We start from the raw sequence: 72,089 nt of genomic DNA on the forward strand, positions 1-72,089 counted from the left end.
TAATTTTAATGATGCAGGACTGCCAATGTTCAACCAGTGGGGCCTCAGAGCATGCGGACCCCAGGCAGGAGTGAAGTTCAATGATTCTAGCTCATAACTGGTGGGTAGCTTTACCCACGTATATCAAAGGCCATGGATACAAAATAACATAAATAACACCACTGGAAGCACAAGTGGTGTGATGCTGAAGGGTATATTGTTTGTGAAAATGTTGAATAGTAAGACAATGGTGCATATAGAACATTGGGTACAAGGGGAGTGATCCTTAGTAGAGATGTGAATCGTGTCCTCGATCGTCTTAACGATCGATTTCGGCTGGGAGGGGGAGGGAATCGTATCGTCACCGTTTGGGTGTTTAGAGTATCGTGAAAATCGTTAAAATCGTGAACAGGCACACTAAAACCCCCTAAAACCCACCCCCGACCCTTTAAATTAAATCCCCCACCCTCCCGAACCCCTCCCAAATGCCTTAAATTACCTGGGGGTCCAGTGGCGGTCCGTAGCTAAATCGGGGGGAAGGGGGAGGGCAGGAAAACCGGCACACTAAAACACCCTAAAACCCACCCCCGACCCTATAAATTAAATCCCCCACCCTCCCGAACCCCCACCCCCCAAATGCCTTAAATTACCTGGGGGTCCAGCGGCGGTCCATAGCTAAATCGGGGGAAGGGGGAGGGCAGGAAAACCGGCAGGAGATCGACTGCAGGAGGTCGTTCAGCTGGGGTCCGGAACCACGGCTGAACGACCTCCTGCAGTCGATCTCCTGCCAGCGCCATTTTCCGTACGGAAAACGATTCGCAGCAGGAGATCGCTCCCGGACCCTCGCTGGACCCCCAGGGACTTTTGGCCAGCTTGGGGGGGCTTCCTGACCCCCACAAGACTTGCCAAAAGTCCAGAGGGGGTCCGGAACGACCTCCTGCAGTCGAATCATGTTGGTCTATGGCCGCCGCCATTTTGCGGCCGCCATTTTGCAAAATGGCGGCGCAGAATGGCGCCGGCTGAAGACAACACAATTCAATTGCAGGAGACCGTTCCAGACCGCCGCTGGACCCCCAGGTAATTTAAGGCATTTGGGGGGGGGGGTTCGGGAGGGTGGGGGATTTAATTTAAAGGGTCGGGGGTGGGTTTTAGGGTGTTTTAGTGTGCTGGTTTTCCTGCCCTCCCCCTTCCCCCGATTTACAATTTTTTGACGATAAATCGGGGGAATTGGTATTGTATCGTGGCCCTAACGATTTTGGACGATTTAAAATATATCGGACGATATTTTAAATCGTCAAAAAACAATTCACATCCCTAATCCTTAGTAGAAGTATTTTGTACTGAATTTGCTGGTTTGAACTCAGAAGAGACCAGCATATGCCGTAGGTTCCTACCCCATGTGAAAGAGAACTGGGGAAAGTCCTAAAAAATAGCATGTGGTAAAAGTATTCTCCAATGATCCTTTACAATAGAGATAATTTTGCTGCTGTGAGATGAGAAAGGGAGAATACAAGTGAGTTACATAAGAACATGCCATACTGGGTCAGACCAAGAGTCCATCAAGCCCAACATCCTGTTTCCAACAGTGACCAATCTAGGCCATAAGAACCTGGCAAGTACCCAAAAACTAAGTCTATTTCATGTTACCGTTGCTAGTAATAGCAGTGGCTATTTTCTAAGTCTAGCAGGTAATTAATAGCAGGTAATGGACTTCTCCTCCAAGAACTTATCCAATCCTTTTTTAAACACAGCTATACTAACTGAACTAACCACGTCCTGTGGCAACAAATTCCAGAGTTTAATTGTGCGTTGAGTGAAGAACTTTCTCCAATTAGTTTTAAATGTGCACATGCTAACTTCATGGAGTGCCCCCTAGTCTTTCTATTATCTGAAAAACTAAATAACCGATTCACATCTACCCGTTTTAGACCTCTCATGATTTTAAAGACCTCTATCATATCACCCCTCAGCCATCTCTTCTCCAAGCTGAAAAGTCCTAACCTCTTTAGTCTTTCCTCATAGGGGAGCTGTTCCATTACCCTTATCATTTTGGTAGCCCTTCTCTGTACCTTCTCCATCGCGACTATATCTTTTTTGAGATGCGGCGACCAGAATTGTACACAGTATTCAAGGTGGAGTCTCACCATGGAGCGATACAGAGGCATTATGACATTTTCCGTTTTATTCACCATTCCCTTCCTAATAATTCACAACATTCTGTTTGCTTTTTTGACTGTCGCAGCACACTGAACCGACGATTTCATTGTATTATCCACTATGACGCCTAGATCTCTTTCTTGGGTGGTAGCACCTAATATGGAACCTAACATTGTGTAACTATAGCATGGGTTATTTTTCCCTATATGCATCACCTTGCACTTATCCACATTAAATTTCATCTGCCATTTTGATGCCCAATTATCCAGTCTCACAAGATCTTCCTGCAATTTATCACAATCTGCTTGTGATGTAACTACTCTGAACAATTTTGTATCATCTGCAAATTTGATTACCTCACTCGTCGTATTTCTTTCCAGATCATTTATAAATATATTGAAAAGTAAGGGTCCCAATACAGATCCCCGAGGCACTCCACTGCCCACTCCCTTCCACTGAGAAAATTGTCCATTTAATCCTACTCTGTGTTTCCTGTCTTTTAGCCAGTTTGTAATCCACGAAAGGACATCGCCACCTATACCATGACTTTTTGCTTTTCCTAGTGCTGCGACCATCGCTGCCCGACGTCTCCACTACATCCAACTTACCTCTTTGGTGACTCCCTGTTTGCCTGTTGGACGTTTGGCTGGGGCGGCGTCATCTTGCCGTTCCCCTCCGGTGTCCCTGGATCGGCTGGACGCTGCACACTGCCATGTTTCCCAGCAGCCTAAGAGCGCGCGTGCGGTCCCGACTCAAGTACCAGCAGTGGCACGAACCTCAGGGGCATCCCCCTGAGGTGATGTCATCCTCACCGGATATGTAAGGTCTCTGAAATCGCTAACGAATCGAGTTAGCCAGGGCTTTCCTCCAGGTATTGGCGGATGGGATTCGCTCTCCGCATACCTTCCTACTCTGCCTCCTCGGACTTACCAGGTGTACTCGCTCCTCGGGGGCCTCGCTTTCTCTTTGCTTTTCAGATTGCAGTCTGGAATCGGTACTCGCTCCTCAAGGGCCCTCGTTCCCGGACTTGCTACTGTATACCACTTCTGCCAGGAAGCCATCGCTGTCTAGAACACCAGTGAGTTACCATCACTCACTCAGAGCGTTCCCTGGAACCAGGTACTCGCTCCTCGAGGGCCTACTTCATTCCAGCTCCTGGGCTACTTCTAAGAGACTATTGTGTGAGTGTTACCATCAAGGTTCTGTTCCTGAACTCTGCATAGTCTGCCTACTCACTATATTCAGTTTCTCTACAGCTCAGTTGTCCAGGATCGCTGTTCCAGTGAGGGACTACAGCCCAGCTGGGCACTTCCAGCTCACTACTGCCACCTCTGGTGGTTCCATATACTGTTTAATAAAAGAACTTGTGTGTGTCTGTCTCCATATTCTGAGCCTGACTGGTGATCCCTCTAGGGATCTTCCCCCAGGGGCGTGGTCATCTGCCACCGGCCCAAGGATCCACACACAACTACCGTGAACACTAACACCTAGAAGCCTCTCATGAGGAACTTTATCAAATGCCTTCTGAAAATCCAAGTACACTACATCTACTGGTTCACCGTTATCTACATGTTTATTAACTCCTTCAAAAAAGTGAAGCAGATTTGTGAGGCAAGACTTGCCTTGGGTAAAGCCATGCTGAATTTGTTCCATTAAACCATGTCTTTCTATATGTTCTGTGATTTTGATGCTTAGAACACTTTCCACTATTTTTCCTGGCACTGAAGTCAGGCTAACTGGTCTGTAGTTTCCCGGATCTCCCCTGGAGCCCTTTTTAAATATTGGTGTTACATTAGCTATCCTCCAGTCTTCAAGTACAATGGATGAATTTTTACTAATAGGTCTGAAATTTCATTTTTTAATTCCTTCAGAACCCTGGGTTGTATACCATCCGGTCCAGGTGATTTACTACTCTTCAGTTTATCAATCAGGCCTATCACATCTTCTAGGTTCACCGTGATTTGGTTCAGTCCATCTGATTCATTACTCATGAAAACCTTCTCCAGAACAGGTATCTCCCCAACATATTCTTTAGTAAACACTGAAGCAAAGAAATCATGTAATCTTTCTGCGATGGCCTTATCTTCTCTAATTGTCCCTTTAACCCCTCGATCATCTATTGGTCCAACTGACTGCCTCACAGGCTTTCTGCTTTGGATATATTTAAAAAAGTTTTTATTGTGAGTTTTTGCCTCTACGGCCAACTTCTTTTCAAATTCTCTCTTAGCCTGTCTTATCAATGTCTAACATTTAACTTGCCAACACTTATGCATTATCCTATTTTCTTCTGTTGGATCCTTCTTCCAATTTTTGAATGAAGATCTTTTGGCTAAAATAGCTTCTTTCACCTCCCCTTTTAACCATGCCAGTAATCGTTTTGCCTTCTTTCCACTTTTTTTAATGTGTGGAATACATCTGGACTGTGCTTCTAGGATGGTATTTTTTAACAATGACCACGCCTCTTGCACACTTTTTACCTTTGTAGCTGCTCCTTTCAGTTTTTTCTTACAATTTTTCTCATTTTATCTGTTTCCCTTTTGAAAGTTTAGCAAGAGAGCCGTGGATTTGCTTACTGTCCCCCTTCCAGTCTTTAAATGAAATTTGATCATATTATGATCACTATTGCCAAGCGGCCCCACCACCGTTACCTCTCTCACCAAATCCTGTCCTCCACTGAGATCTAAAATTGTTCCCTCTCTTGTCGGTTCCTGGACCAATTGCTCCATAAAAATGTCATTTATTCCATCCAGGAACTTTATATCTCTAGCATGTACCGATGATACATTTACCCAGTCAATATTGGGGTAATTGAAGTCTCCTGTTATTACCGCACTACCAATTTGGTTAGCTTCCCTAATTTCTCTTAGCATATCACTATCAGTCTCACCATCTTGACCAGGTGGACGGTAGTATACTCCTATCACTATAGTCTTCCCCAACACCAAGGGATTTCTACTAGGGATGTGAATCGTTTTTTGACGATTTAAAACAATCGTCAGTTATATTTTAAATCGTCAAAAATCGTTAGAGCCGCGATACAATAGCAATTCCCCCAATTTATCGTCAAAAAATCGTAAATCGGGGGAGGGCGGGAAAACCGCCACACCAAAACAACCCTAAAACCCACCCTGACCCTTTAAAACAAATCCCCCACCCTCCCGAACCCCCCCAAAATGTTTTAAATTGCCTGGGGTCCAGTGGGGGGGTCCCGGCGCGATCTCCTGCTCTCTGGCCACGGCTGCGTTAATAGAAATGGTGCTGGTGGCCCTTTGCCCTTATCATGTGACAGGGCAAAGGTAGCGCCGGCGCCATTTTGGTTCCTGGCTCCCGATGTCACGAGTGCAGGAGATCGCTCCAGGACCCCCGCTGGACCCCCAGGGACTTTTGGCCAGCTTGGGGGGGCCTCCTGACCCCCACAAGACTTGCCAAAAGTCCAGCGGGGGTCCGGAAGCGACCTCCTGCTCGCGGGCCGTATTGCCAATATTCAAAATGGCGCCGGCGCTACCTTTGCCCTCACTATGTCATACGGGCGACGTCGGCCCATATGACATAGTGAGGGCAAAGGTAGCGCCGGCGCCATTTTGAATATTGGCAATACGGCCCGCTTGCAGGAGGTTGCTCCCGGACCCCCGCTGGACTTTTGGCAAGTCTTGTGGGGTCAGGAGGCCCCCCCCAAGCTGGCCAAAAGTCCCTGGGGTCCAGCGGGGGTCCGGGAGCGATCTTCTGCGCTCTTGACGTCGGGGGACAGGAACCAAAATAGCGCCGGCGCCATTAACGCAGACGTGGCCCGAGAGTGGAAGATCACACCGGGATCTCCCCACTGGACCCCCAGGTAATTTAAAGCATTTTGGGGGGGGTTCGGGAGGGTAGGGGCCGGTTTTTCCGCCCTCCCCCTTCCCCACCCCCTTCCCCCGATTTACGATTTTTGACGATATATCGGGGGAATTCCTATTATATATCGCCTCTAACGATTTTTGACGATTTAAATTATATCGGACGATATTTTAAATCGTCAAAAAACGATTCACATCCCTAGTGGTAGTTGTACTCTAGTTCATCCTCTGTGTTCCCATAGTTTACAGAGGCACTGTAAACTACAAAGTCAGCATAGGTTGATATTGTAGATTTGGAATGGAGTAGCAATTTTCTTATTTCTGAGAGCTCTTCAAGTTCCTTTGTCATCAGCTGAAGTACATAAGTATTTACAGTTAATAGCTTCTTGGTATTTACAAGGGCTGGACCTCAAACGCTATGCCTGTCCATCCATGCCATACGTCCCTACAAAGGCTTGACCTCAAACACTGTACCTGTCCATCCACTGTCCAGGCCTTATGTCCCTACAAGGGCTTGACCTCTAATGCTGTGCCTGTCCGTCCACTGTCCACGCCTTATGTCCCTACAAGGGCTTGACCTCTAACACTGTGCCTGTCCGTCCACTGTCCAGATCTTACATCCCTACAAGGGCCTGACCTCAAACACTGTGCCTGTCTGTCCAGGTCGTATGTCCCTACAAGGGCCTGACCTCTAATGCTGTGCCTGTCCGTCCAGGCCTTACATCCCTACAAGGGCTTGACCTCTAAGGCTGTGCCTATCCATCCAAGCCTTACGTCCCTACAAGGGCTTGACCTCAAATGCTTTACCTGGCCGCCCAGGCCTTACGTCCCTTCAAGGGCTTGAACTCAAATGATGTGCCTGTCCATCCACTGTCCAGTCCTTACATCCCAACAAGCACCTGACCTCTAACACTGCGCCTGTCCGTCCAGGCCTTATGTCCCTACAAGGGCCTGACCTCTAACATTGCACCTGTTTGTTCAGCTTGGAGCTTGGATATTTCATATGCTCAATAGTTTTCATGACCTTCATAATCCGGGCCATTTTCCACAGATGTTTCTTAGGTGCCAACATTACTGTTTCTAGTGCTATAGAAAACTGGTGGTAGTTGTACTCTTGTTCATCCTCTTTGTTCCCATTATTTACAGAGGCCCGGGTGTAGGGTACAAAGTCAACCTATGTTGATATTGTAGATTTGGACTTGAGTAGCAGTTTTCCTATTTCTCAGAGCTCTTCAAGTTTCTTTGTCATTAGCTAAAGTGCATAAGTACAGTTAACAGCTTCTGGGTATTCACTAGATGCCAAAGGAACCACCACACTCTAGGGGCTAACCCATTCTAGGGAGCCCTTTCCTGCGCAAAGTAAGGGAACTCTCCTTGGGTGTAGCCAGCCTCTCTTAGTACCCATTGACCCATGTTGAACCAAAGCTGCTGTTCACATGGAAACCTCCTTCACATCGACTCGTCATACTTGAAGGCTCATGCTCCACTCTAGGGGTCAACAACCCATTCTAGGGAGCCCTTTCCTGTGCAAAGGAAAGGGAACTCTCCCCTGGTCTAGCCAGCCTATCTCTTAGCACCCGTTGACTCATGTTGAATCGCTGTTCACATGGAAACGTCCTCCACATTGACTCGCCATGCTTGAAGGCTCGTGCTTCACTCTAGGGACCAACAACCCATTCTAGGGAGCCCTTTCCTGTGCAAAGGAAAGGGAACTCTCCCCGTGTGTAGCCAGCCTACCTCTTAACACTCGCTGACCCATGTTGAACTGCTGTTCATTTGGAAACCTCCGCCTCGGCCTTCAAAATTCTTGTTTGTATATCTGCTACGTCCACCAGATTTTAAAAGACCAGCAAGAGCTCAATAGATGCCAACGGAAACACCCCACTCTAGGGGTGAACTCATTCTAGGGAGCCCTTTCCTGCACAAAGGAAAGGGAACTCTCCCCGGGGCCAGCATGTCTTGCCCCTATCAAAACCAAAGGGACCAGACTACCTCCGCTCTGCCAGCCTGTCTTGTCCCTATCAACTTTCTGCCACTCTGCATTGCTGCCATACACAAGATGACTCATTCTACTCCTTGTGGTGTTCTTGCCACTATCATGGTTCCTCAGTGTGTTGGTGCTAGTCTTTCTGCTGCTTTGTCCCTTTATCGGCGCCTTGGGGTTTTTTCTGACACTCTTTCTGCTTGCTGTGTTCCCCCTTCATTGTGCTTTAGGATGTTGATGCCACTTGTCTTAAGAACATGCCATACTGGGTCAGATCAAGGGTGCATCAAGCCCAGTATCCTGTTTCCAACAGTGGCCAATCCAGGCCATAAGAACCTGTCTTGCTACTTTGCCTGTCGTGCTGCCTTCAAGGGTTCATGCAACTGTTATCGGTGCTCTCTTTTGAAGCTGTGGTGTGTTTTCGAAACTCTCGCTGCTGCTTTGCACCACTGTTAAAGCATTCTTACCACTCCTGGTACCCCTTTGCCCCTTTACAGTGCCTTAGGCTATTCATGCCACTTTGGTGCCACTTTGCCACGGTCTATGTACCTTGGAGCTCTTTTCTCATTCTGATGATTGCTCCCCAGAAGTTTCATCAGAATTCTGCAGCCAAAAATCGGCTGCAAATACTTCCCCCATTGACTTTAATGGGAAAATGGAAAACGAATAAAACTAATCAACAAATTGGTTTTTCCCCCTGTGAAACTAGTGCAACAAATTTGGGACCCAGCAAAACGAAAACCAAATCGAAATGAATTTTTTCCTTCTGCTCATCCCTATTAAAGCCTCTGGCAGTTTCACATCAAATGCCAAGATCTGAGTACAGTCTGCCATGCTGAGCGGGTACTAAGCCCTGCCATGAAGGCCATATGAAGGGATAGCCAGGGAAATGAGCCTGATAGGGCCAGGGAAGACAACCTGCAGGGAACACCCCCCCCCCTCATGATCCCCCAGTGTCCCCCCTAAAAAACAAAGAAATCTGATTTGGCTATCATTCGAACCTAGGCTACAGTAGTGGCAGTCACTTGATCAGTAGTGGCACATGGTCAGCATGATAGCCAATAAGGCAGTGTGCCAATGTTTGCATGGATATCCCTGTCACTTGAACCTGTCAGCTGTGGCTCAGCAAGCCCCATCACAATGCGCACCGGAAGAACTGGTGACCCAGATACTGTGGTTCCCATTGGGTCAGATCACTCAAATCCCAACCCATTGGACCACCCACTCACTGGAAGCTCTGATCAATAAGGATCCAGAAGCTGATGGGGGAGATGTAGATCATACAGGCCACCACTGGAAACAAAGGCAGCATCAAAAAGTTTTTTTGGGGGGAAATATAGGGGCTCAGCTACTTACTGAGAACAATTGGCTTCACTTAATAAAGATAAAAGGGGATGAGGAGTAAAAGTGCATGGCAGAGGCAACTCAAATGCAGTAACGGTGGAATTTAACATGCCACAGCCCCCAGCTGATTTTCCCCAATGATGGGGTAGATGCCACCCAAGATGGGATAGAAGCCCCCTATGACAGTGTAGATGCCCTCCCCCCGATGAGCTAATGCTGCCAGATACTAGCATAAAGGCACTATGAAATGGTGCTCCTACTACACTAGATCAGCCCAGTCAAGCTCCGTTTGCCCCACAGGTGCCTAGCACAAACAATACTCCCAGTGCAAGGGATTGCCTATGGTATAGATCACCTTCCTAGACCTCCTCTAGGTCCTCCTCTGAGGGAGCAAAGGGAAGGCCTAGCCTCAGTGAGGACACCACTTGAAGCATAATTACAAGGGATATTCTCCCTTAGACTATTAAGGCTATAGGTACAGAGTGAGATCCCCAAACTATAGAGCTGTGACCAGGTCCCCGTACCATTGAGGTCTGCATTATTTGCATGCAGATACCCCCCGTATACAGGAAGCATTTCCCAACAGGGCAGCACTCGTTGCCCAAGCAATGCCCCTGTCCAAGTGGCCCTCACCATCCAAGCAGTGCTGACCATCCAAGGCAAACCTAGTGCGATGAAGCTCAGACTTCAGTGGTGTCCATGAGTCACAGTACCAATGGAAGTGCAAGAAGCTCCATCATCAGTACGCATGGCCATAGCAGAACGTGAAACTGACAGTGCTCCTCCGGCACTGCGTGGCCCCGAGCTGCCGCTGATCCCACTGCATCACAGTCATGGTGCCACATGGCATACTGAATGTTGTTGGGGAAGGAAGAGGACAGATGCACATCAGTCGTGGCCCTTTCAATGGGCTGCAACGTCGTCCGCCCACAACTGCTTTACTATTTTATTTAGTTTACTATTTAATTTTATTTATATTATGAAACTATGTATTTATGTCTTTTTCTCTTTTGGAAATGCAAATATTTTTAAATATTTGTTACCTACTGTAAACCAGTTAGATATGTTCGCATGAAAAATTTGGTATATAAAAATTACTAAATAAATAAATACATTTTACAGTGCAGTATGAACGTTAACACAGCTCTGTTTTTCTTTTAACTAAAAATAGGGGCGGGGCAAAGCTTGTTTATGCTGATAGCTATCATAGGTATATAACACTTCAATACTTTAGATGCTTGTGGCCCAAATCTGGGTAGCATAGCTGGCTAGCGTAGACAGGAACTCCATTCCACTCTTGACCATATCTTCTTAGGGCCAGCACTTACTAATCTAACTTTAACCAACTTAAAAAGAAATGCTGTCTCCTTATTACCAATTATTATTCCGCCAACTAAAGTGCTACTTTCACTTCAAGACATGCTACATAAGAACATAAGAAATTGCCATGCTGGGTCAGACCAAGGGTCCATCGAGCCCAGCATCCTGTTTCCAACAGAGGCCAAAACCAGGCCACAAGAACCTGGAAATTACCCAAACACTAAGAAGAACCCATGCTACTGATGCAATTAATAGCAGTGGCTATTTCCTAAGTATAATTGATTAATAGCCATTAATGGACTTCTCCTCCAAGAACTTATCCAAACCTTTTTTGAACCCAGCTACAAGTCTGGCAAAAAATTCCAGAGCTTTATTGTGCGTTGAGTGAAAAATAATTTTCTCCAATTAGTCTTAAATGTGTTACTTGCTAACTTCATGGAATGCCCCCTATTCCTTCTATTATTCGAAAGTGTAAATAACCGAGACACATCTACTCGTTCAAGACCTCTCATGATCTTAAAGACCTCTATCATATCCCCCCTCAGTCGTCTCTTCTCCAAGCTGAACAGCCCTAACCTCTTCAGCCTTTCCTCATAGGGGAGCTGTTCCATCCCCTTTATCATTTTGGTTGCCCTTCTCTGTACCTTCTCCATCGCAACTATATCTTTTTTGAGATGCGGCGACCAGAATTGTACACAGTATGCAAGATGCAGTCTCACCATGGAGTGATACAGAGGCATTATGACATTTTCCGTTCTATTAACCATTCCCTTCCTAATAATTCCTAACATTCTATTTGCTTTTTTGACTGCTGCAGCACACTGAGCCGACGATTTTAAAGTATTATCCACTATGATGCCTAGATCTTTTTCTTGGGTGGTAGCTTCTTGGGTGGTAGCTTCTAATATGGTAGTGCAGTAATAATGGGAGACTTCAATTACCCCAATATAGACTGGGTAAATGTATCATCGGGTCACGCTAGAGAGATAACGTTCCTGGATGGAATAAATGATAGCTTTATGGAGCAATTGGTTCAGGAACCGACGAGAGAGGGAGCAATTTTAGATCTAATTCTCAGTGGAGCACAGGACTTGGTGAGAGAGGTAACGGTGGTGGGGCCGCTTGGCAATAGTGATCATAATATGATCAAATTTGATTTAATGACTGGAAAAGGAACAGTGTGCAAATCCAAGGCTCTCGTGCTAAACTTTCAAAAAGGAAAATTTGATAAAATGAGAAAAATTGTTAGAAAAAAACTGAAAGGAGCAGCTACAAAAGTAAAAAATGTCCAAGAGGCATGGTCATTGTTAAAAAATACCATTCTAGAAGCACAGTCCAGATGTATTCCACACATTAAGAAAGGTGGAAAGAAGGCAAAACGATTACCGGCATGGTTAAAAGGGGAGGTGAAAGAAGCTATTTTAGCCAAAAGATCTTCATTCAAAAATTGGAAGAAGGATCCAACAGAAGAAAATAGGATAAAGCATAAACATTGGCAAGTTAAATGTAAGACATTGATAAGACAGGCTAAGAGAGAATTTGAAAAGAAGTTGGCTGTAGAGGCAAAAACTCACAGTAAAAACTTTTTTAAATATATCCGAAGCAGAAGGGAGTCAGTTGGACCGTTAGATGATCGAGGGGTTAAAGGGGCACTTAGAGAAGATAAGGCCATCACGGAAAGATTAAATGATTTCTTTGCTTCGGTGTTTACTGTAGAGGATGTTGGGGAGGTACCCATAATGGAGAAGGTTTTCATGGGTAATGATTCAGATGGACTGAATCAAATCACGGTGAACCTAGAAGATGTGGTAGGCCTGATTGACAAACTGAAGAGTAGTAAATCACCTGGACCGGATGGTATACACCCCAGAGTTCTGAAGGAACTAAAAAATGAAATTTCAGACCTATTAGTAAAAATTTGTAACTTATCATTAAAATCATCCATTGTACCTGAAGACTGGAGGATAGCAAATGTAACCCCAATATTTAAAAAGGGCTCCAGGGGCGATCCGGGAAACTACAGACCGGTTAGCCTGACTTCAGTGCAAGGAAAAATAGTGGAAAGTGTTCTAAACATCAAAATCACAGAACATATAGAAAGACATGGTTTAATGGAACAAAGTCAGCATGGCTTTACCCAGGGCAAGTCTTGCCTCACAAATCTGCTTCACTTTTTTGAAGGAGTTAATAAACATGTGGATAAAGGTGAACTGGTAGATATAGTATACTTGGATTTTCAGAAGGCGTTTGACAAAGTTCCTCATGAGAGGCTTCTAGGAAAAGTAAAAAGTCATGGGATAGGTGGCGATGTCCTTTTGTGGATTGCAAACTGGCTAAAAGACAGGAAACAGAGAGTAGGATTAAATGGGCAATTTTCTCAGTGGAAGGGACAGTGGAGTGCCTCAGGGATCTGTATTGGGACCCTTACTGTTCAATATATTTATAAATGATCTGGAAAGAAATACGACGAGTGAGATAATCAAATTTGCAGATGACACAAAATTGTTCAGAGTAGTTAAATCACAAGCAGATTGTGATAAATTGCAGGAAGACCTTGTGAGACTGGAAAATTGGGCATCCAAATGGCAGATGAAATTTAATGTGGATAAGTGCAAGGTGATGCATATAGGGAAAAATAACCCATGCTATAGTTACACGATGTTGGGTTCCATATTAGGTGCTACAACCCAAGAAAGAGATCTAGGTGTCATAGTGGATAACACATTGAAATTGTCGGTTCAGTGTGCTGTGGCAGTCAAAAAAGCAAACAGAATGTTGGGAATTATTAGAAAAGGAATGATGAATAAAAAGGAAAATGTCATAATGCCTCTGTATCGCTCCATGGTGAGACCGCACCTTGAATACTGTGTACAATTCTGGTCGCCGCATCTCAAAAAAGATATAATTGCGATGGAGAAGGTACAGAGAAGGGCTACCAAAATGATAAGGGGAATGGAACAACTCCCCTATGAGGAAAGACTAAAGAGGTTAGGACTTTTCAGCTTGGAGAAGAGACGACTGAGGGGGGATATGATAGAGGTGTTTAAAATCATGAGAGGTCTAGAACGGGTAGATGTGAATCGGTTATTTACTCTTTCGGATAGTAGAAAGACTAGGGGACACTCCATGAAGTTAGCATGGGGCACATTTAAAACTAATCGGAGAAAGTTCTTTTTTACTCAACGCACAATTAAACTCTGGAATTTGTTGCCAGAGAATGTGGTTTGTGCAGTTAGTATAGCTGTGTTTAAAAAAGGATTGGATAAGTTCTTGGAGGAGAAGTCCATTACCTGCTATTAAGTTCACTTAGAGAATAGCCACTGCCATTAGCAATGGTTACATGGAATAGACTTACATTTTGGGTACTTGCCAGGTTCTTATGGCCTGGATTGGCCACTGTTGGAAACAGGATGCTGGGCTTGATGGACCCTTGGTCTGACCCAGTATGGCATTTTCTTATGTTCTTATGTTCTTAACCTAACATTTATTTATTTATTTATTTATTTTTAGTTTTTATATACCGAAGTTCTTGTAGGATATACAAATCAATCCGGTTTACATGTAACAGAAAAATGCCAAAGGCATAAGTGGACGCCCAAGGGCTTTACAAGGAACAGTTAAACAGTTAAAACAAAAGAATTCCATAAAACAATTACGCAGTAAATCTCTCAGGGTTATACATACATGCCAAGGAGCTTTAACTAGAGCAAATTACAAATGATAAGAACTAGGGATGTGAATCGTTTTAGGACGATTAAAATTATCGTCCGATAATTTTAATATCGTCTTAAACCGTTATGGAACACAATACAATACAGATTCTAACGATTTATCGTTATAAATCGTTAGAATCGTGAGCCGGCACACTAAAACCCCCTAAAACCCACCCCCGACCCTTTAAATTAAATCCCCCACCCTCCCGAACCCCCCCCCCCCCAATAACTTAAATAACCTGCGGGTCCAGCGGCGGTCCGGAACGGCAGCGGTCCGGAACGGGCTCCTGCTCCTGAATCTTGTGGTCTTCAGCCGGCGCCATTTTCCAAAATGGCGCCGAAAAATGGCGGCGGCCATAGACGAAAAAGATTGGACGGCAGGAGGTCCTTCCGGACCCCCGCTGGACTTTTGGCAAGTCTCGTGGGGGTCAGGAGGCACCCCACAAGCTGGCCAAAAGTTCCTGGAGGTCCAGCGGGGTTCAGGGAGCGATTTCCCGCCGCGAATCGTTTTCGAACGGAAAATGGCGCCGGCAGGAGATCGACTGCAGGAGGTCGTTCAGCGAGGGTTCCGGTGCCTCGCTGAACGACCTCCTGCAGTTGATCTCCTGCCGGCGCCATTTTCCGTACGAAAACGATTCGCGGCGGGAAATCGCTCCCTGACCCCCGCTGGACCTCCAGGAACTTTTGGCCAGCTTGTGGGGGGCCTCCTGACCCCCACGAGACTTGCCAAAAGTCCAGCGGGGGTCCGGAAGGACCTCCTGCCGTCCAATCTTTTTCGTCTATGGCCGCCGCCATTTTTCTGCGCCATTTTGGAAAATGGCGCCGGCTGAAGACCACAAGATTCAGGAGCAGGAGCCCGTTCCGGACTGCTGCCGTTCCGGACCGCCGCTGGACCTGCAGGTTATTTAAGTTATTTGGGGGGGGGGGTTCGGGAGGGGGGGGGGTTTAATTTAAAGGGTCGGGGGTGGGTTTTAGGGGGTTTTAATGTGCCGGTTTTTCGATTTTTCGATTTTTAATGATTTTTAACGATTTTTCACGATATTTTACCCCCCCAAACGGCAACAATACGATTCCCTCCCCCTCCCAGCCGAAATCGATCGTTAAGACGATCGAGGACACGATTCACATCCCTAATAAGAACAGTTGAAACAAATTATACAGAAAAACGCAGCGGTTGTACGAGTACCATTGAACGATGTAGTACGGAGGGAAGCATTTGATAGGAGAGTAGATATGAAATAAACTAATGGAAGGCGTTATAGAGAGTAGCTGAATTGAGTAAGTTTCGAACTGAGAGCTACTGATGGGAGGTTCGACTTACTGCTTGACTAGGAATTCAAATTTATAGGGAGGGAAACTGAAAATGGCGTACAAAAGTATGGGGAGAGATCCAATAGGAATCTGCTTATGTGTCTGTGAATGCTTGGTTGAAGAGCCAGGTTTTTAGCTTTTTTTTAAACACTGGATGGCTGGGTTCAAGTCTTAGGTCTGAGGGGAGCGCATTCCATTGGTGGGGTCCTGCGGCAGATAGAGCTCGTTTTCTTAGTGAAGTTTTTGCAGATGGGGCATACAGTGTGCCTTTGTAAGCGTTTCTGATGGGTCTGGAGGATGTGTGTGGTCGTAGTTGTGTTTTTAGGTTGATGGGAGAGATGTTGTGGATTGCTTTATGAATGATAGTAAGAACTTTGAAGAGAATATTGAACTTGATAGGTAGCCAGTGTAGGTTGCGGAGAATGGGGGTGATATGTTTCCTTTTGTTGGAGTATGTAAGGATTCTAGCAGCGGCGTTCTGGACCATCTGTTAGGGTTTTATTGTATTAGTAGGGGTACGAGTAAGAGAGAGTTGCAATAGTCAATCTTAGTTAGGATAATGGATTGTAGTACTAGACGGAAATTGTTGAAGTGAAGGAGAGGCTTTAGCTTTTTGAGGACTTGCAGTTTGTAAAAGCAGTCCTTTGTGGTGGTGTTTATGAATTTGTTTAGGTTTAGTTGGTTGTCCAGCCATGCGCCTAGATTCCTGACATCTGGTGAGAGGTTAATGTTAGAGCTTGTGGTTTGAGCAATGCTTGCTAGGTTGGTGAGGGAATTGTGAGAGATAATGAGCATCTCGGTTTTATTGGTATTCAGCACTAAATTGAGGCTGGAGAGTAGTTGTTTGATTGGTTGGAGGCAGTTGTTCCAGTGGGTAATAGTTTTTTGCAGGGACTCTGTGATCGGTATGAGAATCTGTATGTCATTCGCATAAAGATAATGAGTGAGTTTGAGGTTTGAGAGAAGTTTGCAGAGTGGGATGAGGTAGATGTTGAACAGATGTTGTAACATCGTGTAACTACAGCAAGGGTTATTTTTCCCTATATGCAACACCTTGCACTTGTCCACATTAAATTTCATCTGCCATTTGGATGCCCAATCTTCTAGTCTTGCAAGGTCCTCCTGTAATGTATCACAGTCTGCTTGTGATTTAACTACTCTGAATAATTTTGTATCATCCGCTATTTGATAACCTCACTCGTCGCATTCCTTTCCAGATCATTTATATATATATATATTGAAAAACACTGGTCCAAGTACAGATCCCTGAGGCACTCCACTGTTTACTCTTTTCCACTGAGAAAATTGACCATTTAATCCTACTCTCTGTTTCCTGTCTTTTAACCAGTTTGTAATCCACGAAAGGACATCGCCTCCTATCCCATGACTTTTTAGTTTTCGTAGAAGCCTCTCATGAGGGACTTTGTCAAACACCTTCTGAAAATCCAAATACAGTACATCTACCGGTTCACCTTTATCCACATGTTTATTAACCCCTTCAAAAAAATGAAGCAGATTTGTTAGGCAAGACTTCCCTTGGGTAAATCCATGTTGACTGAGTCCCATTAAATCATGTCTTTCTATATGGTCTATGATTTTGATCTTGAGAATAGTTTCCACTATTTTACCCGGCACTGAAGTCAGGCTCACTGGTCTATAGTTACCCGGATTGCCCCTGGAGCCTTTTTTAAATATTGGGGTTACATTGGCCACCCTCCAGTCTTCAGGTACAATGGATGATTTTAATGATAGGTTACAAATTTTAACTAATAGATCAGAAATTTCATTTTTTAGTTCCTTCAGAACCCTAGTATTCATACCATCCGGTCCAGGTGATTTGCTACTCTTTAGTTTGTCAATCTGGCCTACTACATCTTCCAGGTTCACAGTGATTTTGTTCAGTTCGTCTGAGTCATCACCCCTGAAAACCATCTCTGGAACTGGTATCTCCCCAACATCCTCATTAGTAAACACGGCGGCAAAGAATTCATTTAGTCTTTCTGCAATGGCCTTATCTTCCCTAAGAGCCCCTTTAACCCCTCTGTCATCTAATGGTCCAACCGACTCCCTCACAGGTTTCTTGCTTTGGATATATTTTAAAAAGTTGTTATTATGAGTTTTTGCCTCTATGGCCAACTTCATTTCAAATTCTCTCTTCGCCTGTCTTATCAATGTTTTACACTTACTTTGACAATGCTTATGTTTTATCCTATTTTCTTCAGATGGATCCTTCTTCCAATTTTTGAAGGATGTTTTTTTGGCTAAAATAGCCTCTTTCAGCTCACCTTTTAACCATGACAGTAATCGTTTTGCCTTCCTTCCACCTTCTTAATGTGCGGAATACATATGGACTGCGCCTCTAGGATTGTATTTTTAAACAATGTCCAAGCCTGTTGAACACTTTTAACCTTTGCAGCTGCACCTTTCAGTTTCTTTCTAACTATTTTCCTCATTTTATCAAAGTTTCCCTTTTGAAAATTTAGTGTTAGAGCTGCAGATTTACTTATTGTCCCCCTTCCAGTTATTAGTTTAAATTTGATCATGTTATGATCACTGTTGCCAAGTGGCCCCACCACTTCCTTCACCAAATCTTGTGTTCCACTAAGAATTAAATCTAAAATAGCTCCCTCTCTTGTTGGTTCCTGAACCAATTGCTCCATGAAGCAATCATTTATTACATCCAGGAACTTTGTCTCTAGCAAGTCCTGATGTTACATTCACCCAGTCAATATTGGGGTAATTGAAATCTATAAACAAGAGACATGGTACTGAAAGATTCTTTAACTTGCAAGGCTGTATATAACAATGCTTTGTATATATTCAGAATGTAGATTTAAGGACCATCATACCACTCATTGTGCTCACAGGTTAGAACTTGTACTTCATGCACTTCATTTGGGTCACTTTTAATCATTGGTCCGAATCAGCTAGCATCCGGTAAATTAATTTTCAATGTTCAAAAGAATTTTTTTGATTTTTTTAAAGTATATATTTAAAAAGTATGAACTTCCCTTCTGTAGCTGTCAGGGTTAATCGTCCGACTCATGTGTTTCGCAACACTGCTGCTTCAGAGACATCAATTCAAACTCTCCTGATCCAGCACTCCCCTTCCGATTCTGTAACGGGGTTGTACATCAACGATGCGAGTTTGTGCGATGCTGCAGGTCTATCAAATTTTCAGACCCAACGCCATTTCCCCGCTTGAAAATTTTTGCGGGGAAATGGCGTCGGATCTGAAAATTTGATGGACCTGCAGCATCGCACAAACTCGCATCGTTGATGTACACCCCCGTTAAAGAATCGGAAGGGGAGTGCTGGATCAGGAGAGTTTGAATTGATGTCTCTGAAGCAGCAGTGTTGCGAAACGCTCGCATTGGACGATTAACCCCGACAGCTACAGAAGGGAAGCTCATACTTTTTAAATATATACTTTAAAAAAATCAAAAAAATTCTTTTGAACATTGAAAATTAATTTACCGGATGCTAGCTGATTCGGACCAATGATTAAAAGTGACCCAAATGAAGTGCATGAAATACAACTTCTAACTTGTGAGCACAATGGGTGGTATGATGGTCCTTAAATCTACATTCTGAATACATACAAAGCATTGTTATATACAGCCTTGCAAGTTAAAGAATCTTTCAGTACCACGTCTCTTGTTTATAGATTGTGCTAATCGTGGGATTACATAGTAAGAGAATTTTTGGATTTGGTAATTGAAATCTCCCATTATTATTGCACTGCCAAATTGGTTTGCTTCCCTGCTTTCTCTTAGCATTTCATCATCTGTCTCACCATTTTGTCCAGGTGGACGGTAGTATACTCCTATCACTATACTCTTACCCAACACACATGGGATTTCTACCCATATAGATTCTACTGAGCATTTACTCTCTTGTATGATCTTTATCCTGTTGGACTCAATACCCTCCCGGACATAAAGTGCCACACCCCCACCAAGTTGATCCTCCCTATCATTGCAATATAATTTGTACCCTGATATAGCACTGTCCCATTGGTTATCCTCCTTCTACCAAGTCTCTGTGATGCCAATTATGTCAATCTCTGCTATACACCCTAACTCTCCCATCTTACTTCTTAGACTTCTGGCATTGGCATACAGACATTTCAAAGTGTGGTTTTTGCTTGTTTTAACAACCTGCTTTTCAGTTGTTTGGGATAATTCGGAAATCATTAGCTTTGGTGATTTTTTACATATAGGCATATGAACTATGTTTGCTCTTGATGGAACCTCTCTGTTCATTTGTAGCGTGTCTTGAAGGCTTATTGATCTTAAAAAAAACCTAGCCAACAAAATCAAATTTATACACCCTACCTAATTTTACATGAGAAGTATTACTATTAATTCACTGCTTGATTCACAGGGACAGTAACTTTTAAATAGGCACGTAGGCACAAATGTGCACATGTTTGTTGGCTCGTATCCAGGGACATGGCCATTTTATAACATATGTGCAACTATGCACACGTTATAAAATAGACTAACCACATGCACATGTGCACATTATTTTAAGTGGGCACATGCCTATGCATGCAAATGTTGCTTTTACCATGTAAGTGAGGGCATTTTAGACATGCGTGCCAATTCCAGTTTCCCAGTTCATTCCCATTTCACCCAGGTAAGTGATAAGACTTCCAAAACCCCTAGTTTAATATCTTCCTATTTCCCCTGTTAGCTCCTACCTTTGAAAACCCCACTGATCTATTATTTTTTTATTTTATTACTTACACATCCTCCATAGCAGAAGTAACGTTACACAGCAAGGGACCCCGACTCTCGTCTGTGTGCATATTTACACACAAATGTGAAGCTGAAATCCAAAATTGCCCATGCCCCACCCAGACCATGCCCATGCCTCTCCCACTTTTGGAACCTTTCATTTGTGTGTGTGGCAGGCGATACATGTATACGTGAGCGCCTTTTAAAATCCACTCAGCTCGCACCGGCTCAACATATACACGTATCTCCCGGTTCTGGCACGTGCCAGGCTTTAAAAATGTACCTTTAAGGTTTTCTCCTATTCTGTGTCTATGGGAAAATGCCTTGTTGAATCAGGCCCTCAGTGAGATGTGGTGAGTACTGTTACCTGGCATATTGTACCAGGTAAGATGTCAAGACAACGGTTTCAGTTTAAACAAAGCATCAATATGCAGTTAGAAATAATTATCATTCATAAAGATTCACACTCTTTTCTTTATTTCATTCCAGCTTCTCTCTACTACCTTAGAGAAGCTTAAGGATTTTTTTCTCAACTCAATGTGATTTATGTTTTGAATTTTCCACTCCAGTAATAATTTGGTCAGAAAATAACCATGACTGTTATATTATCTAGAACAGTCTTTCAAATTAACATAGTTACAGCCTGATTCTGTTAGACTTCTGGCACTTTGAACTCACTCTGTAAGACTTCGCTATATTGAATGCTTTAAGAACAATTTCAGTACTTGCATTAAACAGATTATATCCTCTTTCTATTAATCCAACCTTATTAATGGGAACGTTTTATTCAGAGGAGCTGGTTTACATACACCAATGTCAAACCTCCTCTTCATACAAGTGTACATTTTGGGAGTAACCAGGAAACAAAACAGAAGCCAATCCAAATTGTAAAGTAGCAACCAAAAAGAAGTGATCGGTGAAAGCAAGATACGTTTATTAGGTAATCTGGTTAAGATGATAGCCCAACTCTGGCCCAGCTATTGATGAATTCAGTTTTCCCAGGACTTATTCTGGTGTTCATCAACGACAAATACATTTTCTGAGGTGTCTGTACCATTTTTTAATACCACAGGGACCCCTTCCTGAAATGGGTCAAATTACTCTCTTAAAAATTATTTTTAAGGCTCAACTCCAGTGCTATCCAGGTCATTGGGGTCCTCTCACCTGACCACCACCTGCAGATGTATACATTTTCTTACATTTGAAGTGTTTTATGCCTCCTCCCCTATGGCACCGGGTATGCCAAAATGCTTCCCAGGACTTGAGACTCAGGTGGGAGCCCCTCTAAAGGCCGTCCACCTGAATTGCTGAGTATTTTGATTTTTAATTAGCCTTATTTCCTTTATTTTTAAATTTAAAAAGTTATCTTCAGCAACTCCATGGCCACCCGCTGATGTCATCAATGACATCATCGGATGCTGGCCTGTGCCTCAGGATTGTGCTGGGGCTTGCCTAGGGTCCACAGTGCTGTGTTTTACCCCCTAAATGCATCAGCAGCAGCATCCTCAGGTCTGCCACTGCTCTGACAGGACATCTGCATGGTGATGATTTTTATTTTTGAAAAAAACCTAATTGTGGCCTCAGCAGATGCATCGGGACTTGAGCAGTCGTGGCAGACTCACTGGCCACCCACTCCGGCTCTTGCGCACATGTGGCCTCCTTTTCAAAGGCCGCCAGGAGCTCTCCAGGCTCCTGCAGCACTTTTTCATTCTCACAGACCCAAATAACGTTGGGGAAGTCCCGGAGCAGCAACGGCAGCTTGATTAGCTGTTTGCTCCAGGTCGCCAATGCATGGCCTTCTTCTTCTTGTGCCACCAGGAGTTCCCACACTCCCATGGCACCTTCTAAACACTGCGACACACAACTGCATCCACTTTAAATTGCAACCACAGCCAGACTCTATCTGCCTCCCTTCCCTGGGCCTTCCAAATTATAAAAAAAAAAATATTTGGGACATATTTTAAGGCCTTTCCCATGCCCCAGGCTCTTGGGCCTCTTGTCTAATTTGTGTATTTATTTTTAAATTGGACCAGCTTCTTTAGGGCCTCCAGGCCCCCAGACTATAATCAGGGCCACCTGACAGGACAGGTAAAACATTGTATTATTTTATTGTTATTACCCCATTCACATTAGCATTCATAACTAATTTTGCAACTCCACGATAAACTACTTTTCTGCATGAACCTTACTAAATCAGCTGCAATGTCTGCTTATTACCATTTGCACTTCAATTTTCAAATCACATAACACAAATCTTAGGAACAGCAGATCTGCATTTTTAACAATAAATAAAAAATATGTAGATTCAGTATATAAAAATATTTGATTTATGTCCTTTTTATTTGCTTAATGAATCCTTGATACTGAAATTCAATAATGCTTAACCACATCTCTGAGCAATTCCAAGCAGATATTGTATACCACTAAGCATAAGAACATTCAATCCACGGTTAAAATAAGTCATTCTTCCTGCCATGTAATTTAAATACCTGGGGTACAGTTGTTTGTTTGTATATCTGTTGCAAAATTAATTTTGTTAAAGATTTCCCTAGGGTTTGACACAATTCTAGTATTACTTGAAAGAACAGAAACCAAATTTGGAAATTATTATAAAGAAGTTGCACAAACAATTAAACTATCTGAAATTGTATTAAATTGCTTGTGATTCTTTGAGGCCTTTAATTGCTTGCATGCTATAACTGTGCTATGAGATTGCACATTTATTTATTATTAACGGGTATTTCCTCATCCTTGTTAAGTTAAAGTCCTAAAAGGATTTGGCAAAAATCTAATTAGGTTCTCTTTATATCTGTTGTGACTTGTCTTGATTTACTCTCAATGTCTTAGTTCCATTAGAAGACTATAGATCAATAACTATACTTTTTATGGGTGAGGTTTTCCTAGCATTTCCACTGGGTTCTGGATATTAAAGCAGTAGACAATGCTTCATTCCTGAGTCAATGCTGTGCTATCTCTGTTAAAGCTAGAATGAATAGCTAGAGCTCTCCTGCTCTATTATTCTAGGTTGATTATTTTCAGTCTTTTCTTCCTTCCTGATGCCCACCATCACAGCTTTTTTTCCTATTGCTTTGGAATGAACACATATTTACTCTATCTACACAAGTTTTTAAATTGGTCTGCATAGAATTTAGCTAGAAGTACGCATGAGCTTTCTCTGACCACATACTTTTAGCTGAATTTAAGGTAGGAAATTCCAAGGGCTAGGTGGAGGGAAGAAGCATTCATAGATTTGATTTTCAAATCTCTGCATGTTGTATTCCAGCAAATCTTTGACTGCAGATAAAGCAGGTGCATAGTCCATGCATATACAGTACCCAACGTTTTAATAATCTGTAAGCTGGAAAGCAGGAAAGCTCAGGCAGAAAACAGTAGTTCCAGACCACTCATCCTCACCAAGGTATGTCCCTGTCTAGCTACTGTACCTATTCCTCATCCTCAAAAGAGCAGACCATGATACATTGGTGGCAGTGGATGGCACATTTCCCATCTCCTGACTGCCCCAAAAGACTTGGATGGTGCAAGTTACCCTTCCCCTGACCCTCATGATCTCTACTTCATTCCTTCCCTGCCTCATCTGTATCCCTTTCATCACCAGCTCAATTGACAGTGAAACATGAGGAGGGCAGCCTTGTTTTGCCTCCAGAATGTCCTCCCTCTTCCCCTGCTGAAGACCGAGTGTCATGAAGCGCTGTGAACCATGTTGATTCACTGTATGAAAATTTGGCCCTTGCAGGAGATGTGGGAAGGACAAGCTGGAGCCACTTCAAGGCTATCCTCCTTCTGTTTGGCTACCAATTGAGCTGGTGAGGCAAGGAGGGAGTGAACTCAGGATTTCTGGGTGGGGGGTAGTGAATGCATAGAACAAGGATTGCATGAGGAGGAGAGGGAGTGAGTGAATCATGGGGAGGACAGTGAGTGAACTGGGGAAAGTGGGGGTGGGGAGGTAGTTTACTGGGGTGAGGTTTGTTGGGGAGAGGAGTGCATAGGGGTAAGTGGGAGAGGGAAGGAGTGCACTGGAGTGAGAGGACAGTTTGTGGGGGAACCAGGTGAATGAAGTGTTTGTGGGAGGGAGGGAGTACACTAGGATGAATGAATGGTTTATGGGGGGGTGGGAAACCAGGTGAATGTGGAGTTAATGGGGGGAGGAGTGAACTAACTGCATGTGGATTGCAAGGGTGGTACATGAACCAAGTGGATGGGGAGTGAGTCAATTAGGGAAAGAAACAATGCTCATAATATGCAATGATTTTTAATGAACTGTTTTCATATTCTGTTATTAAGTAAATGTTAAGAACATAAGAACATAAGAAAATTCCATACTGGGTCAGACCAAGGGTCCATCAAGCCCAGCATCCTGTTTCCAACAGTGGCCAATCCAGGCCATAAGAACCTGACAAGTACCCAAAAACTAAGTCTATTCCATGTAACCATTGCTAATGGCAGTGGCTAATCTCTAAGTGAACTTAATAGCAGGTAATGGACTTCTCCTCCAAGAACTTATCCAATCCTTTTTTAAACACAGCTATACTAACTGCACTAACCACATCCTCTGGCAACAAATTCCAGAGTTTAATTGTGCGTTGAGTGAAAAAGAACTTTCTCCGATTAGTTTTAAATGTGCCCCATGCTAACTTCATGGAGTGCCCCCTAGTCTTTCTACTATCCAAAAGAGTAAATAACCGATTCACATCTACCCGTTCTAGACCTCTCATGATTTTAAACATCTCTATCATATCCCCTCAGTCGTCTCTTCTCCAAGCTGAAAAGTCCTAACCTCTTTAGTCTTTCCTCATAGGGGAGTTGTTCCATTCCCCTTATCATTTTGGTAGCCCTTCTCTGTACCTTCTCCATCGCAATTATATCTTTTTTAAGATGCGGCGACCAGAATTGTACACAGTATTCAAGGTGCGGTCTCACCATGGAGCGATACAGAGGCATTATGACATTTTCCGTTTTATTCACCATTCCCTTTCTAATAATTCCCAACATTCTGTTTGCTTTTTTGACTGCTGTAGCACACTGAACCGACGATTTCAATGTGTTATCCACTATGACACCTAGATCTCGTTCTTGGGTTGTAGCACCTAATATGGAACCCAACATTGTGTAATTATAGCATGGGTTATTTTTCCCTTTATGCATCACCTTGCACTTATCCACATTAAATTTCATCTGCCATTTGGATGCCCAATTTTCCAGTCTCATAAGGTCTTCCTGCAATGTTGACTATAGATTATAAACTCGATGATGAAGACAATGCTCTTGGATTTTAAAAGTAAGCAGCTTTAATTTTGCCCATTGTGTTAACCCTTAATGACCTGATTTTAAAAGGGTCACGTGCACAAAAATGGGGGGTTACGTGCATGGCCGGGTCTTGTGTACGCCATGTGCATTTTCGGAAGGGCCCAGCCATGCGCATAAGCCATAAGCCACTGTCCTGGGGAAGCGACACCGATAGCTAGCCGGTGCATGGAATCTACTGCTGCTCTGAAGGAGCTCCAAGGTAAAAAACAAAAAAAATCTAAAAGTTAGGTAGGGGGTAGGGGTTGGGGGAAAAGGTAGGAAGGTTAGATAGGGGTATAGAGAAGTTCTCTCCCTGTCCACTTCTTAATTGGAACAGACTGGGAGGGAACTAGGGAAGCCCTACTCACATTGCCGCATGTTGCATTATAAAATTCCCCCCCTCTGCACACGCGAGTCGCGGGCTGCCCACACAAGCATGCACAGATTTTAAAATCTGGCGCGCATGTGCATGCGGCCATTGGATTTTATAACGTGCCAGTGCCAGTGTGCGCATGTTATAAAATCAATGCGTCCATGTGCGCATGCCGGGAACCGTGCACACATGGACATATGCTTGCTGCTATTAAAATTGACTCCTTAGTGATTAACTGGCATGAAAGCTAAAGGTTTCTGTAATGTTTTAGATGTAAGGGACCTTTAGTTTCCCCTTACTATATGATGTACCATTAAGCTGGTTCTGAGTAGCAATAAGTGAGAGAGGTTTGGGTTTTGCTCCTTCATGTGGGAACAGGTAGATGGTGTGTGCTGGTTGCTTATCATCCCACAGCACCTGCTATCCTTGTGGATTTAAGTTTGGATTTTATTGAAGTAGGAGCTCTCAGGCTCCTAATTTTTCTTTCTAATTTATGGGAAAAATACAAGGGAGAGTGAAGTACCCTTCAGGTGTGATGCATAAGGAGTTATAAGTATTCAAAGAGGATTTCTGGACAAAGCATTGCACCTGAGAGTAAGACTATGTTCTGATTAAATATTGGGACAGTATTGTATGTTCTGACCTCCAATGGGAAGAGTGAAAAGGAAATAAATTGGGAGGTAAAAGAAGATTGAGGAAAGTAAGAAATTGGATGCAAAGAGTAATTCATTGTAAATAAGGATTGCTTCAAAAGTGATTAAGACACTTTGCTGTTTATTATTTGATTTAGATGAAGAAAATAAACATAAGCTGTAAATATTATCCAATCATCTAACCAAATTATCAATAAAGAAGTTGGAACCCACAATTCCTCTGCTGAGACTGTATAATTATTGATGCTGTGAACTAAGGATGGGAACAGAGTTTACTGTCAAAGAAACAGGGTAATTGAGCTATTGTTCTTCCCTACATATTGGAATGCTTGGACTCAGAATAAAGCTATCCGTAAAGACACTGAGAAGAGCGGTGCATAAAGACGGTAAACTTTAAACAGGTGTGTAGTCACGCATATGTGCATGCTCGTCGACCCGCATCCAAAGATGCATGTATGTGCCTGCATGTCATAAAGTAGGCTGGATGCACGTACATGTGCTCTCACTTTTAAATGGGTGCATGCATGTGCATTCAAATCCAGCATCTACTGTGCAAATGGGGGGATTTTACAAGGGACGTGTGCTGACGCTATTTGCCGTTTTCCCAGTTCATGCTCAGTTCACCCAGTTTAGGGATAAGACTTGCAAACTCCACTAACTTAATAGCCTTCCTCCCCCCTTGTTAGCCCCGACCCTTAAAACCCCACTGACTTGCCTACATTTTTTTATTTTAAAAGTTACATTTCATCCATAGCAGAATTAAATTTATGCATCAGGGGACCCCGGCACACCAAAGAACACCTAACTATGTACAAATGTAACATCCATATGATAGCGCATGTGGTTTTCACTTTTTCCTAGTTCCTTATTTTTCAGAGCTTAACTATACCTTCAGCAAACATCAATGGCATTTTTTCTAGTCTAAATCTTTTAATTGCTTAAAGAGCCAAGGATCCAAATATAATCAAGATTTTTGCTCTAATTGGAAGACTGTTAATGAGTGAGAAAACCAAGATCGCTACTAAGTCCCTTTGTGTTTCTTTTGCGATGTTTAATCATTTTAATTTTAAATGTAATACGTTTTTAGGTATTTCTGCAGTTCCATTTTAGTATTCTAATGATTGGTTCACTGATGAAATAGCATGGCTTGGAAAAAAAAAATGTTCCTCCACAGGAGTGATGCTTTGTTCTTCTTTGTGATGTTATTGCTTTGATTATATTTATAGCAAGGTGGTATAAGAACAAAAATAAACTAAACTATTAGATGTCTGTGGAGGTTTATTGTAGTCTAACTCTTGCAATCCTTATAAAGCATTCTCTCCTTTCATCACATTCGAAATAGAGAGCACCACATAAAGAGATATGTTTTTGAACACTACAACCTAAATCAGTAGTGGACACTTACAAACATTTGTACACAGAAAACCACATGACAGATTCATGTATCCTTAGTTGAATTTGCATCAAACTGATGGAAGTATAGCTCTCGAAAGCTGATAAAAAATGCATTCTTAGTTCAGTAAAAAGATATCATCTACAACTTATTTGTTGACCTTTACTTCTCCATATCTAAGTGGACTAACACAGCAATCACACTACTTTATTCTGTTAATAAAGAAAGCTGAAATCAAATATCAAGACAAGTCAACTCAAATGTTTTTTCCTAATATCACTTTGAAGTTCAGTATATCCCACAAACAGTGCCATTCTCTATTTTAATTTAGTTAATAAATCCAGGACAGATATATTGATCTGTCAGGACCAGGGACATTTAAGGAGAGAAATATTTCTATAAACTTTGCTTACCAGATTCTTAAGTCTCTATGTAGTAGTCAAAGTGAAATTGCTTTTACAATGCTGACATGTCAAGACTGACATTTCTGCCTTTCAGGGAAAAATGCAGGTTTCTTTAGTCTTTGCTTGCAATAAGATAGAACTTGAAACACAGGAGAAATCCCCTTGCCTTACATGCCCTGGACAATTTTTTAGCAGTATGGATAGCTGCTACAACTCAAGCAGCTAGCTGAGAAAACTGACAACCTAATCACACATTTGACTGCACTCTGACCTTGTTTCCACCCTGACTTTAATCTCTATGAGATGGGTGGGAAGTAGATTACTGATGCCATTCTCCTTAATGTGCTAAAATCTGATTTGTGGCAAGCATCCATGACTTTAGTCCATCATCTCACGAGGTACTGTTTTGAAGACATCGGAACTAAATTAGAAGAATGTACAATTAATATAAATGGCTTAGAACTTGATAACAAAACACACATTTGCAAATAACATTAGTTATCAAGAATATGCATATGCCACATAAACAAGAGCTAAATTATACTTACTTGATAATTTCCTTTCGGGTGTGCAAGTTATAAAATCTGCTACCCACACGGTCACGTGTGCTCAATTTTATATCAGAGCGCGTATGTGCGCGCGAGTGCCGACTTGCAAGCATAAGGAGGGGTAAGTTTTCTAAGAAGTGTGCAGCAACACGATAGGGCCTTCCCCAGTTCTTCCCAGTCTGCTCCAATAAAGGAGCGGACTGGGAGGGAACTTCCTAAACCACCTAGCTAACCTACCTTCCTATTCCCTTATCCGTCCTGACCCCTAAAACCCCTCTATCTAACTTTGTATTTTTTGTTGTAATACTCATCTGCTCTCTGAAGCAGTAGTAGGTTGTGCGGGCCGGCTGACTGCTGGTGCATGCTTCAGTGGGACAGTGCACCCTGCCCCTTTTTAATGGAGCCGGTCTTTGGTGCGTGCCAGGAGATACACGTGTGACCACAGCTCTTTGAAAATATGCACGCATCTCCTGGTTTTAACATGCGCTGGCCTTTTAAAATTAGGCTGTTTGGGTATAAAGGGAGTGTAGTCGTGGCCAAATAACAGTAGCCTGTTGCCAAAGCCTGTGACTACTAGCAATCTCCCTAATGCCATTTTCTTGAAAATACCCACTACCGGGGACTAATTATTGGGCTGAGTGAGTTGAGAGGTAAGACGAGTGAAAGATAGAGAGAGGCAGAAGAAGGAGGGTGCAACCATGCAAACCTCATATGTTGCAACTTGTCCCAATGATTCTCTTTGCTCTTGTCTTCCAGAGTGGGATCTGGCTAGTCTAGCAGGACACAAGGAAAGAAAATTATTAGGTTAGTAAGCCTTCCTTATCATCCTGTTAGACCAGTCATTATGTATGGGAGTTATTAAAGCTTCCCCTTTTTGCTGGGGTGGGAGAAAACAGGGCTTTCCTACCAATCCTTGTTTCAAAGGCAATATCTGCCTGTGTGACCAATTTATATTGTTCACCAAGAGGGTGCAAGGATGACGTGGCAGCTACCTTGCAAATTGCTTCTGGTGAAGCTGAACTGCTTCTGCCCAGGATGAGACTTGTTCCCTTATAACCTACGGCCGGTCCCCCTTACCCGCACCAGCAGGCACTCGACTCGGACCCTCTCCACAATGGCCCAGGACAGCCAGGCCCCAAATCCAGCGGCGGTATCTCTCCCACGTGGCACCAGACACCGCCGACTTCCTCTCTCCGTGTGCTCCCCTAGGCACGCACGCGCGGTACTCGTCCCTACTTAAAGGGGCCGTGGTGGGAAACCTTGGCCCAGCCCCCGACGATGACGTCACAGACCTGGACTTTTTAAGTCCACATCAGTTTCCTGTGCCTTGCCTTGGCAACAGGTACTGCTCGTGAGAGTGCGTTGTTGCTGCGTTCCAGTGCTCCTGATCCTGAGTTCCTGCTTGCTCCTGACCCTGAGTTCCTACCTGTTCCTGATCCTGAATTCCTGCCTGCTCCTGATCCTGTGGTCCCACTTGTTCCTGTTCCCAGCAACCTGCTCCTCGGATTGTCTTCCTGGTTCTGACTTTGGCTTGGTATCCTTGTTCTGTTTGTCTGCTGCCCATCCTGACCTTTGGTTTGCCTCCTCATCTCTGCTTGTTCGCTGCCTACCCTGATCTCCAGGACTGTCCTCGTGCTGCCTGTTCGCTGCCTGCCCCAACTCCTGGACTGTCCATGGCCACTCCTGAACTCTGCCATCCTTGACCCGTACTCCCTGACGCCACCTCTTCTTTTCCCTGGACTCCAATTCGCCAGGAGACCAGCACCTAAGTCCTTCTGGCCCCAGCACCTAAGGGCTTAACTGAGGGGAACAAGGGCTGGTATAGGTGATGCTCCAGCTGAGTCTCCTCCTCCAGTACCGCTACCCGGTGATAAGCACCACTGGAGGCCATCCATCGATAGTGGTTCCAACCCTCGTTCCGGTTCAAGGGTCCACACCAATAACACCTGAAGCACTACCAGGGGCTGTGAATCTGAAAATAGGTAGGCCGAAGATATTGCTTCCTGAACCATCTAGCTATAGTGGTCTAACAAGCATGTCTGCTCTCTTAGAACGTTAGCTACCTTTTGGTATGTGAAGATTTTCCAGTGTACATTTTCTCCTAGTAGCCACTACTGCTGAGGGTTGGAAGGGACTCTAATTCCCATAGAATGCTGGTACTAGTTTGGACAGAAATGATGGAACCAGACCTTGTGAAATTCCTAGATAAGGATCCCTGCAGTACAGGGCCTGCAGCTCTGAGATGCGTCTCAACTGAACAAATTACTTTGAGGAAGCAAGATTTATTAAATAAGCCCTTCATGGATTCTTGTTTGGATGACTCAAGGGGTCATCTGCCCAAGGCCTTTACCACCAGAATGAGATCCCACTGGGTTACTACTGGTTGGAACTGTAGCCTAATGTGACTTACCCCTACTAGAAAACAAACTATGTCTGGATGCAGAGCCACTGGGAGTTTTTTATCTTGATCCCTAAAGCATGTTATGGCTGCTACCTAGATCTTCAAAGAGCCAAGTGCCAGCAGTTTGTCCAGGTTAGCTTGAAAAGTCTAATTCATGGGAAAACTGCTTTCCATAGAAAAAGATCCTGAATAGAGAATTACCCCTTAACAATTCTCCCAATCTGACCTAGGCTAAGGAAATGGGAAGGATTTCTTTGCCTTTAACCCAGTTGTAATTACTGAGGCAGAGTGAGCTCTCTTTTGCAGGTACCCCCTGACGAGGTCCAGACCATAATAGAGGAGATGGGTCTTCCTGGACCTTGCCAGAGAAGATCCCATGCCTTTGGCAGAGTCAATAGGGCTCCATCCAGGAATCTCACCAGATCCGTGTACCAGTGCCATCTCAGTCAATCTGGGACTACTAGACCAGGCATGGATGGTCCTCTGCCTTCTTTATTGTCCAATCTATAGATGGTGATGGTGGGAAGCTATACAATAGGTTAAGCCTTGGCCACAAACACATGAGTGCATCTATGCCTCTGGACCCAGGCTCTGCCGTTAATGCAAAACATATCTGCTTTGGAGTTTGTGTTATGCATCCAGGCCATGGCAGACCTGCGGCTCGGTCCCCCTCACCTCTCTCAAGTGAATCCAGTGCCTGGCCCCTCGCTGGCGGTAGTGGGCCGCCGGCTCCATCCTCAGGCCGCATCTGGTGCCTCCGGCTCAGCAACAGATCCTGGTACCTCTGGTTAAGCCACAGCTCCTGCTGCTCCGCGTCAGGCCTCTTCGCGTGGCCCACGGAGAGACACTGCTACTCGCCGTGCCCCTCCCTAGATGCACGCATGCCCATCACTGTGTCTTAAGTAGGGCCCACGGCGGGAACCTGGCCGTGGCCCTGGATGATTTCGTCAGCGGATCTCCGGTACCTAAGCCCGGGCTCTGCCTCCTAGGATTGCCTTTGCAACAGGTCTCCTTGCTGGTCAAGTACTCATTGCCTTTTAGAGATTCTTCTCATTCCTGATCCTCGCTGACTCCTGTTCCTGGTTTTCTTGTTCCTGTGTTCCTGATCCTCAACTTATCCTCAATTGCCTTCTCGGATCCTGACCTCTGCTTTGCCTGACCACGCCGTTGACTCTCTCTCCAGACCCGGACCTCTGCATCACCTGACTACTCCTTTGCCTCTCTCCAGACCCAGACTTCTGCATCGCCTGACTACTCCATTGCCTCTTTGCAGATGTAGACCTCTGCATCACCTGATTACTCCGTTGCCTCTCTCCAGACCCAGACCCCTGCATCGCCTGACTACTCCATTGCCTCTTTCCAGATGTAGACCTCTGCATCACCTGATTACTCCGTTGCCTCTCTCCAGACCCAGACCTCTACATGGCCTGACTATGTCTTGCCTGTCTCCTCGTCCAGACCTCAGCCTTGCTTGCCACCGCTTCCAGATTGCCACCAGCCCTGACTCAAGCTTGCCTTCGATGCCTCTTCAGTCTATGTCCTGGACTTGGCCTATTCAGGCTTCGGTCTGTTCTTGCTCGGGCATCCCCTGTCTGAATTTTGTTCCTTTGGCGACCGGGTCTCCGGGACTTCGCCTCATCCAGTACAGACTTCTTCTCTCCTCCGTTGCTGCCTCTGGACTGACCTCGATCCTTCCATCGATGACATATGGAGGCCCACCTAAGTCCAGCCGGCCCTGGCACCCAAAGGCTCAACCCGCGGGGAACGCGGGCTGGTATTGGTGAAGTGCCAGCTGGCCTCCAAACATCAGCCTACTCCACCTGCCGACGGTGGGGACCCGTAGGAACCATCCTATGGGTTGCATCAACCCCACCTCATCCCAAGGGTCCACCTCCAGCGCAATAGTTTGTACATGTTGCCATCTGGTCCATACGTGGAGGACCCCACTGACTTATTATCATCTGAAATACTCTTAGCCATAGTGTCCATTCACCTGAGTCCAGCCTGTTCCTGCTGAGACAATCAGCTTGCAGGTTCTTCTTCCATGCTCTATGAGCTGCTAGTGCCCCTCATGCTTGTTGACATATGCCACTGCTGTGGCATTGTCAGAGAAAATCCTGAATAGTTCTTGTTTCTAGCCTGTTTACAGAATAAGACATCTTCTCTCATGGGCAATGCCTTTGCTTCACCTGGCCGTGGTAGTGTGCACCTCACCCCTTCCAGCTGGCATTTGTTGTGGCCATCACCCCATCAAAGGGTTTTAAGGTCATCCTTTTCTACAGATTTTTGGTGAAATTTTTGGAGCCCACCAAATTAGGTTATTTCTTACACCTGCGGGTACCCAAAGTTGCTGTTGGTAATTCTGGTGGGGAGGTGATCCATGTGAAAGCAGCGTCTGAATGCTAGTACTTAGTCCATTAAAATGGACACAAAATGTGATGACAATAACATCCACCCCTGCCTTGCATCAAAGCGGGCTTCCAGGAACTCCTGGTTCTAAATACTGTTTGAACATTCACAACCCAGCTTACCTATTTATTTGAAGGCCTGATAGCTCTCTTGAACCAGCTTGGCCCTTATAAGCCAGATATCTAGATACAAGTGTGCCATAATGTCCTGCGTATGTAGGGCTGCTGATCCATGACCTTGGTGAAGTCTCTAGGGGCTGCCACTAGGTTGAAAGCTGCACTTGAAACTGAGCATGCTCACCTGATACACAGAACCTTACTAGGTTTTAATGGGATATCCAGATGGGCATGTGGAAGTGAGATTTAATTAGGTCAAAAGACCCAAGGTAATCTCTCAATCTCACTGAAACTATCACTGACCTCAGCCCCTACATCTGCTGGCCCTCTTTTTTGGTCCAATACTGGGCAGAAAAAAATGTCTTTCTATCTTGTTTTCTATTTTAAACTAGACAATATATTGAGAAGGTGCCATGATACTGGAGTCAGAGCCCTGGAGGACATCCTCACCAGCTTGCCCTATGGTTAGCCAAGACTGCTAAGGCTGATTCCATCCAAGCCAATTCAAGGGCTGTCTGGCAATTGATGAACCCAGCACCAAGCAGTTCAGGCCACCTAGCCTTTGCAAGTGGAGGCTTGTGGAACCTCTGCCTTTGAAGTAAAGGACTTTTAAGGGTTGCTTCTAATTTCCTTTACTAGGGGTCCTTCAACACTAAATATGCTTCTATGAGAATGGCAATCGAGCATAATTGCCAAGACCAAGCATCAGATCAGGAAATTCTGCGGAAGTTACTCCTCTCCTCTGGCAGAGGATAGCCTTGCTTAACACTCTTCTCCCTCTTTTTTGCCTCTTTTCAGGATATCCAATTCAATAACGACCATACCCCAAGGGTGCTTGCTACACAAGGGGAATTTGCTTGGTGGTGTACTAGTACCCTGGAGGGAAGGATCCCTTTGTGCTGGGTCTCTAGCAGGAGTAAGTGATATCCCTAAAGGGGCCACCACACTGGCAAGGAGGGCTGCCACTGCCAGCTCCTCTTTCTGGGATAGGCATATTATGGTGGAGCCTATCCCAGTGTGATGCCCACTATCCCTCTTTCTCCAGGAAACTCTGGGGTGCCCAAATCATGGCACGTCCCTGAAGGAATGGGACCAAAGACATGTAGCTTGGGTCCATTGCCTGGACCTTGCCTCTGTCAAGTGACCGGGCAAGGTCTGGTTGGTGCCATTTTGGATTATGGTGCCGACTGACCCCGGGGCTAGCGGGTACTCTGAACCCTCAATTTTTACGTAATTGAAAATTTCAAGGTATAGAGATGGAGGGTGGAGGTGTGGGTCAGGGAACCACTAGGTCTCCAATGATTTATTTTGCCATTTGAGGTGGGAAGTGTTTGGGGGATCCTACCAGCCTACTTTTCTATTGTAAAGGGCAGGTGGTTAGAGGGGTTAATGGACAGCCCTACCAGCCATCTTTTCTTTTGGAAAGAGGAGGCTCTCTATTTGGGATGCAAGTGAGAGACAGCGGGAGAGGGAGCTTGTCACACAGCTGCTTTATCTTTTTATGAGGGGAGTTTTGTTGCTGGGCTGCCTCAATTGGCAGCCCTGAGGTGGGTGGAGGGGGTCTAAGAAGACCCCGGATGACTTTTAGTATTCTGTTAAGGAGCCAACTTATTGGGCTGCTTGGCCCTTTAAATCTACCATGGGACCATTTGGACCCACCTTAGGGGCTGTTTGGCCTTTTAAATCTACCGTGGGACCGTTTGGACCCATGTTAGGGTCTCATTGCTCCTGCGGTAGATTACCATTTTTCTAAAAGCTGTAGGTAAAATAAGTAAGCCGCATTATTTTATTTACATACATGTTTTTATGTATGAGCTGTTTTGCATGGATTTGCTAAATTCATGTATATAAATTCCATGCAAACCTGTTCATTGTAATAGGGACAGGTTTCAGGCCTAATTTATGCGTGATATTGAGAAATTACTACTTACCTGATAATTTCCTTTTCTTTAGGACAGTCAGATGAATCCAGAACAAGTGGGTTATGTACCTCTACCATCAGGTGGAGATAAAGCAAACTGACGTCACAGTATATATAGCTCTGCAGTAACGTCAGCCTGCCAGTATTCGCTTTAAAATCAACTGTGGACGGATTAGCAAAAAACTTGAATAAAAACAGAGAACTATTTCAATACTTGGCCAACAGGCAACACTGAGCTCAGATAAGAATGTAATAACATTAGGCTAGGGACTGGACTAACACTTGCCAGTAGTCGCTGTCATACGTAGTCACACAGGAGGACCATATTAAAATCATCCGGCAGCCAGGATAAGGAAGCTGGATTCATCTGACTGTCCTAAATAAAAGGAAATTAGCAGGTAAGTATTAATTTCTCATTTCTTAGCTTCCAGTCAGATGAATCCAGAGCAAATGGGATGTACCCAAGCTACTCCCGAATAGGGTGGGAGGCTGCCAGTGGTCCTGTCAAAATCACATGAGCAAAGGCTGCATCATCCTGGGCCTGCACATCCAGATGATAATACCTGGAAATGGTGTGTAAAGAGGACCAAATGTTGATGGGAGACAACAATCTCTTCGGCCCATAACACTGCTTGAGCCCTAGTGGAATGAACCCTAACCTGACTAAGTAACAGCTTGCCAGCATCAACGTATGCTGCCATGACTACCTCCTTGATCCAGAGGGCTATTGTAGCCCGTGAGGCCAGTTTTCCTTGTCTGGGACCACCATGGAGTAACCGCTAGGTACCAGATGATATGTCTCTTGACATCCAGGGGTCACAACAGACGATACACCTCTGTGGCTTCCTCTCTGCCCAGGGATGGCAGAGAGACAGACTGATTCAAGTGGAACTCAGTGACCACCTTCGGTAAAAAGGAAGGAACAGTATGCAGCTGAATTGCCCCTGGGGTCACCCAGAGGAAGGGCTCCCGGAAAGACAAGGCCTGCAGCTCGGAAATTCTCCACACAGAACTAATTGCCACAAGAAACACTGTTTTCAAGGTCAGTAACCGCAAGGACAGGCTACACATTGGCCCAAACATAGGACCCACTAAAAAATCCAAGACCAAATTCAGACTTCATAAGGGTACTGGAAACCACAAGGGAGGACGAAGATGTTTCACTCCTTTCAGGAAACGGGCCACATCAGGATGAGCCGCCAAGGAACTACCATTCACATAACCCCTGAAACAGGTGAGAGCCGCTACTTGTACCTTTAAGAAATTAAGGGCTGAACCTTTATTCAAACTATCCTGCAAAAATTCCAAAATGAGCGGGATCTTGGCCAAATGAGGAATTGTACCTTGATCCTCACACCAGGCATCAAACACTCGCCAAACTCCCACTTAGGCCAAGGAAGTGGAAAACTTTCTAGTCCTAAACAAAGTGATATCACTGCCACCGAGTATCTACGTTTCAGCAGTCGAGCCCTCTCAAGGGCCATACCACAAGACAAAACTGAAATGGATCTTCGTGAAGTATACGTACCTGCTACAATAGGTGCCTGTGCACTGGGAACTGAAGAGGCGAAGCCACCAGGAGTCTCCGCAGATTTGCATACCACAGCCTCCTGGGCCAATGTGGAGCAACCAAGAGCACCATCCCTCTGTGACATTCAATCCTTTAAATCAATCTGCCCATGGAGGAAAGGCAATCAGCAACTTGTCTTCCAGCTACTCCTGCACTAGCACATCAATCCTCACTGACTTTGTATTGCTCCTGTGGCTCAAGAATCGCGGAATTTTTGCTTTTTGAGAAGTCGCCAACAGGTTTAGTGTCGGGAGACCCCAGCAATCCAGAATCAGCTGAAACACCTTGTCTGACAACGCCCACTGTCCTGGGTCCAGACTCTCCCTGCTGAGAAAGGGGCCAATGCAATATGCAAAGCGCACTTTTAACGAGCAGTTAAACGCAAGAAAAATAGGCGCTAATCAGTCCCCTAATGCAATAAGGGGATTAGCGCCTATTTAACGCTCGTCTAACGCAGAGTGAATGAGATAGCACTCATCACATGCAAATGCATGTGAATGAGCCTATTACTCATTCACTCTCAATGCAAAAAGATAAATGTGCATCTCAGATGCACATTTATCGCTCAGATATTAATGCCTCCCTGGAATAGGTGTTAATAGCTGAGCGCATTGAAAAGAAGTACAGAAAAGCAGAAAAAACTGCTTTTCTGTACTTCTTTTTTAAAGTAAAAAAATGAAATAAAATAACTCGGAGACCGCCGAGTTATGAAGACTGACGCCGGTAAACTCGGCATCGGTTTTCATAACCTGCCTGTCTACGCCTATGAGATCTTTCATAAGTTTTCAACTGTTGCCGAGTAGAGATTATTTGCTTCCGCCTTTCCTTAAAGAGCCACTACTGAAGTATTCACTAAAGTATGCTGTTTGAAGAGGTTAAAAGAAATACGATTCCTCTACAGTGGTGATGAAAAGCAGAGTCCCCTTCTCCAACCTCAAAAGAAAAGTGACACTGAAGCGCACCGGATAACAAGATTGGCAGACAGGCTGGTTATGAAAACTGGCGCCAAGTTTACCGGTGTCAGTTTTCATAACCGGCTGTTTGCTGGTAATGAAAATGGCTGCCGATAAACTTGGGGGCCATTTTCATTACTGGCAGACAGGCAGCCACGGCAGGTCTTGCTAGGAAGGAGGCGCTAAGGTCGTGCAAGCGACCCTAGCGCCTCCTTCCTAGCGCAACGCCCTAATTTAAATATTGCATGGCGCCCCCCCCTTTGGGGCAACAAGCATGCATTAAGAGAGCAGACTCTGACTGTTCAGCGCCCGCTTTCTATGCGCCTTTATTGCATCAGCCCCAAAGTCTGCTCTTATGTTGTCTTTGCCTGTAATGTGAGAGGCTGGGATCATCTGGAGATGCACCTCTGTTCATTCCATAAGTTGATCTATCTCCTGCGACACTTGTTGGCACTTGGTACCTCCCTGCCAATTTAGGTTTTGGCAGCGGTGACCAGACCAAAGGGCAGCATCCAAAATTGAGAGTGACACCCCAGAACTGCAAACCGCAGGAAGCATTGTTGATCTAGTCAGATGGAAATGTGGAGATATACCTCATACAGATCCAGAGTGGTCAGAAATTCCACCAACTGCATGGGCATTGTCACTGAGTGTAATGTTTCCATACGAAAATGCTTCACTCACAGATGACGGTTGATGCCTTTGAGGACCAGATGGGACAAAAAGAGCCATCCTTTTTTGGCACAATGAAATAAATGGAATATCGCCCTGTATTTTCTTGAGACGCTGGAACTGGGACCACAGCCCTCAGACTGAGAAGCCTTGCCAATGCACTCTCCACTGCCGGATTCTTCTGTGGGGAGTGGCAGGGAGACTCCATGAACACGACCCAAGGAGCACTGTGAAACTCCATAACATATCCTTTTTGTATCACCTTCAGGACCCACTGATCCAATGTGATTTCAACCCACCTCTGATAAAAGAGAGAGTGGCATCTCCCTATCATATGTTCCTAGGGGTGGGTCAGAAAACCTTCATTGGGAGGCTTGGTAGGTTCCATTACCTGAGCCTGCATCCCTTCTGGGTTGTCTGGAACGAAAGGACTGAGATCTACCAAAAGGTCAAATCCTGTGAAAGGTTGCTCCTCTAGAATTCTTGGATAAGAACATAAGAACAAAAGATATGCCATACTGAGTCAGACCAAGGGACCATCAAGCCCAGTATCCTGTTTCCAACCTTGGCCAACCTGGCAAGTACCCAAACATTAGATAAATCACAAGCTACTATTACTTAATTACCGTAAGCAGTTTACGGATTTTTCCTCTAGAAACGTATCCAAACCTTTTTTAAACCGAGTTACACTAACTACTGTAACCACATCTTCTGGCAATACATTCCAGAGCTTAACTATGTGCTGAGTGAAAAAAAAATTTCTTTGATTTGTTTTAAATGAGCTACTTGCTAACTTCATGGAGTGTCTCTGGTCCTTCTATTATCTGAGAGAGTAAATAATCAATATACATTAACTTGATCATGTCCTTTCATTATTTTCTAGACTTCTATCATATCCCTCCTTAATTGTCTCTTCTCCAAACTGAACATCTCTAACTTCTTTAGCCTTTCCTCATAGGGCAGCCATTGCTTGCCACTTATCATTTTGGTCGCTCTTCTCTACACTTTCTCCAATGCAGCTACATCCTTTTTGAGATGCGGCGACCAGAATTGCACACAGTATTCAAGGTGCGGTCTCACCATGGAACAATACAGAGGCATTACGACATCCTCCATTTTATTTGCCATTCCTTTCCTAATAATGCCTAACATTTTGTTTGCTGTTTTGATTGCCACAGCACACTGAGCTGATAATTTCCACTATGTATTATCCACTATGATTCCTAGATCTCTTTCCTTGGTAGTAACTCCTAAGATAGAACCTAACATTGTGTAACTACAGCAAGGGTTATTTTTCCCTAAATGCATCACTTTGCACTTGTCCACATTAAATATCATCTACCATTTAGAAGCCCAATCTTCCAGTCTCGCAAGGTCCTCCTGCAATTCATCACAATCTGCTTGAGATTTAACTACTCTGAATAATTTTGTATCATCTGCAAATCTGATCACCTCACTCATCATACCCCTTTCCAGATCATTTATAAATATACTAGCGGTACCCCGCCACATGTTGCAGTGGCAGTCAGGTTCTTTTCCCTCCCTCCCCCTTCCCCTTGCTCATTTACCTCAGTCACTCATCCTCCTCCCCCTTGGTCACTCACCCCCCCTTCCCTTCCCTGTCCCCACCTCAAATCTCTCCCCTCACACTCACCTCTCCCCTCATTCTCCCTTCCCTCACTGTCACCTCCCCCCGCCTACTGCCTACCCTGCAGATCAGAAAACTTTTGTCTTTCTATTTCTGTGGGAAACCCCCCCCACCCCAAAAAAAACCAACCAATCCCATCCCTTTAAATCAAATAATAACCCCTCCACCCTCCTGCCCCCCCCCCAAGACCTGGAAATTAAAATTGTTGGTGCTACATGTGGTCTGTCCCTGGGCGTCTGTGCGCGTTATGTAGCCAAATAGAGGAGTGCCTAACCAAATTTGCACTCCCAAATTTGTTTTGTGGTCTGGGGAGGGCTATTTTGGTGCGTTCCTGAGATCGTGCAAGTTTAGTGTATGTATTTGTGTGTGAACCTCCCCCTTCCCCCCAAAAACAACCCTATGAGAAACGTTCTCTTAAACTAACCACCCCACACTCTCCTGCCCCCCCTCCCCCAGCCCTGCGAAAAACAGTAGCCCCCCCCCCTCCCCCCCCCAGAGTTGCCGAATGAATGAAACCTGCCCCCCTTGTGACCCCTCCCCAAGATGTTTGCAATAAATTCATTACCACCCCCCACCCTCCAGACCCCCTGAGACCTGATAAAAATGTCAGTCGGTGGAGCGGGCGTTCAGGAGCTGTCCGGGAGCTGTCCGGGAGCGATGTATTGACATTGGTCCATTGGCTGCGAGCACTGAAAAGGGTTCCGATGGCCCTTTGCCCTTACTATGTCAGTGGGGTGGAGCAATGGCAGCGGTAGGTCCTCTGACATAGTAAGGACAAAGGGCCGCCGGCTGCCAGTCCTGAAAATGGCGCTGAGGGGCCCTCGCCCTTACTATGTCACATGGGCTACTGCCGCCATTGCTGTCCCCGAGTGGCATAGTAAGGGAAAGGGCCGTCGGCGCCATGTTGATTGCTGGCAGCCGACGGCCATAGTGCAGGAGATGTGTCCCGGACCGGTCCTGGCCCCCCGCTGGAGCCTCCTGGACTTCTGTCAGGTTTTGTGTGTGTTATGAGGGTCTGGGAAGTAAATAAATGGCATGTGTGTGGGGGGTGTGAGGAGGGTGGTGGGTGTATTTTATCTGTAAAGGAAATAGTTATCTTCCGGCGAAAAAAGTGTGCGAATGTGTAAAAATGGAAGTGAAACGTGGACCTGGACTGGTGAAATGATTAGTGTAGTGTGTGTTAGTGTAAGGTGTAACAGATGGCGCTTACGTCCAGCAGATGTCGCTGTTTTCTGGAAAAAATCTTTAAACCTATTTTACCTGTCACAGGTGTGACATATCTGTAATGTAAGTACAGAAGAACCTTCCTGTATGCGAAATGAATGTTGTGTCCAAATTTGAAAGCAATCGGTTCAGTGGTTTCTGAGATTAGCGATTTTGTCCAAACTATTTAACATTTTTATTTATATAGATTAAAAAGCACTGGTCCAAATACAGATCCCTGAGGCATAACACTATTTACCTTTTTCTACTCTGAAAACTGACCATTTAATCCTACTCTCTGTTTCCTGTCTTTAAACCAACTTGCAAGCCACATAAGGACATCACCTCCTATCACATGACTTTTTAGTTTTCTTAGAAGCCTCTCATGCAGACTATGTTGAACACCTTCTGAAAATCCAAGTATACCATATCTTCCAGTTCACCTTTTCCACATGTTTATTCACCCCTTGAAAAAAATGTAGGTGATTTGTGAGGCAAGACTTCCCTTGGGTAAATCCAAGTTGGCTGTGTCTCATCAAAACATGTATAGCTAAATGTTTTGTGATTTTATTCTTTATAACACTTTCCACTATTTTTCCCAGCACTGAAGCCAGACTCACTGGTCTTAGTTTCCCAGATCACCCCTGGATCCCTTTTTAAATATAGGGGTTACATTGACCATCTTCCAATCTTCAGGTACATCGGATGATTTTAATGATAGGTTACAAATTAATTGAAATAGATCTGAAATTTCATTTTTAGTTCTTTCAGAACCCTGGGGTATATACCATCTGGTCCAGGTGATTTACTACTCTTCATTTTGTCAATCAGGCCTACCATATCTTCCAGGTTCACCGTGATTTGGTTCAGTTGATCTGAATTATCACCCATGAAAAACTTCTCTGGAACGGGTATCTCTCCATCTTCTTCATTTAATACCAAAGCAAAAAATTGTTTAATCTTTCCATGATGGCCTTATCTTCTCTAAGTGCCCCTTTAACCCTTTGATCTTCCAATGGTCCAACCATCTCCCTCGTAGACTTTCTACTTTGGATATATTTTTAAAACGTTTTTATTGTGAGTTTTTACCTCTATGGCCAACTTCTTTTCAAATTCTCTCTTAGACTGTCTTATAAATGTCTTACATTTAACTTGCTAATGCTTATGCTTTACCCTATTTTCTTCTGGTTGATCATTCTTCCAGTTTTTAAATGAAGATCTTTTGGCTAAAATAGCCTCCTTTACTTCACCTTTTAACTATGCCGTAGCAGAGGCCCGGAGTGGCCTACCTGGAGGTGCCACGGAGGAAGGCAGAAGCTGGCATCTGCTAGTCAAGGTAGGGGGACCTGGCTGCAGTGGTCCGCAGCCAGGTTTCCCAACAACTATTGGGGTATATTTTTTAATGTTTTTGTGTATTTTTTTTAAATAGGTAGTCAGAAAGGTAGGCAACAAACAGATGTTTGTGTGTTTTCTTTTAAATAGATAGAAAGGCAGGCAACAAACAGAAGTTTATGTGTTATTTTACATAGGAAGTCAGAAAGGCAGGCAAAAAACAGACATTTTTTTTATTTGTATTTCCCAACCCTCCCACCCTTCACCCCTAACTCATCCTTTAATTTATAGGCAGGTGTCACTTTCACACTTAAAAAATAATATATATACATATATATACACACACACACACAAATGAAAAAAATAATAAAATCAGTATTTTAACTTAAACTCAGAAATTCCCCAGACCTTATCAAGAGAGTTTGATCATGCCCTTGTAGGTCACTACCATATATATAGTGAATACACTAATACATTTAAAGGACCCTCATTGTAGACATTCCTATTCCCATAGCAACCTAAAACTTAATTAGGAACTGAACAAATTTAAGATGAAGGCAGAAGTCCAGCAGCAAGAGGGGGGCCTCCCAGTCTTTTGCATTGAGTGTCACATGTATGATTTTTTTTACCCACCGGTGAGAAGTTGTATGTGTGCATCTGATACAAAGAGCTCCTGTCTCTCAAAGAACGAGTCCGATTGCTGGAGGCTAGAGTGGCAGACCTGGAGGAGCTGAGGCAGATAGAGAGGTATATAGATGAGACCTTAAGGGACATAGTAGCCAAGTTCCAACTCCAGTTTGGCAGCCCTGGTGCTGCCTTGGAGGAAGGTCTCATGATCGGAGATCATAGAAACATAGAAATGACGGCAGAAGAAGACCAAACATTCCATCCAATCTGCCCAGCAAACTTTCACACTTATTTTTCATACTTTTCTGTTATTCTTGTCCCTTTAAATAACTTTTTTGGTTCTATTTCCCTTCCTCCCCTGCCATCGTAGATAGCAGTGCTGGAGCTGCATCTAAGTGAAGTATCTAGCTAATTGATTTGGGGTAGTAACAGCCGTAATAAGCAAGCTACTCCCACGCTTGTTTACCCAGCCTGTGCAACTCAGTCCTTGTTGGTTGTTTGAATACAAATCCTCTTTTCTTCATTCCCCCTGCTGATGAAGCAGTGAGCTGCGCTGAATATGTATTCTAAGTGAAGTATCAGGCTTGATTCAGGGTAGTAACCGCCGTAATAAGCAAGCTATACCCATGCTTGTTTTACCCAGACTAAGTAATTCAGACCTTGTTGGTAGTTGTCTGAATATAAAACATCTTTTCTTCATTCCCCCTGCCGTTGAAGCAGAGAGCTATGCTGGATATGCATTGAAAGTGAAGTATCAGGCATTTTTGGTTTGGGGTAGTAACTGCCGTAACAAGCAAGCTACTCCCCTGCTTTTATGTGGATGTAAATCCTTTTATCCACATTTCCTCTTGCCGTTGAAGCATAGAGCAATGTTAGAGTCGCATTAACAGTGTGCATGTTTATTGAATAAGGATATTAATCTCCAGGTAATAGCCGTCATTCCCGCAAGCCATCTCCATGCCTCTTCTCTTCATTTACATCCTCTAGATTTTATGGATCCACAGTATGTATCCCACACCCCTTTGAAATCCTTCACAGTTTTGGTCTTCACCACTTCCTCTGGAAGGGCGTTCCAGGCATCCACCACCCTCTCTGTGAAGAAATACTTCCTGACATTGGTTCTGAGTCTTCCTCACTGGAGTTTCAAATCGTGACCCTTGGTTCTGCTGATTTTTTTGCAATGGAAAAGGTTTGTCGTTGTCTTTGGATCATTAAAACCTTTCAAGTATATGAAAGTTTGTATCATATCACCCCCTGCTCCTCCTTTCCTCCAGGGTGTACATATTTAGATTCTTCAATCTCTCCTCATAAGTCATTCAATGAAGGCCATCCACCTTTTTGGTCGCCCTTCTCTGGACCGCCTCCATCCTGTCTCTGTCCCTTTGGAGATACGGTCTCCAGAACTGAACACAGTACTCCAAGTGAGACCTCACCAAGGACCTGTACAAGGGGATAATCACTTCCCTTTTCTTACTCGATATTCCTCTCTCTATGCAGCCCAGCATTTTTCCACTTTAGCTATCGCCTTGTCACATTGTTTCGCCGACTTCAGATCATTAGACACTATTTATTTATTTATTTATTTATTTATTTAAATTCTTTTACTATACCGATGCTCAAGACGAGGTCTTATCGTACCAGTTTACAATGGAACTAGGGGAAACCAATTAACAACAATATAGAAGGTAAAGTTACATTGAACAGGGAGCATTAACATGGGCATTGGAAGAAAGAAAGATTTCAAACTAATACAACTGGAGAGAACTAAAATAGTAGCGAGACATATGAAGATTAACTTAAGGTTGCTGAAATTTGGTTGGAGATTTATCTTAGGCAGAGGTTAGCATGACATTTCCAGAGGTAGGAAGAGCAGGGAGGTAACGGGGGGGGGGGGAATAGGGAAAGGGTAGGTAGGTGAGAGAGTCAATATAGGTTGAAAGGGGCTTCTTCAGCTGTATGCTTGGGCGAACAGCCAGGTTTTCAGCTTCTTTCTGAAGGATAGATGGCATTGTTCCTGGCGTATATCAGGGGGACAAGAATTCCAATGGAGCGGACCCGCTGTCGAGAGTGCTCATTTATGAATGGAGTTGTGGACCAAGGATTTGCTTGGGGGAACCTGGAGAGAACCTCTGTATGCTGATCTGATCGGCCTTGTGGAGGCATGAAGTTCAAGAGGGTTGGAGAGTTGGAGTGAAGATTGTTGGTAGACTGATTTGTGAATAATAGTAAGAGTCACCCCAAGGTCTCTCTCCTGCTCCGTGCACATCAGCCCTTCTCCCCCCATCGAATACAGTTCTTTCGGATTTCCACACCCCATATACATGACTTTGTACTTCTTGGCATTGAATCGCAGCTGCCATTTCTTCGATCACTCTTCCAGTTTCCTTAAATCCCATCTCATTCTCTCTACTCCTTCCAGCATGTCCACTCTGTTACAGATCTTAGTGTCATCCACAAATAGACAAACCTTACCTTCTATCCCATCTGCAATGTTGCTCAAAAAGATATTGAACAGGACCGGTCCCAACACCGACCCCTGCAGCACTCTGCTCAACACCACTGTCTCTTCAGAGTAAGTTCCATTTACCATCACACATTGTCTTCTGTCCGTCAACCAGTTTGCAATCCAGGCCACCACCTCGGCATTCACTCCTAAGCTTATTTTATTCACCAGTCTCCTGTGCGGAACTGTATCAAAAGCTTTGCTGAAGTCCGAGTAGATGACATCGAGTGCTCTTCCTCGAACCAATTCCTTGGTTACCCAGTCAAAAAAGTCAATCAGATTTGTCTGAAAGGATCTTCCCCTGGTGAATCCATGCTGCCTCTGGTCCAGCATTTCTTCCGACTGTAGATAGTTCACTATTCTTTCTTTCAACAGCGACTCCATTACTTTTCCCACCACCGAGGTGAGGCTGACCGGTCTGTAGTTACCAGCCTTTTCTTTGTTTCCACTCTCGTGAAGCGGAATCACCATCGCTCTTCTCCAATCACTCAGCACCACTCCCGATTATAGGGATCTATTAAACAAGTCACATAGTGAACCCGCCAGCATATCTCTGAGCTCCCTCAGTATCCTGGGATGAACCTCTTCAGGCCCCATGGCATCAACCCTGGTGCACAGGAAATGATCTTGTAACAAGGACCTGCTCTCCAGGTGGTGCATTGTCTTCTCGCACTGAGGATTTGTCTTTTAGGGCTACTGCCCAGGTGGGAAGAGTTAGTTTGGCCATCATATTTGGTGATTCAGTTATTAGGTATATAAACAACTGGGTGTCTGATGGGCATGAGGATCATCTGGTAACCTGCCTACCTGGTGCAAAGATGGCGGACCTCATGTGTCTCCTAGATAGGATATTAGACAGTGCTGGGGAGGACCGGCCGTCATGGTACATGTGGGCACCAATGACATGTGGGAGAGAGATTCTAGAAGCCAAATTTAGGTTTTTAGGTAGAAAACTGAAATCCAGAACTTCCTGGGTAGCATTCTCTGAAATGCTCCCTGTTCCACGCGCAGGTCCCCAGTGGCAGGCAGAATTCCAGAGTCTCAATGCTGGATGAGATGATGGTGCAAGGAAGAGGGATTCCGTTTTGAGAGGAACTGGGGAGCCTTTTGGGGAAGGGGTAGTCTTTTCCAAAGGGATGGGCTCAACCAGGATGAAACCAGGCTGCTGGCGCTAACCTTTAAGAGGGAGATAAAGCAGCTTTTAAACTAGATCAAAGGGGAAAGCCGACAGTCGCTCAGCAGTGCATGGTTCTGATGGATATATCTTCAAAGGATACTAATAAAGGATTGCAACCCCTTGAAAAATTCTACCCAGGAAAAGGTAAAAGCATCCAGACCAGGAGGTACCCGAGGAGTTCTCCCTGAGCAAATCTCCCCTGCTGAGGAACCAGTTAGGGGAGTTGAAAAACCAGGCGCCCCACTTGAGTCATCTTTATCTAGACCTACATCCAGCTGGGAAGAACCAGACTTAGTGAAATCAGGGGAAGACAATTCTTCCTGAGCCTCCAAACAGCACTGGCACAAATCAGCGGGCCCTGCAGGCTGAGACACCCGAATATGACAAGGAGTGCAAAGAGAAAGACGCTTAGGCTTCTTAGGTACAGGTGCCATAATGGCCGATAATGTGCTGAGTGGTGGCCGGAGGTGTACGTCTAGCTGTGTTTTATAGGGATGTGAATCGTTTTTCAACGATTAAAATTATCGTCCGATAATGTTTATATCGTCTTAAATCGTTATAGAACACGATACAATAGAAATTCTAACGATTTATCGTTAAAAATCGTTAAATCGTGTTAGTGCGCACTAACTCGAGTTAGTGCGCACTAACTCCCCGTTAGTGCGCACTAACTCGATTTAGTGCGCACTAACTGAAAATGATACAAATAAACACTTTCCAGGTCACTGAAGGTCAGTTAGGAATGAATATGTGTTCCTATTGGCTGGCTGCCCTCTTATCTATTGATATTACCAAGGTTACCACTGAGGTGATGGTTGGGGGGATGGGAAATGGAACTGGAAACTAACGAACACCAACAGAAAATGAAACAAAGTGTTCACACTTCCCAGGTCAGTAAAGGTCACTTAGGAATGAATATGTATGTATGTATTCCTATTGGCTGGCTGTGCTCTTATCTATTGATGTTACCAATATGGTTGGGGGGATGTGAAATGGAAACAGTTGGAAGCTTGACAAAAAAAGTAATGTAATGATCAGCACTCACGTGACTAGAACTTGTTTATTATTTTTGTTAGCGGGCACCTGAAATGCTAGTGCATGTTGAATTTGCCAATCACTGTGCATTTTAGAAAGGTGGTCCTGGCTGGAACTGTACACAGTTCAAATATATGTAATTGATTGTTGGTAAGTGTATTTTTTAAGTAGCCACACTGGCACCAGTATGTTTACTTTTCCTCCTACTTAACTCACTAGCTCAGCTTTGTAAGAAGGGCTTCTCTGCTTGTGTGTTGTTTTTGTTTGGTGTGAGGAGAGCAGAAACATCAGATCTTTATTCAATCTACTACAGTCATCTCTTACAGTGCCCTATCCCTATTAATACCAGGAGTGTTGTGATCTTCCTGCACACAGTGCCCTAACCCTGATACCAGTCTGAGACAGCTCCCTCCCTGCATTACTAGTAAGAGGCTGGCTTCACAGACAGGGGGGAGCTGCCTGACCCTCACTCCTGACTTCCCCCATGTCCCAGCTAGTGAATGGTGTGTGGGTGAGGGGGGGGGGGGGGGGGGATGGTGAAGTCTGAGACAGCTCCCTCCCTGCATTACTAGTGAGAGGCTGGCTTCACAGACAGGGGGGAGCTGCCTGACCCTCACTCCTGACTTCCCCCATGTCCCAGCTAGTGAATGGTGTGTGGGTGAGGGGGGGGGGGGAGGATGGTGAAGTCTGAGACAGCTCCCTCCCTGCATTACTAGTGAGAGGCTGGCTTCACAGACAGGGGGGAGCTGCCTGACCCTCACTCCTGACTTCCCCCATGTCCCAGCTAGTGAATGGTGTGTGGGTGAGGGGGGGGGGGAGGATGGTGAAGTCTGAGACAGCTCCCTCCCTGCATTACTAGTGAGAGGCTGGCTTCACAGACAGGGGGGAGCTGCCTGACCCTCACTCCTGACTTCCCCCATGTCCCAGCTAGTGAATGGTGTGTGGGTGAGGGGGGGGGGGAGGATGGTGAAGTCTGAGACAGCTCCCTCCCTGCATTACTAGTGAGAGGCTGGCTTCACAGACAGGGGGGAGCTGCCTGACCCTCACTCCTGACTTCCCCCATGTCCCAGCTAGTGAATGGTGTGTGGGTGAGGGGGGGGGGAGGATGGTGAAGTCTGAGACAGCTCCCTCCCTGCATTACTAGTGAGAGGCTGGCTTCACAGACAGGGGGGAGCTGCCTGTCCCTCACTCCTGACTTCCCCCATGTCCCAGCTAGTGAATGGTGTGTGGGTGAGGGGGGGGGGGGGTGTGGATGGTGAAGTCTGAGACAGCTCCCTCCCTGCATTACTAGTGAGAGGCTGGCTTCACAGACAGGGGGGAGCTGCCTGACCCTCACTCCTGACTTCCCCCATGTCCCAGCTAGTGAATGGTGTGTGGGTGAGGGGGGGGGGGAGGATGGTGAAGTCTGAGACAGCTCCCTCCCTGCATTACTAGTGAGAGGCTGGCTTCGCAGACAGGGGGGAGCTGCCTGACCCTCACTCCTGACTTCCCCCATGTCCCAGCTAGTGAATGGTGTGTGGGGGAGGGGGGGGGGGGAGGATGGTGAAGTCTGAGACAGCTCCCTCCCTGCATTACTAGTGAGAGGCTGGCTTCACAGACAGGGGGGAGCTGCCTCACCCTCACTCCTGACTTCCCCCATGTCCCAGCTAGTGAATGGTGTGTGGGTGAGAGGGGGGGGGGAGGATGGTGAAGTCTGAGACAGCTCCCTCCCTGCATTACTAGTGAGAGGCTGGCTTCACAGACAGGGGGGAGCTGCCTGACCCTCACTCCTGACTTCCCCCATGTCCCAGCTAGTGAATGGTGTGTGGGTGAGGGGGGGGGGGGGAGGATGGTGAAGTCTGAGACAGCTCCCTCCCTGCATTACTAGTGAGAGGCTGGCTTCACAGACAGGGGGGAGCTGCCTGACCCTCACTCCTGACTTCCCCCATGTCCCAGCTAGTGAATGGTGTGTGGGTGAGGGGGGGGGGGAGGATGGTGAAGTCTGAGACAGCTCCCTCCCTGCATTACTAGTGAGAGGCTGGCTTCACAGACAGGGGGGAGCTGCCTGACCCTCACTCCTGACTTCCCCCATGTCCCGGCTAGTGAATGGTGTGTGGGTGAGGGGGGGGGGGGGGGAGGATGGTGAAGTCTGAGACAGCTCCCTCCCTGCATTTCTAGTGAGAGGCTGGCTTCACAGACAGGGGGGAGCTGCCTGACCCTCACTCCTGACTTCCCCATGTCCCAGCTAGTGAATGGTGTGTGGGTGAGGGGGGGGGGGGAGGATGGTGAAGTCTGAGACAGCTCCCTCCCTGCATTACTAGTGAGAGGCTGGCTTCACAGACAGGGGGGAGCTGCCTGTCCCTCACTCCTGACTTCCCCCATGTCCCAGCTAGTGAATGGTGTGTGGGTGAGGGGGGGGGGGGGTGGATGGTGAAGTCTGAGACAGCTCCCTCCCTGCATTACTAGTGAGAGGCTGGCTTCACAGACAGGGGGGAGCTGCCTGACCCTCACTCCTCCGGGGTATTGTGATCTTCCTGCACACAGTGCCCTATCCCTGATACCAGGGGTGTTGTGATCTTCCTGCATGCAGTGCCCTATCCCTATTAATACCAGGAGTGTTGTGATCTTCCTGCATGCAGAGCCCTATCCCTATTAATACCAGGAGTGTTGTGATCTTCCTGCATGCAGTGCCCTATCCCTGATATCGGGATGTGTGCAAGAAGATCACAACACCCCCGGTATCAGGAATAGGGCACTGTGTGCAGGAAGATCACAACACCCCCAGTATCAGGAATAGGGCACTGTGTGCAGGAAGATCACAACACCCCTGGTATTAGGGATAGGGCACTGTGTGCAGGAAGATCACAACACTCCTGGTATTAATAGGGATAGGGCACTGTGTGCAGGAAGATCACAATACCCCTGATATCAGGGTTAGGGCACAAGTTCTAGTCACATTGACTGATCACATTACTTGTTTTGTCAAGCTACCAACTGTTTCCATTTCCCATCCCCCATATACTGTCAGTAGGAAACTTGGTAACATGAATAAATAAGAGGGCAGCCAATAGGAATACATATTCATTCCTAAACTGACCTTAACTGACCTGAAAAGTGTCAAATTGTATCATTTTCAGTTAGTGCGCACTAACTCGAGTTAGTGCGCACTAATCGGAAAAAACGATTTTTAACGATTTTTTAACTAAAAAATCGTGCCTAAGACGATTTTCTTGCCCTGCCACACGATTTCTATCGTTAAGACGATATGGAAAACGATTCACATCCCTAGTGTTTTATATATATATATATATATATATATATATATATATATATATACACATTCAACTAGGCACTCAAAAATTATACATCCAAAATTTAGGCGTGCACACCTAGGTGCTTACCTAGATGGCCAAAAAAAATTAAGTGCACAAGAACTTAATTGCACAGCACTACTTGTGCACAGAGGCAAATGGCGCTTAATGTGGGTGCACAGAATACAAGGCCGGACAGAGTGCTCAAAACTGAGCGCACAACCTGGACTCACAGCTAGATGCACATGCCAGACAAACAATCCTGTAGAGGGCAGCCTTAAGAAGCATACGAAAAGCCTTTGCAGCCTACCATGTGCAGCAAAATGCCTCACAGCGGGGCCTAGCCTAAGGAGGTTACTCAACCCTCCAGGCTGTCCACTTCCCTCGACCTCGCAAGGGGTGGGACGAATGTCGGACTGGCACGCCAAGCACAGAGACCGGGGGAGGAAGAAGCCCTACACAACACAAAACCTCCTTGTAAATCTCTGTATAATATTTTTTGTTTTAAAACTTACTGGAGGTCAGCCTTACCTGGCTGAGTACAGAGATGGTCTCAAGCTGCGGGGGGAGAGGGCATTTGTTGTCACCGCCGCGCTCGGCTTCCTGCACCCGCTGCCTTTCAGCTGCTGAAGCATGGAAGTCCATACCAGCTGAAAAATCAGCTAACGGGCCAAGGCCCTCATCTGAGGGACTACGGAAATCACCTCAGAAATTGGTATCACCGCAAGAGAGCAGGGCAAATTTAGTTTCCTTATTTTTCCTTTTTCAAATTGAAGCAAATCCCAGTAGGGAGATACACGTCCACCATCTGCTGGAGATGGAGAATACTGGCAGGTTGATGTCACTGCAGAGGTATATATACTGTGACATCAGTTTGCTCCTTGTCCATCTGCTAGTAGAGGTACATAACCCACTTGTTCTGGATTCATCTGACTGGATGCTAAGAAATGAGAATATTGTGCGATATACGCTGTTTCACGCATGTTATAGTCTTAAATTAGCACGATAAATCTCCTTATAAGTTTAACTACAGAAGCAAGCTGCCTCTACTTCAGGTTAGTTCCGAACACTTTAAGAGGTTTGTAACAGAGTACTCTACTGTTAGCTCATATATCAGTGTAGATTTATTTATAGGTTAGTGAGCCAGTGTATTTTCCTGTTTCATGTAAAAGAAGGCATTACTGAAATATAAACCTAGGGTCTCCTGTTTACCAACTAAGCCACAGCAGTTGAACCAAGGCTATTGTGTTAAAATGAAATTATATGTTCAAGCAGCAAGGGGCAAACATTTGAGCCATTCTCTAGAGCAATAATGATCCTTTTCATCGTACAGGAGGATAAACTCTGCAGCACAGTAGGACATCGAGCTGTCCTGTTATTGAATAAACTTACATGTAACTGGGCCTCTTAGTCTGGTTTGCTCTGCTAATTACCAATTAAACCGTGCATATGCATATTATAAAATGTTTTATGTCTGCTCTCAGTGAGTTGAGCCATCTCATTATTGCTGCTGGGTTAGTCATTGATCTGCAGGTCTTTACAGTTCTACTCTTGCACAGTCTGAGCTTGATAAATCCTGTAGTGGTATTGTACTACAGGGAATTGTATACACAATAATAATTACAAAAATGAATCATGCAAATATATTTAACAAAACGTTTTTACAAATTTACAAAATTTAAATATATATTTTATAAAGGTGTATAATTCATATTAACATATACAATTAAACCCTGAAATGTGCCCCCAAAACACTTTACAGCCATCTATGTAAACTGGATAGCCAATACCATAAAAATGCTGAATCACATCAAAAACTCATACAACAGTCATATGTCCACATATATACATTCACACCAATTAAGATCACAATGAATCAATACTTTCTCAATTAGATAACATAGGCCTAGATTCTTCAAATTGCTATATTTATCATGGGAATATGACATGTTAGCAGGCGCAATAAAAAAGGAGAATGGTTATGCTAATTTTTTACATTTGCATTACGTAGGTAAAAATCAGAACCTGTGATAATTTTTTTGTGGCGTGGGACACAGTATCGTGGTGTGCTACACATTAGCATTAGGGATGTGAATCGTGTGCCCTATTGTCTTAACGATTGAAATCGTCTGGCAGGAGAAGAAAATCGTGTTTGGCACGATTTTTTAGTTAAAAAATTGTTTTTTCCAATTAGTTCGCACTAACGGGAGTGCGCACTAACCATTGTTAGTGCGCACTAACAGAAAATGATACAATTTGACACTTTTCAGGTCAGTTAAGGAATGAATATGTATTCCTATTGGCTGCCCTCTTATTTATTCATGTTACCAAGGTTCCCACTGACAATATATGGGGGATGGGAAATGGAAACAGTTGGTAGCTTGACAAAAAAAGTAATGTGATCAGTCAATGTGACTAGAACTTGTGCCCTAATGCTGATACCAGGGGTATTGTGATCTTCCTGCACACAGTGCCCTAACCCTGACACCAGGGGTGTTGTGATCTTCCTGCACACAGTGCCCTATCCCTATTAATACCAGGAGTGTTGTGATCTTCCTGCACACAGTGCCCTAACCCTGATACCAGGGGTGTTGTGATCTTCCTGCACACAGTGCCCTATCCCTATTAATACCAGGAGTGTTGTGATCTTCCTGCACACAGTGCCCTATCCCTATTAATACCAGGAGTGTTGTGATCTTCCTGCACATAGTGCCCTAACCCTGAGACCAGGGGGTTGTGATCTTCCTGCACACAGTGCCCTATCCCTATTAATACCAGGAGTGTTGTGATCTTCCTGCACACAGTGCCCTAACCCTGATACCAGGGGTGTTGTGATCTTCCTGCACACAGTGCCCTAACCCTGACACCAGGGGTGTTGTAATCTTCCTGCACACAGTGCCCTATTCCTATTAATACCAGGAGTGTTGTGATCTTCCTTCACACAGTGCCCTAACCCTGATACCAGGGGTGTTGTGATCTTCCTGCACACAGTGCCCTAACCCTGATACCAGGGGTGTTGTGATCTTCCTGCACACAGTGCCCTATCCCTATTAATAACAGGAGTGTTGTGATCTTCCTGCACACAGTGCCCTAACCCTGACACCAGGGGTGTTGTGATCTTCCTGCACACAGTGCCCTATCCCTATTAATACCAGGAGTGTTGTGATCTTCCTGCACACAGTGCCCTAACCCTGATACCAGGAGTGTTGTGATCTTCCTGCACACAGTGCCCTAACCCTGATACCAGGGGTGTTGTGATCTTCCTGCACACAGTGCCCTAACCCTGTCACCAGGGGTGTTGTGATCTTCCTGCATGCAGTGCCCTATCCCGCCTGCATTACTAGTGAGGCGGGCTTCACAGACAGGGGGGAGCTTCGTGACCCTCACTCCTCCCCTCTCCCATGTCCCAGCCAGTGAATGGTGTGTGGGGGAGGGGGGAGGGGGAGGATGGTGAGGCTGAAACAGCTCCTTCCCTGCATTACTAGTGAGAGGCTGGCTTCACAGACAGGGAGGAGCTGCCTGTCCCTCACTCTTCCCTTCCCCCAAGTCCCAGCCAGTGAATGGTGTGTGGGTGAGTGGGGGGGTGGGGGGGGGGGGGAGGAGGATGGTGAAGGGTGAGACAGCTCCCTCCCTGCATTACTAGTGAGAGGCTGGCTTCACAGACAGGATGAAGCTTCCTGACCCTCACTCCTCCCCTCCCCCATGTCCCAGCCAGTGAATGGTGTGTGGGTGAGGGGGGGGGGGGGGGGAGGATGGTGAGGCTGAAACAGCTCCTTCCCTGCATTACTAGTGAGAGGCTGGCTTCACAGACAGGGGGGAGCTGCCTGACCCTCACTCCTCCCCTCCCCCATGTCCCAGCCAGTGAATGGTGTGTGGGTGAGTGGGGGGGGGGGGGGGGGAGGATGGTGAAGACGGAGACAGCTCCCTCCCTGCATTATTAGTGAGAGGCTGGCTTCACAGACTGGAGGAAGCTGCCTGTCCCTCACTCTTCCCTTCCCCCAAGTCCCAGCAAGTGAATGGTGTGTGGGTGAGGGGGGGGGAGGAAGATGGTGAAGGGTGAGACAGCTCCCTCCCTGCATTACTAGTGAGAGGCTGGCTTCACAGACAGGAGGGAGCTGCCTGACCCTCACTCCTCCCTTCCCCCATGTCCCAGCCAGTGAATGGTGTGTGGGTGAGGGGGGGGGGAGGATGGTGAAGGCTGAGACAGCTCCCTCCCTGCATTACTAGTGAGAGGCTGGCTTCACAGACAGGGTGGAGCTGCCTGACCCTCACTCCTCCGGGGTGTTGTGATCTTCCTGCACACAGTGCCCTATCCCTGATACCAGGGGTGTTGTGATCTTCCTGCATGCAGTGCCCTATCCCTATTAATACCAGGAGTGTTGTGATCTTCCTGCACACAGTGCCCTATCCCTAATACCAGGGGTGTTGTGATCTTCCTGCACACAGTGCCCTATTCCTGATACCGGGGGTGTTGTGATCTTCCTGCATGCAGTGCCCTATCCCGGTTACTGGGGGTGTTGTGATCTTCTTGCACACATCCCGGTATCAGGGATAGGGCACTGTGTGCAGGAAGATCACAACACCCCTGGTATCAGGGTTAGGGCACTGTGTGCAGGAAGATCACAACACCCCTGGTATCAGGGTTAGGGCACTGTGTGCAGGAAGATCACAACACCCCTGGTGTCAGGGTTAGGGCACTGTGTGCAGGAAGATCACAACACCCCTGGTATCAGTGTTAGGGTACTGTGTGCAGGAAGATCACAACACTCCTGGTATTAATAGGGATAGGGCACTGTGTGCAGGAAGATCACAACACCCCTGGTGTCAGGGTTAGGGCACTGTGTGCAGGAAGATCACAAAACCCCTGGTATCAGGGATAGGGCACTGAGTGCAGGAAGATCACAACACCCCTGGTATCAGGAATAGGGCACAAGTTCTAGTCATATTGACTGATCACATTACTTTTTTTGTCAACTACCAACAGTTTCCATTTCCCATCCCCCCAACCATCACCTCAGTTGGAACCTTGGTAACATCAATAGATAAGAGGGCAGCCAGCCAATAGGAATACATATTCATTCCTAACTGACCTTTACTGACCTGGAAAGTGTCAATAATTTGTATCATTTTCTGTTAGTGTTCCTGAGTTTCCATTTCCATTTCCCATCCCCCCAACCATCACCTCAGTGGGAACCTTGGTAACATCAATAGATAAGAGGGCAGCCAGCCAATAGGAATACATATTCATTCCTAACTGACCTTTACTGACCTGGAAAGTGTCAATAATTTGTATCATTTTCTGTTAGTGTTCCTGAGTTTCCATTTCCATTTCCCATCCCCCCAACCATCACCTCAGTGGGAACCTTGGTAACATCAATAGATAAGAGGGCAGCCAGCCAATAGGAATACATATTCATTCCTAACTGACCTTTACTGACCTGGAAAGTGTCAATTTGTATCATTTTCTGTTAGTGCGCACTAACACGATTTAACGATAAATCGTTAGAATTTCTATTGTATTGTGTTCTATAACGATTTAAGCTGATATTAAAATTATCGTTGAAAAATGATTCACATCCCTAATTAGCATGTTGTTCGCTCAAACTGGGAGATACGCATACAAATAAACGTGCGCACACATGTTCGCGCATATAACAAATGGAGCACATATGTAGGCGCTTTCAGCCTATTTGATACTATGGTTGCATATAGTCACCTATGTTATAATGGCTGCGGCTATTGTATTACATATGCATGTATATGCGCACATAACATCAATAGGCTGAAAGCGCCTACATGTGTGCCCTATTTGATATGTACGCACACGTGTGCACAAATCCTGTTTCCATCATGTAAATAGGTCCCAAAAAGCATAAAGGTAGGCTATCGAAAAAAGCCGTCAGGTTGAAAAACAAGGATTAGACGCCGCTGTCTTTTTCAGAACTTTATTGAAGCGGAGACGTATATACTCTTAAAGCCCGACTTTGGCCGAGTTTCGCCGTTGTACGGCTGCCTCAGGGGCTAAAAACAAATCATACAACACACTAAATTTAATGTTGATGGATAGGAAATAAATAATATCAAAATTGAATAAATATTAAATACTACTCAAATTAAAAACACATCTTAAAAAATCATGATATAAAAAAGTTATATTAACAATGGTGACAACAAACTTGAACATTAAAAATAAATCCATTCCAAACTGTAATCTGATCATTTTTAAAAATGATAAATTAAAAAAAGATCATAAATCTGCAGTGGTAACATCAAATTAAAACATCATCATAAAAAGTGTTTTATCTTGTAGATATAGTTTGCCCAAACATTTTAGGATTGAAAAAAAAATGTTATTGGAAAAAATTAATTAAAGTTTGAATGTATAAATTTCAAGGTTTTACCTCAAGTATATTTGGACTTAGGTTGAAGCAATTGTATTCTTGTCAATCCAAATGTAATCCGCTTTAGCAATAATTCTAGAAGGTATATGTATGATCGTTATAGTTCATTGTAGTTTCATAAAAATTGATATAAAATCTATATTCCTAAATGTACTGACCTTTTTAATTTATTCACAATTCATAATCTTGTCAATATGATGTGTTCACTGGAACTTCAATTCAGACATTGCATTGGTTTTATACTTCAGCTAAAAAGCTATATTAATGAATGTGCAAAAAATAATGTAAACTAAATGTTGAAAATGGTGTAACTGATACGTATATAGAACATAATAGACACTGGTGCCCACAAACCATAGCTATACCAATGATTCTGTTGTGGTACAACTTCATCTCTGAAAATGCCCCTTGTATTAAATTCTATATAAAAACGGTTCTATTTAATCATATAGATCTCAATTGTCAAGAAAAAGAAAAACAAATGAAATATCAACCAAATCATGGAAAAAAACACCTTATTGCAACATCTTTTCTCAATTTAATTGTACCTTACTGTATTTAATATACAGTGTAGTCATCAATGCACCATAAGCATCTCCCGTTCTTAAAAACCGGATATATAATTTCTCTCTGAGTCAACTAAATTCTAATATGAATTACCTAATATGTAGTGCATCCTACTGTATGCACCTCCCGTTTTTAAATTGAACGATTAATTTTACTCCAGAGCCGCACTGCCTATGGTCTTTTGGCAATGCTTAAAAGCAGTATTATTTAAAATCCACCGTGCTCTATATTTATAGGAATGACTATGCTCAACCAGTGGGAATACAACGGTGGTGAATCCAAACATAATACTTAGGTGCCAAAAAAATTAATTGAATTAATCGCATACTCAAACTTAAAAGATGGTAAAAAATGTGCACTTAAATCTGCAGCGGAGCGGTATACTCTTAATGCAATATCTCAAGGAAACGGAGTCTTGAAATCAAAAGAAAAAAATATTAGAATATACAGCTACTGCGAAAATAAATAGTGATCTCTTACATTGTGCATTTAGACTATAAATATAAAAAAGTATATTAATAAATAAAAACCTAGCATTCCATATTTAGACAATATATAATTATCAAAAAAATCAATTTTAAGAGATTGTATTAACATTAGCTCTGCCATACTGTAACTATTTTGCTCTTCATAATCTCTTTCAACTTCAAGCAAAACCTCTTTTCATAAATTGTACCATAAATACCTTCTGACTCGTGTGCAGATGCTTGTCTCCACTCTGACTAGCAATCACTAAAACTCAGGCACAGAACCATCCTTTTAAAAGAGCCGAACTTTGGCATCAAAACCAGATGTCAATCAAATTGCCAATTCAGAAATTTAAAACAAATCGGGAGGATTATATACAATTTCATTTGATCCATGACATATCAAACAACTAAATTTGAAATATATTCTTCATCAAAAAAAATTTATTTTATTATTTAAAAAATATATACACAAAGGAGCGGTGTTAAGAACTGTCAATCAAGTGAGGGGTGTGTCAGAAACGTAGAGTTTTCTGTATGTATCTTTAAAAGATTTTTTAAAAAACCAATCCAAATGTCATATCTGTATTGAACCACTCATTACTAATCTGTAACTTGCTCATTAGAGCCCTTCTGGTTATTGCTGTCCTTTGTCTCATTCAAAAGTATATATATTAAACCTGAGCCGAGAATGTAAGTTTTCTTGAAATTGAGAAGAGAATGTAAGTGTGCTTAAATTGAGAAACCTGTTTGTTGTTATGAAAAGGTCTATATATACAAGTGATAACTAAAATAAAACATTCATTAATTAAAAAGTCCAATAAAACCCAGTCCATCTATAAAAACTAATAGATAATAAATGATAAATATTAAATAAATCTTCCTTAAAAATCATCATGTCAAGTTGGGCAAACTTGGATTGCAAGCAAAATTTTTAGAATCACAAGATGGCGCCGGCCGTCCATTGCTCCTACCATGTGACAGGGGCCGACCAATGGCACCGGTAGCCCCTGTGACATAGTGAGGGCAAAGGCTATCGGCGCCATTTTGAATACTGGCAGTCAATGGCTCGAGTGCAGGAGATCATGCCAGGAGCCCCGCTGGACCACCAGGGACTTTTGGTAAGTCTTGGGGGGGTCAGGAGGGTAGGGGGTTGTAGTTAATTAAATTTAAAGGGTTGGTATTGGGTTTTTTTTTTTGGGAAATGAATATATACGTAACTAATGAACGGATCGGGGTCCCCTGAGAACGGATGCAACGGATTTGGCTCCCCACGAATACAAATACCGAATGGGACAAATCCGTCCCTGCTGCACATTCCTACCAGTTTCTCACTACTATTACACTTCCTCCTAACATAGGACCGGTAAAAAAAGGTTATTTTTTGGGCCCAGCAGAACTGTGTAGTTGTGTCTGAGAAAAGCCCCTGTTTTACAACTCCCGATATTAGCTGCCATTATAGTTGTGATTCACGATAACGGCACCTATCCTGTGATAAAAAACAAGTTTTCCAATCTAATGCACAAAATGGTGTTATTTCCTACATTGAATCCTGCGTTAGTGTGACATAAATTTTCGTGAGGCAGTAGGAGTCCCTCTTTTGCATTAAAAGCTTTTGCATACTTATTATCAAATTTGCATACAAACACATAATGGGATAAAGATTGCATGTTTATCGTGCATTAGACCCCTTTTGTCACACGTTAGGGCCCTAATGCGATTTGATGAATGACTCTGATAAATTGTATATTCTGCAATTATTCAACAGAAAATATTTTTTTAATCCTCACACAACAATCTTTTAATTTTTCTCCAAAATGTCACAAATAAATTCTAATTTTTAACCCCACATAAATATTGCAAGGATTCATATGCATGTCTGCAATGCCCCAGAAAACCCAGTAAAACATCCCAACTGTGAGGGGTTAAGCTTTCCCCTCCCCCACCCCTGTGAAAAAGCACGTTCAATTGCTGCTCTCCCTCAGCTGGGTGCATACCCAAATAGTAAGTACCAAGCAGCCCTGACTTTAAAATGTTCTTCCCCACCAAAATAAACGGCACAGCTGTCAACTTACCACCTCCACTTCTATGACTTCTAATTACTTCTGCTGTTCCTTCATCAATGATAGGGACAGTGGAGAGGAGATGGGAGATGCAGGGGCAGAAATAGAGAAAGTAATCTTGCAGGCCCTATTTTTCTTTTAATGGGCTGTCAGGTTTTTGAGGATACAGGAACCACTCTCTAGAGGCTCCAGACCCCTAAGTATAGACATCATTATCTGGAGGCTCCACAGACCCCTAAGGGTACTGGGATAGCTCACCAGGGCTTGAACAGGGCAGGCCCTAGGAGAATCTCCCACTAGGAAAAATCAATCCCTAAAGCTTATTGATTCAGGAGCAATAAGGACTTAGCCAGGCTGGGGCTGAACCCTGACTTTTGGAGCTACATCCCCTTCACATGTCGGCTGTTGCCGGAGACAGACTACTGCTATTGGACCAGGACCACACCCCCTTTATATCCCAATGAGGTAATTAAAGAGGTGTGTCCTCTGTCTTCGTCTGCCATGGAGGAGTGAAATCCCATATGTAATGACCAGTCTAGCAGGATGATAAGGAAAGATCAGATTAAAATATGGTAATGCAGTCAAGCAAGCCATTAGTCTACTTTCAACTACATTCTTTGCAGGCATATATTAATAAATATATACACAATTTTACTAAATGTTAAATGACCTTTTTCAAAGGGATTTCTGTGGGTAAAAAGCATTTTACCTACATAAATTGCCTGCCTGTTAATTGACCACTTAGTTTATAAGTAAGATTAAAAACATAGTTCCATTAGAGGTGTACTTTTACTGCATTGCAGTGGGGAAATTCCTAGGATGCAGCCAGGTCATGGAGAACAACTACACCATAGTTTTGGATTTTAAAGCCATGCATGAAGTTTTGGTTAGAAGAAGCATCTTTAAAAAAAAGAGATGTAGATCTCTGTGGGTACATTTTCCTGGTGCAATTTTCAAAGTAAAATCATATGCACTTTTTCCTTTGAAAACTAGTGCAAAGACCATGGGTTCCTCATGAGAGGCTTCTAGGAAAAGTAAAAAGTCATGGGATAGGTGGTGATTAGGGGTGTGCATCCGTTTTCCACATATTTGTAATCCGCAGCTTATTTTGTCCTATCTGTTAAATACGTGGGGAGGCGAAACGCATCGCGACCCCCCACGTATTTAACAGATTTCTGTTTTATTCGGCCTCCTAAATAGAAATTTAAACCCCCCACCCTCCTGACCCCCCCAAGACTTACCAAAACTCCCTGGTGGTCCAGCGGGGAGTCCAGAAGCCATCGCTGCACTCGTTTGCCGGTTTCATCACGGCGCCGATAGCCTGTGTCAAAGGGGCTACCGGTGCCATTGGTCAGCCCCTGTCACATGGTCACCGGCGCCATCTTGTGCTCCTACCATGTGACAGGGGCTGACCAATGGCACCGGTAGCCCCTGTGACATAGTATGGGCTAGGGCTATCGGCACCATTTTGAGTCCTGGCATTGGACGGCAGGTTGCTCCGGGACCCCCGTTGGACCCACAGGGACTTTTGGCCAGCTTGGGGGGGGGGGCCACCTGACCCCCACAAGACGTGCCAAAAGTCCAGCGGGGGTCCGGGAGCAACCTCCTTCACACCGGCCGTCCGATGCCAATACCCAAAATGGCGCCGATCGCCTTTGCCCTCACTATGACACACATAGTGAGGGCAAAGGCGATCGGCGCCATTTTAAGACTCAAAATCGCCGTCCGATGCCAATACTCAAAATGGTGCCGATCGCCGTCATAGTGAGGGCAAAGGTGATCGGCGCCATTTTGAGACTCAAAATCGCCGTCCGATGCCAATACTCAAAATGGCGTCGATCGCCGTCATAGTGAGGGCAAAGGCGATCGGCGCCATTTTGAGTATTGGCATCGGACGGACGGCGTGAAGGAGGTCGCTCCTGGATCCCCACTGGACTTTTGGCAAGTCTTGTGGGGGTCAGGAGGCCCCCCCCAAGCTGGCCAAAAGTCCCTGTGGGTCCAACGGGGGTCCCGGAGTGACCTGCCGTCCGATGCCAGGACTCAAAATGGTGCCGATAGCCTTTGCCCATACTATGTCACAGGGGCTACCGGTACCATTGGTCAGCCCCTGTCACATGGTAGGAGCACAAGATGGCGCCGGTGACCATGTGACAGGGGCTGACCAATGGCACCGGTAGTGCCTGTGACACAGGCTATCGGCGCCGTGATGAAACCAGCAAACGAGTGCAGCGATGGCTTTCTGACTCCCCGCTGGACCACCAGGAAGTTTTGGTAAGTCTTGGGGGGGGTCAGGAGGGTGGGGGGTTGTAGTTAATTTTAATTTTAGCGGGGACATTAATTTAACTCGCCGTAGTAACATATTTACAGATCGACAACTTATGGAATTCTCCATACTTCCGCATGAAACGGAATTGACTTCCCACGAATATGTATCACGAATGCAACGAAAACGTTTTGGCTGCACATCCCTAGTGGTGATGTCCTTTTGTGGATTGCAAACTGGCTAAAAGACAGGAAACAGAAAGTAGGATTAAAAAGACAATTTTTTCAGTGGAAGAGAGTGGACATTGGAGTGCCTCAGGGATCTGTACTGGGACCCTTACTTTTCAATATTTTTATAAATGATCTGGAAAGAAATACGACGAGTGAGAATTTGCAGATGACACAAAATTGTTCAGAGTAGTTAAATCACAAGCAGATTGTGATAAATTGCAGGAAGACCTTGTGAGACTGGAAAATTGGGCATCCAAATGGCAGATGAAATTTAATGTGGATAAGTGCAAGGTGATGCATATAGGGAAAAATAACCCATGCTATAATTACACAATGTTGGGTTCCATATTAGGTGCTACAGCCCAAGAAAGAGATCTAGGCGTCATAGTGGATAACACATTGAAATCGTCAGTTCAGTGTGCTGCGGCAGTCAAAAAAGCAAACAGAATGTTGGGAATTATTAGAAAGGGAATGGTGAATAAAACGGAAAATGTCATAATGCCTCTGTATCGCTCTATGGTGAGACTGCACCTTGAATACTGTGTACAATTCTGGTTGCCGCATCTCAAAAAAGATATAATTGCAGTGGAGAAGGTACAGAGAAGGGCTACCAAAATGATAAGGGGAATGGAACAGATCCCCTATGAGGAAAGACTAAAGAGGTTAGGACTTTTCAGCTTGGAGAAGAGACGGCTGAGGGGGGCTATGATAGAAGTGTTTAAAATCATGAGAGGTCTAGAACGGGTAGATGTGAATCGGTTATTTACTCTTTCGCATAGTAGAAAGACTAGGGGGCACTCCATGAAGTTAGCATGGGGCACATTTAAAACTAATCGGAGAAAGTTCTTTTTTACTTACAAGTTATATGTAAACCGATACGATGTGCAAACGGTTGTCGGTATATAAAAACCGTTAAATAATTAAATAAATAAATACATTTTCATCCACCACTGTAAACATTTTTATTGTAACCATTTAAAAAAATATCCGATGTACCAGACCCATACTGATCCTATCTGCATTCAAAATTTAAAAAGTCCATCAATCATAATACTTTATCAAAAATGGCTCCTTTTTGGACACTTTGTTAATACTGCACTTCCCAGTGTCTGCGTTTTATTATAATTCACTCTTGCAAAAAAAACATTTTTTTCAAATGTCGCAAAAAAGAAGCTTTAGATGCTGTAAAATAAATCATATCAGACTGTTCCATTCAATCTGGCAATTCAAATTAACCACTTCTTCTGCCTTTAACCTATATATCCATTTTTGCTCTCTCAAATACAGCTCTTGTTAGATTTTGATTGGCCACATTACAAACCTACTGTGTGGTATATTAAGACGATGGTTGAGGCACACAGGGTAAAAGTTTGTATAACTTTGCGGAATACAATGAAAGAGGAATGAGCTTTGAATTCAACAGTGAGTAAATGTTTTAAAAGTTGTATTGTTGTTTGATAAAATAGACTTTGTAACAATGACTTTTTATGAAATGTTTTCCAAAGTAAATTAAATGCCCTGACGTAGCAACTGTGAACAATGCTGACAATGACAGCGTTTTTCAGACTCCATTTAACCGGAGAAATTAACTGACTGCGAGACAGTTTAAGATAAGTAAAATGTGGATAATTCCTATTTCTTCTATGCTTTTATTACTGGGCACACTTCTGTTTCACAATAACAAGGAAAACTGAAAAAAGATAAATTTTGAAAAAGAATAAGAAACAAAAACACATTTTCAACAAAAGAGAAAATAAAAAGTAAGTTTTTTCTAAGACCAGTGACTGTACTAACTGGATATGGATTCAGTGTTTCATGTTTCCTGCCAGTACTGAGGTCTTTCCCTCTCATACAAAAATTTGTTTCCAGTTTATTGAGAAGCTGGTACTGAAAAGCAGAAGTACTAAGATATTATTAACACTAGTCATTTTTTGAAATTGGCTGTCTGTAACATTCCATGATCTCTAATCTGAAGCACCTCCAGCATAGCCCCCAGCATCATGCTGCATCCAGAGAACATGGCTAAATTCCCAGAATTCTTGTGTATCGCGATATCATGAGTTCTAATAGACAGGGTGTCCTTCTCTGCTCAGCCACTGGTGGCATGAGGTCCATTGGTGGCTGCACGGCCTCTCTTTGTTTTTTGGCTGCCGGTGAGATCAGGTCCACCGCGCTGCATGCACCTTCTTCCGCGGTATGACACTCGAGGGCCCCTGGAAGCTTGCTCGTGCCCCCCCCCCCCACGGGCGGTGTGCCCCCCGTTTGCTCACCCCTTGCCTAGACATATATATTATATTTACATGCATGGTAAAAAAGACACTTTCAATGATAGTAGTTTAATAGGCTTAATAAACTGCCTTTCTCATAGTAATCAAGGCGGTTTACTGCATCCCATATGGTATTAGGCCTATGGAAAGTGCACTGGGTCCACAGAAAGCCAGGAATAAACTGAACTATAATTCCAATATAGTAAACCTTCCATATCATAATTGCCAACACTCAATCTATGAAAAAGCCATACTGCAAATATTACATCAGGCCCTAAACACCAATACATCACCTATTAGGAAAACAGATTAAAGCCAGGTTGTTGTAAATCCCTACACAGAAACTACACACTAGCAGAATACCTAAAGCCTCAATCACACAAGCAGAACACAGATAGACTCTCACTGAATACAGAATAAAGAGACCATAAAGTACAAATAAACATGCAAAAACTGACCTGGAAATCACAAGAAGCCAAACTCTGTATGCAGTGCGTAGGGCATGTTGCACTGGAGGTGGACCCTTGGCCTGGTGCAGGATTGGTATGTCCCTCTAGTCGGACCCAGAGAGCGCCTGCCACCAGGAGGCGGAGCACACAAGGAGACAGAGGCTAGCTGAAGCTTCACCAATAACAGTCCAGGGTTTCCGCAGTTTGAGCCCTTGGGTACCCGGGCTGCCTGGACTTAGGTGGGCCTTCGGTGGTCTCCCGGAGAGGTAGCAGAGAGGTGTGCCCACCACGAGTAACAGTGTGCAGCTAATGCAGAGTGGACTAGCTAGACTTGAACCGGAAGCTCCGGAGACCTCAGGGAGGCAACAGTTCAGGGAGGTCCTCCGGGTGAGGCAGGCAGCCCCTGTAGGTATAGCCAAGTGGAAGCCGCGGTTGGTTTCCAAGCAGGTTGGCCCAAAAGTAACAGGAGGCCAGAAGAGTATCCGAGTGAAGCGCAAGGGTCAGAGCCAGAGCATCAGTCCAGGAGAGTCAAGGCAAACGAGGGTTGGTTCCAGGCGGCAGACAATAGAATGGTCAGTCAGGCAGTGGTCAGTTCCAGGCAGCAGACAGGAGAATGGTCAGGCAGGTAGTGGTCAGTTCCCGGTGGCAGACAGAAGAATGGTCAGGCAGGCAGTGGTCAGTTCCAGGTGACAGGCAAGAGAATGGTCAGGCAGGCAGTGATCGGTTCCGGGCAGCAGGCAAGAGAATAGTCAGGCAGGCAGAGTCAGTACCAAAGGTCAGACCGAAGAGGTACCTCTTGGGAAGGATACAGGAATACACGGAGCACTGGGAACGGAGGACACAGGAACACGGAGATGCTGGAACATGAGACACTGGAACAGGAGACAATGGAACATGAAGGCAAATTCACTACACAAACAGTGTCGACCCGATTGCCAAGGCAAGGTCCTAGGAAAAGGCCTCACCTTAAATAGTGTATCTAGGTGACGTCATCGGGAGGCGCCCCTGCGGGTTTTCCCGCCTTGGGCCCTTTAAAGGGCTGAACGTCGGCCGCGTGCGCACCTAGGGGCATGGCCAAGGACACCAATGCTGCGGAGCCCCAACGAGAGCTCCGCTGTGAGGTCTGTGAGGAAGATGGCAAACTTAGAGCCCGAAGACGCTGTGAACTGGCTGCAGTTGCAAGAGAGGGGTGCCCGGAGCTGGTTGACAGATGTGCGAGGTGAGCAGGGCCAGCTGCGGTGCCAACGTGGCCAGGACGCGCAACAGGGCAGACACCACAGGGACATTTTGAGAGGGGCATATTTTGCCGCCTCAAAATTCTGCCGCCTGAGGTGGTTGCATCACCCTGTCTCATGATAGAACCACCCCTGCAAAGGGATAAAATAGAACTAGCATTCTTTATTAATTATTTTTCTTTGGCCAACAATTCTTTTTAAAATCACATGGAATTGCAATGGGGGTCATCTATGACTCCAAATGTAGCAAACATATGTAGCAGCCCTTGAAGAAATATGTATATATATTCCTCTGTGTGGTGGTCTAAAATCATGAAATGAGATGATGTTTTCCTTCTTTGAACATGATCTTCAGAAGAATTGAATATGTTTTTTTCCATGGATTCATTTGAGATTCCCATTCATATGGTTTTGGATTTTATGGGATTTTATTGGTATTTTATTTGGATGTTTGGTGCAGGTACAGTAAGGGAATTTTTCAAACTATAGTGTACAGGAAGCTGACAGATAAAAACAATCTGTTAAAATTTGATAGTCATCACCCATGATCATTTAGATTTGGGCTTCTAGTGAGTCACTTTTTTCAAATATGTAGAATTGGATCTGATATAGAAGAATTGAAAAAACAAGCATGAGTTTTAAGTCAGCATTTTTAGATCTACAGTACCCCTCGTCTGCCATTAGAAAAGCTTATAGGAGAGCATTGTATTCCAACTGAGACAATTTACTGCAATACAAAGCACAACTGGAACAAGCACAAATAATTTGTGTTTTGAGATATAAAGAGTGGAGAACATGGTATCGTCTAAAAGGCACCACTAGCATGTATTGACTTTACACAAGATGTCTGAAGAACAGACATTGATTGCACATTCTCGTGAGCCCAATATTTGGGATAAAGTAGTGCATTCTTCCTTGGTTGATAAAGTCAGATGTTAAAACACCTATGCACTTACCATGTCAGGAATGTGATCTATGTGAGAATTCAATACCAGATAGTGAATGGGTTCATCCTGTTACACAATTTAAAGTTGCAAGAAAAGTCTCTACAGATTATACTTCTTTTGTAGTTTGTGCAATCAAATGTCCTTGTCCTAAGGTTTATATATGACATACCAAGTGCGCTGATCATGTATGGTTAATAGAGCATTGTAGCTGTCTAAGAATGGGGAAGATTAATACGCCTATTGTTCAACACTGTCTGGATTTTCAACATAGTTTTACTTAAATGAAGTGGACTAATTGAGCACGGACTAAATTCTGTGACAGGTGGTGACAGAGAAGCAAGACTAAAGTACATGGAACAATTTTGGGTTTTCTCTTTATTTACTTATTTATTTATTTATTATTTATTTTTAACTTTTATAAACCGATGTTCCTGTATAGGATACATATTGCACCGGTTTACATAGAAACTGAACTGTCGCTGTGGGGTGAATACAATGAACATGAGGTATAATGAACATGAAGAAACTAAGAACATGTGGTACAATAGAAATATACTTAAGTATAATATAAACATAGGGCTATACATGAAGAAACTTCCAAATAATCTTAGGGGAACGCCATAATAAGGGGAAAAACTGGAGTGGCTGATGGATAAAAGTAGAGCTGACTAAGCTAGCGAGCAAGTTACAGTGGGAGGATTATCTCTCCGTGAAGGCCTGGCTGAAAAGCTTCTTTTTAAAAACCTGAAGGCAGGGTTCTTGGTGGAGGTCCGGAGGGAGGGAGTTCCAAAGGGGGGGATCAGCTGTGGAAAGGGCCCGCTTCCTTAATGAGGTTTTAGCAGGAAGGGTATAAAGAGTGTCTTTATATGCTCTTCTGATAGGTCTATTTGAGATGTACGGCCGTAGTTGGAAGGTTAGATTGAGGGGGGGCGATATCATGCAGGGCTCTATGGATCATCATGAGGGCTTTGAAGAGAATCCTGAATTTGATTGGTAGCCAGTGAAGGTTCTGAAGGATGGGGGTGATGTGATCTCTTTTGTTGGCGTTGGTGAGTATCCTGGCAGTCGTGTTCTGGACCATCTGTAAGGGTTTAATGGTATTAGCCGGTAGACCCAGAAGAAGGGAGTTGCAATAATCAACTTTAGACAAGATGATTGATTGGAGCACCAAGCGGAAGTCCCAGAGGTGTAGGAGTGGTTTTAGTTTCCTAAGTACTTGCAATTTGAAAAAGCATTCCTTGGAGGTGTTATTGACGAATTTTTTCAAGTTAAGCTGGTTGTCGAGCAGAATACCCAGGTCTCTCACATGCGGTGAGTGATTAAATGAAGTTTTGGATAGTTGGGAAGAACAGGGGGGGGTTGAGAGGAACGTTGTTGTTGTCCAGAGCTATTAGAAGGATCTCTGTCTTGTTGGTGTTGAGGACAAGGTTGAGGCTGGTGAGAAGTCGGTTGATGGCCTGCAGGCAACTATTCCAATGGGACCATGTTTTGTGAAGGGACTCTGTGATAGGGATGAGGATCTGAATGTCGTCCGCATAGAGGTAGTGAGTTAACTTTAGGTTGGTGAGTAGATGGCAGAGCGGGAGGAGGTACATGTTGAATAGGGTGGGTGAAAGAGATGATCCCTGGGGGACTCCCAGGGTGGATCTGACTGGGTGTGATTCTTTATTGTTGATCCTTACCTTGAAGAACCTGTTTTCAAGGAAGGATTTGAACCAATTGAATGCAGTTCCCTTGATGCCAATGTCTGCAAGTCGCTGTAATAAGATAGTGTGGTTCACAGTGTTGAAGGCCGCGGATAGATCCAGAAGAGCGAGTAGATATGGTTGTCCTTTTTCCAAGTTTAGGAGGATGGTGTCCAAGAGAGAAGATAATAATGATTCCGTGTTTAGTGCCTTACGGAAGCCAAATTGTGTTGGGGCAAGAATATCATTTTCTTCAAGGTATTCAGATAGCTGTTTGTTTACGAGTTTTTCCATGAGTTTGGCGATCATAGGCAAATTTGCTATGGGGCAGAAATTGGCTGGGTCCGATGGTGATAGGTTGGGTTTTTTTTAGTAGAGGTTTCAGCATTGCAAGATTCAGTTGGTCTGGGACAAGCTCTTGAGCAAGAGAGCAGTTTATGACTTCTGCTATAGGCTTGGCAATGATATTCGGAATAGTAAAGAGCAGATTGGACAGTATGTGGTCTAACGGGTGTGAAGAGGGTTTAATTTTCTTGAGGATGTTTCCTATTTCCAGAGAAGACATGGACTCTAAGGAGCTAGAGATGTGTTTTGTTGATGACCGGTAGAGAGTGAGAGAGGGGGCGGAGGAATGGGCGCCAAGAGGGGCGCGATGAGGGTGGCAATTATTTTCTCATAGTAGTCGGCCAATTCCTTGGCTTTACTGGTGGTTTGGTCGTCTGGAATGAGAGGTGTAGACGGCTTGGTGAGGGCTGATACGTAGGAGAACAAGGCTTTGGAATTGAAGATGAAGTGATGGATCTTTTTTGAGAAAAATTCTCTCTTTGTTCTGTTGATGACATTCCTGTAGGCATTTAGGCAGGATTTGTAGGCTGCTAGGGTTGATGTGGAGGGATTTTTGCACCAACTATGTTCATGACTTCTGAGATCCTGCTTGAAGGACTTCAGTTCAGGTGTGAACCATGGTTTCCTCTTGTCCCTATTAGGATGAAGTGTTTTTGTGATCAATGGGCAGGTTCGTTCGGCTACTTTGCTGGTGATGTTGGTCCAGGACGAGGTTGCCGTGTTGGCGTCAGAAAGGTCGAGTTGAGCTAATTCGTTGGAGAGCTGTGTACTAAGGAGTTCTCTGAAACAGGGTTTCCTGAATGTTACCGAGGTTATAGGGAAAGCCTGGGGAGGGTGATCCTTGATCTCTAGGACCGTGGAGATGATCTGGTGATCCGACCATGGGACTGGAGAGCAAATTGGGTTGGCTGCTAGCGAGATGCCCTCATTTATGAAAATGAGGTCTAAAGTGTGGCCCGCTTTGTGGGTTGGACTGTTGACAATTTGTCTGAGTCCCAAATGGCTGAGTGCGGCGAGTAGGGTTTCGCAGTTCGAAGAGAGTGGCCGGGCGACCACATGCAGATTACAGTCTCCCATCAGGATGGCTGGTTTGTCCGTATTGAAGTGTTTTACGATGAGTTCGATGACTAGAGAAGGGTCAGAATCTAGTGTTCCTGGGGGGGCGTAAATTAGGCCGATTTGAAGAAACCTTGATTTAAAGAAGGCAAATTCTAAGTTAGTTGTAGCATTTAAGAGGTATAGTGTTAGCTCTAGC

This window comes from Rhinatrema bivittatum, chromosome 5 (genome assembly GCF_901001135.1).
Source record: "Rhinatrema bivittatum chromosome 5, aRhiBiv1.1, whole genome shotgun sequence".
Taxonomy (NCBI): domain Eukaryota; kingdom Metazoa; phylum Chordata; class Amphibia; order Gymnophiona; family Rhinatrematidae; genus Rhinatrema; species Rhinatrema bivittatum.